This window comes from Oncorhynchus mykiss, chromosome 12, assembly GCF_013265735.2.
Source record: "Oncorhynchus mykiss isolate Arlee chromosome 12, USDA_OmykA_1.1, whole genome shotgun sequence".
In the NCBI taxonomy this organism is placed as follows: domain Eukaryota; kingdom Metazoa; phylum Chordata; class Actinopteri; order Salmoniformes; family Salmonidae; genus Oncorhynchus; species Oncorhynchus mykiss.
Genome location: NC_048576.1, coordinates 74,093,073 through 74,161,080, shown reverse-complemented (window position 1 = coordinate 74,161,080; position 68,008 = coordinate 74,093,073). Strand labels below are relative to the sequence as shown.

Sequence of the window (68,008 nt, the reverse complement as noted above, 5' to 3'; positions counted from 1 at the left end):
GGTCATCATGGTATGGTTTGAATTAGGGTGTGTCCATGTTACTTCGGTCATCATGGAATGGTTTGAATTAGGGTGTGTCCATGTTACTTCGGTCATCATGGTATGGTTTGAATTAGGGTGTGTCCATGTTACTTCGGTCATCATGGTATGGTTTGAATTAGGGTGTGTCCATGTTACTTCGGTCATCATGGTATGGTTTGAATTAGGGTGTGTCCATGTTACTTCGGTCATCATGGTATGGTTTGAATTAGGGTGTGTCCATGTTACTTCGGTCATCATGGTATGGTTTGAATTAGGGTGTGTCCATGTTACTTCGGTCATCATGGTATGGTTTGAATTAGGGTGTGTCCATGTTACTTCGGTCATCATGGTATGGTTTGAATTAGGGTGTGTCCATGTTACTTCGGTCATCATGGTATGGTTTGAATTAGGGTGTGTCCATATGATTTTGTTTGTGTTTGTCCATGTGTAAAGGACGTCACACTGCCTGCTTAGCGAGTACCACTTCCCATTGATTCAGCTCATACCGAGACTCCAGCTATACCCAGTTGTAGGAATCTGAAGGTGATATTATCCAAAAACTGCCGTGGAGGTGTGAGCTGTGTGAAGTGTGTGAGAACAGTAGGCATGACAATGGGAAGGTGTCCCGGTGCTGTGGCTGAGTGAGAGATTGAGGTCGTTCTGCCTCCTGATCTTCATTATGTGTTGGGAGACTGAAGGAAGGAGGCTGTCAAAGCCTGCCACATGCACACACACACACACACACACACATACACAAACACACACACACACACACAAACGTTATTATCTATGCATATTCACTTTGATAACTCTACCTACATGTACATATTACCTCAGTTACCTCGACTAACCGGTGACCTCGCACATTGACTCTGTACCAGTACCCCCCTGTATACAGTCTCACTATTGTTATTTTACTGCTGCTCTTTAATTACTTGTTACTTTTACTCTTACTCCATTAATTATTTTTTTTAAACTGCATTGTTGGTTGGGGGCTTGTAAGTAAGCATTTCACTGTAAGGTCTACACCTGTAACGATCTTCTTCATCTGATGAGGAGTATGAAAGATCGGACCAAAACGCAGCATGGTAAGTGTCCATTTTAATGAAATATAACTGAACACTGAATAGAAAATAACCAAAGTGAAACAACGAAAATCGGAACAGTTCTGTATGGTGAAACACAGACACAGAAAACAACTACCCACAACCCATAGTGGGAAAACAGGCTGCCTAAGTATGGTTCGCAGTCAGAGACAACGATAACCAGCTGCCTCTGATTGGGAACCATACCAGGCCAAACCCCTAGAAATATAACACACAGAACAAACCATAGAATGCCCACCCCAACTCACGCCCTGACCAAACTAAAATAGAGATGTACAAAAGGAACTAAGGTCAGGACGTGACACACCTGTATTCCGCGCATGTGACTAATAAAATGAATAACAATAAAACACACACACACAAACACACACACAAACACACAAACATGCACACACATGCACTCACGCACACATAAACACACGGCAAACCATCCAATCATCCTCTCCCCCACACGCCTGAACACTGAACGGAGATGACATTACTGGGACAGATTCCAATGGAAACAGTTGAATATATAAAGACCTTTTTAATCCTGTGTATCTGACACACCCAGGGGTGAAAAACAACAACGAATGTTTCGATCAGATGTACTGCAGCTATTTGAATTGTCTACATAAACATCTTCCTCTCCACTGCCACTGGCTGCCATCTCCATGTCATTACTTTGTCAGTTGTGTAAAATGCAATGAAGTAATGTGAAGACGGAGGCCTATAGAACAAGTCCCAATGGGAAGTATTTATTCATCATCTTCTGACCAATGAGTCTGCTGTGTGTAAAGTTGGCGCTAAAAGATTAGCCAGGTCTGGGTGACAGCACAGGGTTGTTCTGGGCTAAAGGGGGAGAATTAAATGATGTGTCAAACTCAGCTTCTGTCCCTGAGGGAGTTCAGAGGGGCAACACTGTGATTTAAACATGAGCAGCCCCTTACATCTGCTTAGTGTAGTCATTTACATAGAGTCCAGCACTGAGCAGGTCTGAGACCTGTTGGTACCTGCTGTACAGCACCCCAACGGGCTGGTTTACTAGTCAGATACACACTCACTGGTATGGGAGGAACAACTACATTACTGTAGTATCATCAGAACTATGGCAACATGATACACAGTGATTCTTTTTTTAAATGTAATATATGCATCCACGCACGCACACACAAATGCCCTGAGCCGTGCCGGTCTCCTGTAATGTAGTAATGGATGACAGGTATGCTAGATTTCAGAGTGCCTCCCGGGACGCAGGAAGCTAATTAACCTCCCAGCTGGCCTGTTCCCTCCACGCCGATCAGCAGCTACACACCAATATATATAAATATATCTAAAACACGGGCGTACAGGCTGCCGCTCTTAAAGTCAACTTCATGGAGGATAAAAGACACGCATGGGCTTCTGGACGTCAGCACAATAGAACTCACTGTTCCTGTTGGGGACAATATAGAACAACATGCAGAACAGCACAAGGGCCCTATCCTGATCTCATTTCCTTTGTGGTTAGCTGATGTGAGGAGACTGATACACACACAATAGGAGAACAGTCCACATTCCATTACTGTCCTCCAGCAACGGTCAACATCAAATAAAGATGGGAATGTTAGGAAATATTGTTAGGCCATATATCTTTCTCCTACCTCTTCACTTAGAGAAGCCAGCAAGTGTATCTACCTGAGACATTATGGAAAAGAACCTACAGCCGTATCCCCAGCTACAGTACAGAGCATATTGCTCTCTACTTCCACACACATGATTATAAATCATAGTAGCACCCGTTATGGATGATGCCATTTGTATTTGTGCTCCTGTGAGCAGCTTCCCCCAGCCAGCCAGCTAGCAGCCCATGCCTCCTCACATGCAGGCAGGTGATTCTAATTGATTCTGCTTATAAATTATAGATAAGAGCTTTCTAATTATTCCGGTTTGTTCCATTCTTTATAGGAACACAATTGAATTGAATGGAAATGGGACATTTCATCAGCAGTTTGAGGTGGGGCGCTTCACCACAGGCACCGAGGAGAATAGGGATACCAACAGAGCCTACCAGAGAATACACCTCTCCAGACCTGGTTTTGGTAGATAAAGATATTGAGGCAGAATAGTAGCCAAAGACTACCTGATCACTCCTTAGAGTACCTTATTGTTCTGTTTTGAAACGACCATCCACTGGCCCATATTCATGTTTCGGTCAGTACCAGGACGCTGGGCCGGCTCACTGCAACTGATGTGACTTGTGCTAATGTCAGCAGTGGGGATGGAGAAAGGGAATAGGGAAATAGTCATGTGCAAATGCAAAGGGAGTCTTTATGGGAGTTTGAATGGGGTAGGTGCTTGGCCAATAGGACAGCAAAGCAAGAGCTAACATCAATTTTCCATCTCATCTCTCATCTCATCTAAAGTTGGTGTTTCTAAATCTCTTAAAATAATTTGGCAACAGCACGCTGTTTGTTGTGAGTACCAATGCACCTTATTTTAATTCAAATTTGGGGCGAACAGAGGGAGAGCAAGGAAGGCAATATGAGTAGCTGTAGCGAGAGGAGTGAGAGAGAGAGAGAGAGAGAGAGAGGAGAGAGAGAGGAGAGAGAGAGAAAGAGAGAGATGGAGAGAGAGAGAGATAGGAGGGTAAGAGCGCAGCAGCAGCAACAAGTCCAATCAGTCACAGAAGAGAGTAATTTGTCTCAGTCAGAGAGGCACTCATTCAATTATTCTCTAACTGTTTACTTTGGTGGAAACAGAGATGCGCCGGCAAGGCACCTACTGATTAATTCCATTTTTATACGCTGCTAGACTAGGACCAAGCTGGCTTGAATAAACAGTTCACACCTAGACAGTTTGCAACAAGAGAGTGCACTTAGATGTGGACAATATATGAATATATGGCTAGTAGGTGTAGGTTGAAAGTAAATTAGAGACAGAGCGAGGGAGAGAGAAAGAAAGAGAGAGAAAGAGAGAGAGAGAGAGAAAGAGAGAGAAAGAGAAAGAGGGAGAGGGAGAGAATGAGAGAAGGAGAGAGAGAGAGAGTCTGTTTCCTCTGCGTGCATGAGTCATACACTGACTGTACAAAACATTAGGAACACCTTCTCTTTCCATGACAGACTGTCCAGGTGAATCCAGGTGAAAACTATGATCCCTTATTGACGTCACTTGTTAAATCCGCTTCAATCAATGTTGATGAAGGGGAGGAGACAGGTTAAAGAAGGATTTTTAAGTCTTGATACAATGGAGACATGGGATTGTGTATGTGTGACATTCAGAGGGTGAATGGGCAAGACAAAATATGTAAGTGCCTCTGAAAGGGGTATGGTAGTAGTTTGTCAAGAACTGCAACACTGCTGGGTTTTTCACGCTAAGTAGTTTCCCGTGTGTATCAAGAATGGCGGGGGGAGGTGCAAGTCAAAATTAGGAAGGTATTCACAATGTTTAGTATATTCAGTGTCTACAATATTGTAAATGTGCTTTGTCAAGAGGTACATAACGATGCTATCTGTATGTTTATGAGAGAGAGCGAGAGAGAGAGAGAGTTGGGAGATAGAGGGAAAGCAAGGGATTGCAGTAAATCGTTAACTTTGAGTACACAGTAAATTGCTGACTCATGTAAAGAACAGGAGCCCAATTACACCCTAGGAATGCCTGGCGCCCCTCCGCCCCTCTGGTGATTGAACTGCTGCTTGGACTTCTCATAGCCATTTGTTATTTCAAGGATATTTTTTTTACGTGTACAAACCCAAAGCAAAACGTGGTTGGTTGTGATGCAGAAAGTAGTGCCGTGACAAGCGGCATTTACAGTCCAAATTAAGTCCTCGCTCAGGTTGGCAGTTCTGTGTTTTCTTTGTGTTTGTGCCCTTGCATTATCTACAAGCTTTTCCATCACATATTCATCTCTGCAGTAAATAGGTCTCCATCCAAAGCGCCCAACTCGCAAGATATAACAACTGTAATAATTTAGAGGGCCAGCGCTGGGGGAAGACGACAGAAGCCATTTATTGTGAAAATGGGGACTCCGGTGTCGAGATCCCTAATAGCAGGAGAAGGACAGGGAGGAGACTTAAAGTGTAGGAGTGACTGATGACCTTGGAGAAAGGGTTTGTGTCGGGTGAAAAGACCAAACTGTCTGTTTGAGAGAAACATGGAAATTGGATATATTGTTGAGCCTTTCCAACAGTGGAGAAGCACTTCAGCTAGAAGTGAAACAGAATTAGCAGCAAAAGAGGAAGAGTTGAGTTTTTATGTTTAGTTTTACAAAGGGGAGCGCTGATTTCAATGGAGAGGCTCCTGTGCTGAGATGTACTGACAGGTTGGAGGGAGTGGAAGCGTAGGAAAGGAGGTTTGTTCCCACATAGCCAAAAGGAATAAAGAGAGATAGAGGAGAGGTTGTATGGATATAAAGTGGCCGAATGGGGTATACAGATTGGTCCCACTTTGACACAAACAAAATACTAGTTCTGTATTTATCCACAATGATAACTCCATGCCTGAAATTCAGAAACTGCTAGGGTGTGAAAGCTGTGAGTAAGCCCAGATAAGAGCATTGGCTAAAGTAATTTAAGATGGAGAGTAATGTAATCTGTTGAATGGGACAAAGCCTTAACCTAAAACTAATTTCTCCCTCCATGACATTGTGCTTTGTCTGCAGAAAAGAGGATTTGTAGTGAGTTCCCAGACACTAAGAGCTAGTGGTGAAGAGGAGAGTTATAATTCACATCACACCAGAGGCCCAGCCCAGTCAACACACACACACACACACACACACACACACACACACACACACACACACACACACACACACACACACACACACACACACACACACACACACAGGCTGAACCTCAAATCTCCCCCTTCACCGTTTGCACAAGTGTCCCAAAGCTGAGGGAGTGAATATTATCAAGGGTGTAGGGGCTAATTAAACCCCCAGATAGACATGAACCAGCAAGGCTGCAGGCTTCAGAGCGAAGTACTATCCTGACATGCACTGCGATATGTTTGGAGTTTATTCAATTACATTTTTTTAAATTGAGAGGCGTGCCTGATTATATTCCACATGCGTTTGTTTATGTCTGATTTCGTGACTTGACACAAATTCCTCCAAATTAAATATTGAACTCTTACTGAGGTTTATATGTTGTAAAACGACAGGAGGGATTTGTTCATTTGAATGTCATGCTTGTTTTATTATTTAAAAGTGGAACATGAACTGCATCATTCAAGTCAGGAGTGTGTCCAGAAGTTGATGGGTTTATTGATCTCCTCGCCACTCTCTGGATGTCACCCTCAGAGTTTCATCAGCAACACGTGACAACGGAGAGCCCTCCGAGCGAGTTGGTAGGGGTGAGGGGGTGGTTTGGGACTCTCAGACACACTCCAAGAGGTCCCTCACCTCAGGTCTACCTCCTCATTCATTGCTCTTCAGCTGCTGCTCCATATCAGTGTCTTTAGGACACCCAGTGCAGCTCTAGGCGGTATGGTTACAAGGGGCACAGACCTTGTTAAAAGCCCTTGCTGTATGTTCAGAGACACAGGAACAGTGGAGGAGGTAGGGAGAAGGGAGTAGTTAGTTAGTCAGTGGGTAGACACAGTCTTCATGATTCACTGACTCAAGACCAGAACACTGAGAACACAGACAGAATGGAAGCAGAACAGAACAGTTAAAGCCAGACCATCAAGGACAACTGGACTATGAGCCTCATACAGTCTAGGCTGTAAGCTGCCTTAAATAAATACTGCTATTATATAATTGTACTTTTCACTACTAAGAATAAATGTGTAATTACATGTATCCACACAGTACAGGGTAATGGAACAATTCTAAGTAGGAAATGAGAAGGACGGCCACATTCATGAACTTGCTAATAACTTCCTGACCTCTCAGCACCAGAAATAACATATACAGTGGTTCTCTCCTTCCTCCATCCCTGAGGAACAAAGGAGGTGTGTGTGCGTGCGTGCGTGAGTGCGTGCGTGCGTGCGTGCGTGAGTGCGTGTGTGCGTGCGTGCGTGCGTGTGTGTGTGTGTGTGTGTGTGTGTGCGTGCCTGGAAGTGTAGTGGAAGGTGGACATAAGTTACAGGAAATTTGATCAGAAGTGATGGAATGCTGAATATGAGATGAATCATTAATGTTTTAAAGGACTCTGATGAAACATTCAGATTATTAATACTATTGCTGGAAAGTTCTAAGCATGATGAGGAAATATTCAACTTTCATTTGGATTGTAGTATTTGGTCATTAATGTAGTCATCAGGTTTACTGCAGCAGGTATTTGCTTACTGAATATATAGCTGTTTCCAGATGTGCTTAATAATGAAACAATAATGTCATTTCAGATAGCCCTTTCTTCCAGACTGCAGTCCTAGCCCCGAGGCTTAGGGGACTCACCACCCCTCATACAAAACTGAGCATTAGGCTATGCATATTCTGAGCAGAGGCAATAGCAGCCGCATCACTGTGGAAAGCAGAATTGGCTGGGAGGGGATCTATCAGCATGGGAGCGGAGGAGGAAAACAAACTCATATGCAAAACAGAGGCGGGCAGAAATAAATATAAAAAGTCACAGCCAGTAAATCTTTGATGAGTCCCAAACTATTCCTCTTTCGGCAGGAAGGCTTTGGGGTATTTTAACCAGTGTGTTGTTGTTGTTTTTTTCCATCTTGGTGAAGGCCTGGGTTGATTTACTTTAATAGATGATGAAAATAATGAATAGAAGAGTTTGGAGGCAGAGGAACTGAGGGAACCAGGGGATGTGTAGGGGAGAATTATTATTATTTTACTTCACCTTTATTTAACCAGGTAGGCAAGTTGAGAACAAGTTGTAATTTACAATTGCGACCTGGCCAAGATAAAGCAAAGCAGTTCGACACATACAACGACACAGAGTTACACATGGAGTAAAACAAACATACAGCAGAAAAATGTGTCCATATACGATGTGAGCAAATGATAAGGGAGGTAAAGGCAAAACAATGCCATGGTGGTGAAGTAAATACAATATAGCAAGTAAAACACTGGAATGGTAGATTTGCAGTGGAAGATTGTGCAAAGTAGAAATATAAATAATGGGGTGCAAAGGAGCAGAATAAATAAAGAAAATCAATACAGTAGGGGAAGAGGTAGTTGTTTGGGCTAAATTATAGATGGGCTATGTACAGGTGCAGTAATCTGTGAGCTGCTCTGACAGCTGGTGCTTAAAGCTAGTGAGGGAGATAAGTGTTTCCAGTGTCAGAGATTTTTGTAGTTTGTTCCAGTCATTGGCAGCAGAGACCTGGAAGGAGAGGCGGCCAAATCATTCACAGCAGGAGACAGACGCAAAGTGTTTGATCACGTGGGTCTGCATATCTCTTCTCCCTCCCCACCCCCGAAACATGATGGAACTCATTGGCAAGGTAAAGTGACAGCCATGTTTAATTTCTGTGCAATAACTGAAAATTGAACACAGTGAGAATGGAGAGCGACATGGCTTTTCATCAAGAGCCCCAGACAAATAAACACAGTAGAGCTAATACACTACAGCAAGACTCAGACACATTCCGATTTCTCTGGCAGCTATAAACACTACATGGAATCTTATACAACAATGCGAACTCTAATCAGTATAGAAATGTCATGAATCAATTATTTTGTTCGGAAACTATAGAGGACAGAGACTATGCCTTCATATCAGTCAAACAGCATAGGAGATGTTGTCTTTTGCACTTACAGTATCTTGACGACCAAGGCTTTATCCACTCATGTATTGTTTCATGTGGGGCCAGTATTCCCATAAACCACCAGGTACTGCATACGCCTGTAACATGAATAAAGACCCCGGTAACACTGACAACAACTCCGTTCCTTATCAAGTCTCATGGTTGTACAGTTGCGGATCCTGTCTGCTGTTTAGAGCAACACCCAGATCTATTTTCTGAACCTCGGGAACGCAGAGATGAAAGTGTGTCAGCTTGTTGACGCAGAACAGTGAGGATAATTATTTATACCCAGGCACATATGGGACTACTTCACTCAGCAGCTCCGAGCCCCAAATGCAACCGACTCACCCATCTCCCTCCTCCAGTCCAAACAAACATCCCCTCACTCAACCCCCCACCAAACACACAAAGCTCAATCCACTCGTTGTACTGTAGAACGCCATGGGTCCTTCACTCGTCTTTCAGCAGCCCTGATCTAGTCCTAATATCCTCTCTCCCTCCTTGAAAACATTATTTTTGTCGAGTCAGAATGGGTCTCTCCATCCAACGGGTGTGAGTTACATAAAGCCCAGTGCATTCAGTGGATATTACACAGCTTTGGTGTTTATCCTCAGACAAAGAGGCTGCGGAATAAGAGGGACATTGAAGTGCTTAGTGGGCCTACTGAGAGGACCCTTAGCCAGGACACAAATTACCTCACTCTGCTCTGAACTAACATGGAGAGAGTTGTCCTGAAATGAGGCGTAATTAGAAGCCACTTCTCTAACTGAAATACTAGACATTCTCTGATTTGGTGACATATATGAATGCACTTAACTTGAAAACATGTGGGATTTGATTGGTTGATAAAAAGGTTGGTGCTGAAAACATACATGAATTGACTGGCATGTACCATTTTCTGTAAGTCAGAAGCATAAACACTGAGTTGACCACAGTCTAATTTCCTACATGCAGTGAAAGTGCCCAGATATACTGTAGGTCTGTCTGCAGTGCTACAAGGCAGATCACAGCACACACCTGCTGTCCACTCAAAATAATGGTGAGTTTGATGCTTTTCACAGTCCAGCTTGCCAAGAGGTTTGTCTCATATGATCACTTTCTGTTCATAAAAAAAACTAAACAGCCGAGACGTTTTGAACAACTGTGGCACTCACTCCCCCATGCAGTCCCTTTTCCCAGAAACAACTTAGGTCTGGGCATCCCTCCATCCCTCCATCCCTCCTGACACGCATGCATGCACTCACACACACACAGAGACAAGAGACAGAGACACACACTCACACACACACAGAGACAAGTGACAGAGACACACCACACGTCCAGTCACCCGCCATTCTACCCAGACTGCTCTACTCCCCTCGCCATCGCTGCCAGACAAACTAGTACTCCCCAGGCGAGAGCTGGCCTGTCTCATCAAACTAGCTAGCAGCAGAAATCTCTGCCCTCTCGTTCCATCTCAGGGAACAACCGGCAGCTAGACAACATCATCTACATCTGCAGAAGATATTTTATGTCACCGCTTCTGCAACCCTGATGGAACCATAGCTAAAAAGTTTTTTTCCCCGCCCCAGTGATAATAAAATGATGCCATGTATGTATGACAGGCTGCTTGGGGACTTTAAATGATGGATGGTAGTCTGTGCACTAATTTATGCTAAGCTGGTTCACATGTTTTCTTCAACAGAACAGTAATGGGTCCTCTAGCCCCTGGGTGGTTTGCGTGCATGCATGTACGTGTGCCATTGGAACGGAGGTTACTGTATGACTAGAGGAGAGAGCGTAGAGTAGCCAAAGGCTGCGTTTACACAGGCAGCCCAATTCTGATACTTTTTGTCACTAATTGGTCTTTTGGCCAATCAGATCAGTTCTGACAAAGATCTGAAGTGAAAAGATCGGATGTGATCGGTCAAAAGACCAATTAGTGAAAAACATTAGAATTGGCTGCCTGTGTAAACGCAGGCTAAGTGTGTGGCCAATTAGTAATTTCAGCAGCTCCGTGTTAAATTGCCACGGTGCAGAGGTCGGTTTTAAACACTGAAACAATCAAGAGCTTAAACCAGGTATGTAGCTCCTCTAACAAGAGGCCAACTGGTAAATCACATGACATCTACATTCTACACAGCATATAATTGCAATTATGCCCCAAGAAAAGAGCAGAGAGACGTCAAACTTTGGCTTGATGAGATAGAGCCGTATGGGAAAACAGACCGTATAGCCTAATCCTCCAGAGACGCGGGCGGCAGGCTCTACTCTACCCTGTCTAGGGTTAGGAAAACACACAGATTCAGGTCCTCCAAAAGTGAATTTCTGATGTGATTTCTTCTTCATAGAGTTTTGTTTGATAGCCTTTCATGAGGGAAATCATCCTGCCTGGGGGCAAATGAGCAGAGACAGTACTCTCCCCTATATCCTGTCCAAACACAGACATTCTCTTTGGACCTCTTGATCTATAGTTCTCTTTTTTACTGTCACCTCATCTCTCCCCCAAATCTCACTGTCTGCTTTCTCGTTCAGTTGAACTTGGTGTCAGAAAAGAACACATTTACCTTCTCGAAAAACATCAGCTCCTCAATTTACACTATATATTCAAAAGTATGTGGACACCCCTTCAAATGAGTGAATTCAGCTATTTCAGTCACAACCGTTGCTGTCAGGTGTATAAAATCGAGCACACAGCCATGCAATCTCCATAGACAAACATTGGCAGTAGAATGGCCCAACGTGGCACTGTCATAGGATGCCACCTTCCCAACCAGTCAGTTCCTCAAATGTATGCCCTGCTAGAGCTTCCATGGTCAACTGTAAGTGCTGTTATTGTGAAGTGAAAAGGGTAGAGGAGAAACAACGGCTCAGCCGCAAAGTGGTAGACAACACAATCTCACAGAATGGGATCGCCGAGTGCTGAAGCGCGTAGCTCTTTGGTTGCAATAGTCACTACCGAGTTCCAAACTACCTCTAGAAGCAACATCAGCAAAATAACTATTTGTCAGGAGCTTCATGAAATGGGTTTCCATGGCCGAGCAGCCGCACACAAAATCACCATGTGCAATGCCAAGCGTCGGCTGGGGTGGTGTAATGCTCGCTGCCATTGGACTGTGGAGGAGTGGAAACGCGTTCTCTGGAGTGATCAATCACGTTTCATCGTCTGGCAGTCCGACAGACGAATCTGGGTTTGATGGATGCCAGGAGAACACTACCAGCCCAAATGCATAGTGCCAACGGTAACATTTGGTGGAGGAGGAGGAGGAGGAATAATGGTCTGGAGCTGTTTTTCATGGTTCAGGCTAGGTCATTTTGTTCCAGTGAAGGGAAATCTTAACACTACAGCATGTAATGACATTCTAGATTATTCTGTGCTTCCAACTTTGTGGTAAATGTTTTGGGAAGGCCATTTCCTGTGTGGAAGAACTTGACTGGCCTGCACAGAGCCCTGACCTCAACCCAATCGAACGCCTTTTGGGATGAATTGGAACGCCAACTACAAGCCAGGCCTAATCGCCAAACATCAGTGCCCAACCTCACTAATGCTCATGTGGCTGAATGGAAGCAAGTCCCAGCAGTAATGTTCCAACATCTGTTGGAAAGCCTTCCCAGAAGAGTGGAGGCTGTTATAGCAGCAAAGGGGGGATCAACTCCATATTAATGCCCATGATGTTGGAATGAGATGTTTGACAAGCAGGTGTCCCCATAGTTTTGGTCCTGTGGTGTATCTTTCTTAAACACCGCTATGTTACACTGCAGCTCTTCCCAGTGTGAGGATAGAGGGAGGCGTTAAACGAGATGGATAAGATGGGCAAAGATTTGAGAAAAATATTTAGTTAGAATAAAAAAGGCGGTTCAGCCAACAGTGGTGGAGACACAGGCCTCTCCAGCAGCAGCATGGAGCCAGAGAGTTGGACCACTGAGTAAGAGGATGTTGGCCTAAATCCACATTTAGTGGAAATATGCTGATGTGGATTCTGTATGCGTGTTCTCTGTAACTTCTTGTCCGTGTGCCTGGGGACGGCAAGTCCAAAAACATTAAGCTTGTTTAGATAAACAAGCAATTTTGCTAACAAATTTTACATTTAGCACAGTTCTGGAGAAGCTGAAACATATGTTGGGTCAAGCTTAGAGTGATCAGCCAGATGCACCAACTCTCTGTGATGGGTAAAATCTTGACAAAAACAGTCAGGGAGAGTTTTGTGCTGAAGCTTGAAGAGCAGTGACTGCAGATAAGGTTTGCTGGATCAGAGTTCTCCAACTTATCTCACCTTATCTCTGCTCTCTCCCTCTCTCTGTGACTTCTGCAGCAGGCTTTGCAGCCAAGAATGAAGTCATTTTCTGATGATTCATCTTTCTGTCCCTCTTTTTCTTTGCTTTTTGTTTGAAAGCAGTGGTCCTCCTGGCCCCTGTCACTTAAAATCCGCTCCCTCTCCCTCTCTCTTCCTCCCTCCTGGGTGAATGGCCCCTTCATTCCCTTTCTGCCCTGTCCATGACTGCTGAAGATAGAGCTGGTGAAAAGAAACAGACCCAGCCAGGATGAAAGTTGCTGCCGCGTCTCCCTTCCAGGTGCTGACATTTAATCCATGCAAATGTACCACAACTTTGGCCCACCGCAGCACACAATATTGGATGGCAGGCGAGTCAAAATTGACTGCAACCACAGACATATTGCGGATGAGAAGCTGTGTGTGTGTGTGTGTGTGTGTGTGTGTGTGTGTGTGTGTGTGTGTGTGTGTGTGTGTGTGTGTGTGTGTGTGTGTGTTCATGTGAGAAGTAGGTGTTTTGTATTTGAATAAAAAATCCAGGAGCCTCTTCATAAAGAGCTGATTCTTGTAACTGTAAAAGGAACAAACAACGTGGCCGTGGTTAACCACGGTACCAAGACGTATTTCTGAATCTATTTGAATAGCAGGATGTAATGTCGCAAAGTTCCCTCCATCAGACATTTGTTAGCATATTCTTTGCTGCATTGAGGAGGTAGTCAGGAGATCCCCTGGGACTTCCTAAATAGTGCAGCAGGTCACTGTGGAAGCATCTATAATGTATTCATCAAAGGTGACGTCAGCACTAACAGGCAGTACGACTCCAACAAGAGCGAGGTGTTTATGTACACAGAGCTGGAACTGTCAGGACTAATACAGTACCTCCCACCAAACTCGTCTCAGAGCCTAGGGAGTGTTTTCCCCTCCATCTCTTGAGATAATAAAAACACAGATTATATTAATTTTCAGTCAGGTTCTACCCACACTCTGTGCATCACTGTGATTGATTTTCAGCTTATTCGCCACAGTGAGACGATCAGCCCGGGGCTTCAGAGAGGAGGAATGGTTCTACCAACAGATTAATATCTGTGTGTGTGTGACAGTGTGGATTCTGTCTCTCCCACACAAAGCAATGTTCCGGCTGATGTTGACATTCAAGGTGTCACGCATTCACTGAGAAAAGCTCATAGATATGTGGATACTGCAGGGAGAATGCAAAGAGTCAAGAAAGAGGAGGACACATTTCTCTGACAGCCAATCTATCTGACATCATTGAACATGCTTCCTCCCTGGTTGTAGAACCACATTTACAAACCATCCCTGTCAGCCATACAGCATATACAAAAGGACACCGTGCTGAAGTTTTATCCGTAATGATTTGAAGCACATGATGGATGCTACTGGTGGTGAGAAAGTCATTCACCTGCCCTTTCAAAGTGTGGCTGACTGGGCAGAACTACTGTCTAACTAACTGACCTGTTTCTGCTGCGACAATGCTGTTCAGTCAAGTCTTTATTAACCAGAAGCTAAGTAAAAGTCAACATGGTCTGCCTGATATCCCTGCATAGTCCCGAAAATAATGTATAAAGGCTTCATGAAGTATTCATAAGCACTATAGAGATACCTTCTAAGCAAGGTCATACTTTTGTACATTCATGGTGATAAAATATCCTTAGTAAGGACTCCCTACAGCTGGTGTTTGCTCTGCTGCATTCATAACAGCACCGATGAAGTCTCAGCTTGGTGAGAAGTGCCAATATTACGGACTGCTTGTTGCCTTTTCCTCCACATCCCTCCCTCCCTCCCAGGCAGGCAACAGTGGGCTCTCTCTCTCAGGCCCGTGGCCCATCAGTCCAACCCAGAGCATAGCTCTGAGGGGCCATCCATCACAGGGCCCGCCCCGCAGCCAGGGGATAGATTTCCGCTTCCCCGGCCCACTCATCAATCACCACGTGCTCCCCTGCATACCCAAGCAGCCCAGAGAGGATAGGGTGGGAAAGACCAGGCAACTACTAGTACGAACCTGCCAGGCAGCTTCCGCTAAGGTGATAAACATATACAGACCTCCATGGAAAACGGGATAAACCAGCATCTGAAGAGGACTTGCATTTCTGTACACTATTCCATTTTTGCTTTGGATTAAATGAATACCAAGTATTTACACTGTCAAACTCCACCACGGTTGGAGATCTTCTCTCTAACTGTCTAAAATGGGATTCTGTGATCAATGCAGTGAGTGAAAACGGGTGGAGCCAACTGACTGATGCAAGGAAGAGAGAGACCTGAGACAGTGCACACTACAGTGGTGATAAGAAAGAAAAGGAGGGAGCTGACGCAACAGGATAGAAAGAGCAAGATATGGGGAACGGGGGCAAAAAAACAAAGCTGCTGTGTGGGTGTGTATTGTGGGTTACACCACTTCAGCACATCAACGGTAGTGGAGTGAGAGGGAACATATAAACAGTACTTACTGTATGGAGTATGAGTCCAGCTGCTTCTGGTACTGCTGCTGCTACAGGCACTCTTGCAATTAAAACCTCTAATTAATCAGAGATATTTAAAGAATCCCATTCATCCCCCTCTGCAGGCAGAGCAGGCAGGCAGACAACCAGGCAGGCAGACAGACAGCCAGAGAGCAGGCAGGCAGACAACCAGGCTGGCAGACAGACAACCAGGCAGACAACAAGGCGGGCAACACAGAGCAGACAACACAGAGCAGACAACACAGAGCAGACAACACAGAGCAGGCAAGAGGGAAAGATTAACTGAATGTTCTCTCTAATTTACCTTCTCTCCCTCCATCCCCCACTTTTTAGTTCTGCTGTTCTCGGTTTTCTTTCAGAGGCCTTGCAGCTGCTTTCAGTATTATTGCATAACGAGAGATTGTATATGCATTTGTTTGAGGAAAGGGCTGGCCCAGAGCATAAAGATGTGGACTATTATAAGCAGAGCAAAGTTTGATGTTTGTTTGTTTACAGCTCCAGCATAGCATTCTCAGACTTGCAGTGTTCTGGAAATACATTGTGCAATACAGTACTGTACATGGTCTCTATGATTGAGAATCCACTGACTGAAGTTCCAACACCACACACAGCTATACCAAAAACCTGAAGCTTTTCTATATTTTCTCCAGTGCCTCTTTCTCCAGGAAAATGGAACTGATGGTGGACCTGGTTGTTGAATCTTTAATCACCAGCGCTGTGCTCGACACAGGCATGATATCTTGTTTTGTTGGAACATGCAGGAATAAAGAGCGAGTGTGATAGTAACAGGCTGATGGTGGCTGACGGAGACAGACTTCTACTGGAGATAGTTACAGAGGATCAACTTGTTACTCATAATATCTACAGTGTATATACTCCCATGTAGCTCTACATTTACAGTGACTGATCAATAATTCATCAGTTATCGGTTGTTTAATGGATACTCGGATATTTAACAGCTACCAACAAAACCACAGGACATCTCAGTTGGGAGTTGAGGTTGTACTCTTTACCTGAATTCAAAAGCTTCCTTTGGGTGTTGCTCCATGATCTGCCCCTGATACAAACACTCCCTATCTACATAATGACTATGAACTGGGTGGGCTGAGATTATTAAATATAAAGCACTAAACCTCTCTCTAAAAGCTTCACTTGTACAAATGTTTTACTTGAACCCTAAATGGTTCTCATGTAGGTTACTAAGAAAAGCTCATCCGTTGTTTAAAAATGGCCTTTTTACCTTTGTGCAGATGGACATGTCTCATTTTCGATTCATTGAAAACTAAAACATTTTCAAAGTATCTCTCTTTTTCCAACAAGCATTGCAGATCTGGCTACAATTTCAATTTCATCCCCCTGAAAAGATAGAACAAATATTGTGGCTGAACTCAAATGTGCTGGTTGATAAAATACCTGTATTTATGGGAAAGGGTATTTTGCTGTTAAATGATATGGTAAATTGGAACGGTAGCGTTATATCTTTCATGGAGTGATCAGAATTGTATGGGAAGGTCTGCTCAATCCAAGATTACAACCAATTGATTACAGCATTACCCCAAAAATGGAGGAGGCAGGTGGCAGAGGGAGGAGGTAGGAAACTGGTCTGTCTGCCCAGTATAAAGGATCAAAGCTGGCGGAGGAATAAGAATAGAAGAAATAGGAAAGTATACCAGTTTCATCTGAGGACCAGGATGTTGAGAGCTGTGCCGTACAGATTGCAAAATAGTTGGGAAGAGATTTTGGGTACTGATTCCATGGCACAGGGTGTATGAGTCGATATATAAAACAACGCAAGATTCAAGACTTTGTGCTTTTCAGCTAAAATGATTTTACAGAATTCATGTCACCAACAAAATGTTGAATATCTGGGGCGTACAATCATCACAGCGCTGCAGATTTTGTGGTGAGGACACAGAATGAATAGACCATTTGTTCTGGTATTGCCCTCAGGTAGCCTGTTTCCGGTCTCAGGTTCAGGAATGGCTGAAAAAGCATAATAGTAATCTAAAATGGTTGGCAGATCTGGACAGACCTGGTCAATCAATTACTAATATACTAATACTCTTAGTGAAAGTATTGATCTTCATCTCACAATCTGTGGATTCTATTTGATTAGATAGAGTCAAATTGTATGTTAAACATCACAGGTGTCACGACTTCCGCCGAAGTTGGTCCCTCTCCTTGTTCGGGTGGCGTTCGGCGGTCGAAGTCACCAACCTTCTAGCCATCGCTGATCCACTTTTCATTTTCCATTGGTTTTGTCTTGTCTTCCATCACATCTGGTTCCAATTCCATCAAATACATGTTGTGTATTTAACCCTCTGTTTCCCCCCATGTCCTTGTCCGTAATTGTTCCTTGTAGTACTTGTACACGGTATGCTGGTATTACCGGGTTTTGTTTAACACATTTATTGTATTGTTCTGTTAACGGTGGTTTATGAATATTAAACGACACCGTTGTAAATCAGTTTCTCTCTCCTGCGCCTGACTTCTCTACCGCCAGTACGCACCACACTACAGAATTACGGACCAAAACTATGGAGTCAGCAGGAGCAGGTATAGGGGTGGAGGAGCGCGTCCGGGAGCACGCAGCAATGCTCCACCATCTTGGCACCGCCATGGACCGCGTTTTCCAGACAATGTACCACTGGGAGAGACAGGGAGTTCTTCCAGCGCCTCCACCAGCACAACCGGGGTCTCCAATACATGCCCCTCTTTCTCCTGGTCCCAGTGGGATTCGTCTCTCACTGCCCCAGGAATACATCGGGCAGGCTGCGAACGGCCAGGGGTTCCTTTTACAACTGGACCTATACCTGGCCACCGTCCACCCGGCTCCGTCGGGCCGTGAGAGGGTGTCCGCTCTCATCTTGTGCCTCACCAGGAAAGCCCTTGAGTGGGCCAACGTCATGTGGAGAGAGGGAGATGCGGCGTTGGACCAGTTTGAGGAGTTCACCCGCCGTTTCCGGTGAACGCCTCTTCCATCTGAGGCAGGAGACGAGGCGCGCCCAGGAGTTTGCCCTGGAGTTTAGAAACCTGGCTGCCGGCGCGGGATGGAACGGCAGGGCCCTGATCGATCATTACCGCTGCATTCTGCGTGAAGAGGGGGGTCACAAGGAGAGAATTAGTCTCTTCCTTATTGACTCTCCTGTGTTTCCCGTGGTGCTGGGCCTACCCTGGTTAGCTTGTCAAAACCCCACTGTTTCTTGGCCACAGAGGGTTCTCACGGGGTGCGCACGAGAGTGCTCGGGGAGGTGTTTATGGGTTTCTGTTGGTGCTACTATGGTGGAGAGTCCAAACCAGGTCTCCACCATGTTCATTCCCCCTGAATATGCTGATTTGGCTCTCGATTTCTCCAAAAAGAAGGCGACTCAATTACCACCTCATCGACGGGGCGATTGTGCGATAAATCTCCTGGTAGATGCTGCACTTCCCAAGAGTCACGTGTATCCCCTTTCACAGGCGGAGACGGAGGCTATGGAAACATATGTCTCTGAATCCCTGCATCAGGGGTACATTCGGTCATCCACTTCACCCGCCTCCTCGAGTTTCTTTTTTCTGACGAAGAAGGAGCGAGGTCTGCGCCTATGTATTGACTATTGGGGTCTGAATCAGATCACTGTGAGGTATAGTTACCCGCTACCACTCATAGCCATAGCGATTGAGTCAATGCACGGGCGCGATTCTTCACCAAACTAGATCTCAGGAGAGCTTACAACCTGGTGCGTATCCGGGTAGGAGATGAGTGGAAGACGGCTTTCAGTACCACCTCAGGGCTCTATGTGTACCTTGTCATGCCTTACGGGTTGATGAATGCGCCATCAGTCTTCCAAGCCTTTGTAGACAAGATTTTCAGGGACCTGCACAGGCAGGGTGTAGTGGTGTATATTGATGACATTTTGATGTACTCCGCTACACACGCCGAGCATGTGTCCCTGGTGCGCAGGGTGCTTGGTCGCCTGTTGGAGCTTGACCTGTATGTCAAGGCTGAGAAATGCCTGTTCTTCCAACAGTCCGTCTCCTTCCTAGAGTATCGCATTTCCACCTCAGGGGTGGAGATGGAGAGTGATCGCATTTCAGTCAGGCGTAATTGGCCGACTCCCACCACGGTAAAGGAGGTGCAGTGGTTCTTAGGGTTTGCCAACTACTACCGGAGGTTTATCAGGGGTTTAGGTCAGGTAGCTGCTGCCATTACATCACTGCTGAAGGGGGGCCCGGTGTGCTTGCAGTGGTCAGCTGAGGCAGACAGGGCTTTTGGTCACCTGAGGGCTCTGTTGACCTCGGCTGCCGTGCTAGCCCATCCGGATCCCTCTTTGGCGTTCATAGCTGTGCTCTCTCAGCACTCGGGTACACCACCGAAGTTCCGCCCCTGTGCCTTCTTCTCAAAGAAGCTCAGCCCGGCGGAGCGAAACTATGACATGGGGGACCGGGAGCTGTTGGCTGTTGTCAAGACCTTGAAGGCATGGAGACATTGGCTTGAGGGGGCTAGGTACCCTTTTCTCATCTGGACTGACCACCGCAATCTGGAGTTCATCCGGGCAGCGAGAAGACTGAACCCTCGCCAGACAAGGTGGGCCATGTTTTTCACCCGTTTTGTGTTTACCCTTTCCTACAGACCAGGCTCCCAGAACGTGAAGGCAGACGCATTGTCCCGGCTGTATGACACAGAGGAGCGGCCCATGGATCCCACTCCCATACTCCCCGCTTCCTGCCTGGTGGCGCCGGTAGTGTGGGAGCTGGACACGGACATTGAGCAGGCGTTACGTGCAGAGCCCGCTCCCGTCCAGTGTCCCGCTGGGCGTCTGTACGTCCCGTCTGCTGTTCGTGACTGGTTGGGCCCACACGTCACTCTCCTCTGGTCATCCTGGGATCGGTCGGACAGTGCGCTGTTTGAGCAGGAGGTGCTGGTGGCCTACCTTGGCTAAGGACGTGAGGGTTTATGTTTCCTCCTGCTCGCTGTGAGCCCAGTGTAAGGCTCCCAGGCACCTGCCCAGAGGTAAGCTACACCCCTTACTCGTTCCACAGCGGCCTTGGTCGCACCTGTTGGTGGATTTTCTGACTGATCTTCCACCCTCACAGGGTAACACCGCGATCCTGGTCGTTGTGGATCGTTTTTCTGTGTCCTGTTGTCTCCTCCCTCTGCCCGGTCTCCCTACGGCCCTACAGACTGCGGAGGCCTTGTTTACACACGTCTTCCGGCACTACAGGTTGCCTGAGGATATAATGTCTGATCAGGGGGTCCCCAGTTCAAGTCTAGGGTATGGAAGGCGTTCATGGAACATCTGGGGGTCTCGATCAGCCTTACTTCAGGGTTTCACCCAGAGAGTAATGGGCAGGTGGAGAGTGTGAACCAGGATGTGGGCAGGTTTCTGCGGTCCTATTGCCAGGACCGGCCGGGGGAGTGGGCGGCGTTCATGCCCTGGGCCGAGATGGCACAGAACTCGTTTCGCCACTCCTCCACTAACCTCTCCCCCTTCCAGTGCGTACTGGGGTACCAGCCGGTTCTGGCGCCTTGGCATCAGAGTCAGACCGAGGTGGACGACTGGTTCAGGCGCGCGGAGGAAACATGGGAAGCTGTCCGTGTTCACCTTCAGCATGTCGTTATGCACCAAAAGGAGAATGCAGATTGCCACCGCAGTGAGGCCCCGGTGTTCGCACCAGGGGACCGGGTCTGTCTCTCGACCCGAAACCTACCCGCAACCTTGCCTTATGTTGGGTCCGCGGTTTGTGGGGCCATTTAAAGTCCTGAGGAGAGTGAACGAGGTTTGTTATAGGTTACAGCTTTTACCCGATTACCATATTAACCCCTCGTTCCTTGTGTCTCTCCTCAGGCCAGTGGTGGCTGGCCCGCTCCAGGAGTCTGAGGTGCGGGAGGTTCCTCTGCCCCCTCTGGACATCGGGGGGGGGCCCGGCGTACTCCGTTAGCTCCATACTGGATTCAAGGCGTCGGACGAGGGGCCTTCAGTACCTTGTGGAGTGGGAGGGGTATGGTCCGCAGGAAAGGTGCTGGGTTCCGGTCGAGGACATGTTGGACCCTTCAATGAATTAAGGAGTTCCACCATCTCCGTCCGGAACGCCCTGCCTCGCCCTCCAGGTCATTCGGCGGTCGAAGTCACCCGCCTGCTAGCCATCGCTGATCCACTTTTCATTTTCCATTGGTTTGTCTTGTCTTCCATCACACCTGGTTCCAATTCCATCAATTACATGTTGTGTATTTATTCCCCCCTATGTCCTTGTCCATAATTGTTTCTTGTAGTACTTGTACACGGTATGCTGGTATTACCGGGTTTTGTTTAACCCATTTATTGTATTGTTCTGTTAACAGTGGTTTTATGGATTTTAAACGACACCGTTGTAAATCAGTTTCCGCTCTCCTGCGCCTGACTTCTGTGCCGCCAGTACGCACCTCACTACAACAGGATAGTTGAAAGATATACATTGCGTAGAAGTCCGAAGAGGGTGGTCAGCAGAAATAGGTTGGATGGGCTGAGCGAAGCTGAGGGTTGGGATGTGGAGTGGAGTTGCTGGGCAGAGGATAGCATGACGGATAGCATGACGGATAGCATGACGGATAGCACGACGGATAGCACGACGGATAGCACGACGGATAGCACGACGGATAGCACGACGGATAGCACGACGGATAGCACGACGGATAGCATGACGGTCAAAGATTAAAAAAATATTTACAAAATAAAGTATGTTTGAATGACATTGAGGGGCAGTATTGTTACAGAAAATGCCGGTTTGCCTGAGGCTCAAGTGTTCACAGACATGCATATACACACACTCTCATTCAAATGCACACACATGCACATAAACGGACACACACACACACGTAAAAAGTGCCATTAATGCACTCAGACATATTCAGTTGGCCTTGCTGTTATGATTTGTGTTGTCCTTGATGTCTTTTTGTTTTTTGTATTATTGTTTTCTGTTATCCTTTGTCTTTCTCTTTTGTTCATTTTGTTGGTACATTGGGGGATGTGGCGGAGGGTGTTGGAATGGAATTATTGTATTGGGGGGGGTTGAGGGGCAGCTCAGGGGGAACTTGGAGGGCTGGTGGCCTGGCGATCGGGAGTTTGGGCCGGTGGCTGAGAGTGACAAACATCTCTAGAGAGTGACAAACATAGTAACCAGGGCACAATACATTTGAGTAAGTATTTTCACATGTACCTAGGGTTTCCACATAAGTGAAGCCTGTTTTGTTCATTTTCTCTGACAATTCAATCTACATCCTAACATGAAACTAAATCTATTGAATTCCCATGAAGAACTCATCCATCTCAAGGAGAGAAAACATCGACGATAATGCACACATGGACATCTGAGAGCATGAACATCAGTGTTGACATTGAGCCCAAGTACAACAAATGCACACACATCGATATAAATCCCTTATGCAAGCAGATGGCCTTTCATACATTACCTAGTAGATCTCCAGCTATCTCTGGTCGTGTCTCTCCTATTTACTTTTCCTCTGCCTTGGCACTACATCTCTTGTTCCATCAGTCTCACATGCCTGTTGAGGAATCCACCATCCCTTCCTGTCATTTAGTCGTTTAACATCTTATTTTTAGCGGAAGAAGGGATCATTCAGTTTTGTTTTAAGTGCAGGAGCTTTTCCTGCTCTCCCACCTTATTGATTGATTAATAATGTCTTGAGTAGGTGTATTGTTAGTACCTTTTCACAGAAGAAGCAGTACAGGGAAATAAGATCGATAGGATTTTGTTGACTGTTTGTCCAGATGCATTGGTGCAATAGGCTTAGGCTCCATGAGAACACAGACTACAGGTTGGCACTCTGCCCATGTTGAGCACCCTTATCTCTGACAAGCGCTGCTGCATGCAGGGAGAGATTTTAAATGAAAGAAGTTTTAAAATATTAGGCTATCCCTTGACATTGCCTATCCCAAGGCAAACAACCGGACGTTCCTTTCTGATTGGAGGAAGCCTACACCGTATAGCTTATCTGCTTGGTTTCTTAAAGCCACAGTCTACATCTTCCAGCGCCTAGTTTGAACAAAGAAAATAAACTTAAACCATCCCAAAAAATTCTGAGCATAGCCCAAACTTTCCAAACTAGTGGAGCGATTCAGCCTCCCAGCTCAACAGAGAGGACAACGTCATCGTTAACGCATCAGTAATGACAACAGAGGAACCATCGGACCGTTTATCAGTGGCAGTGAGGATGGCTTCTTTACAGGAGCGGCTGATGCCGTTACCCAGGCAACCCCCCAATGCGAAGACAGGCAATTTTATGGACCATCTGACCTTTATCGTTCCGGAGAGTAAGACTAGTGCATACAAATGACCAAGCTCAATCAACTGACCGGTCAACGCTGCCCGGTGGTCACTTGGCCTTGAGCACAGCAGCAAGCCAATTAGGTGTTAGAAAGGTATCATTTCCTCTGTGAGGGCCCCCATACAGAGCATCGTTATTATTTTTGTTAAAAACTGACAGATCGAACCCCCCCCAAAAATCAATCAGTTGTTGAAGGACTTTTAGATCAGTGAAAAAGTCCTGGTTTTGATCAAGCAGAGACCAATGTTCGGAATGAGCGCACTGTGATTAGTAGGACGTGTGAAAATCACCTCTGTAGCTGGTATGTTTTCAAGTGAATAGTTGTTAATAATGCACGTAAATTATTGTACATAATAATAAACAAGTTTAGGAAGGCTTAATACATTGTTTGAATACCCTGCTCAGAGAGAGCAGGATAGAGGACAAGGCTACTTGGATATCAGATCACAAGAAATTATACACTACAGCAATAGTGCCATCTGCTGTGACTCTGCTATACACTCTAAAAATGAGGGATTCAACAAGGGTTCTTGTAAGCTCCTCAAAGTCCTTTGAAGAACCTCAGGGTCCTTGACACTGAAAATTGCCCCCAAATGTTTCTTCCAAGAACCCTATAGGAGGTGGGGTTATTTGAGGAACCTCCTTAGTTGTTAGGGGTTCTTGCAGGAACCTAACTGCCCAACAGAAACATTTGGATTTTAATTTGAAAGGACAAGGGCAGTCACTTAACTGAAAAATGTAAAGATCTCAATTGAAGGTAAGGTTTGTCCGCTGTATGATCTAAATTGACATTGTTTTATGATTATACCATTTATCTTTTTGTATTTGTGCAAATCTTTCTAAAACAGAACATGGACAATTCAATGGATATCAACTGACAAAGAGGCAATAATATGTAGCCTATAAGAATATGTAGGCTATAACAATATGTTGTTGGCTAGCTGTATTGGGTGCAGATGACTGAACTGCTCACTTTTGTGTCTGCAGGAATACAGACAAGGAGACATGCAAAGGTATGTAAATTGGTATGCAGATCAAATTTGGCATCCTCCTCCCTTACCTCTTTAATGAATACCCCATAGGCCTCTACATTACGGACACGGTATGTGTATGAAAACCATTAAAACACGTTTTTTAAATTCACATTTACCACAAACCAATGTAAACCTGTCATTTGCATGTTTTGTTCATCTGTATAATTACTATTTTTCCCTACATAACAGGAACCCTGTTCGATCACCATACACTGAAAAATCATTCTGGCTATGGATACATCAACACATTAACCAGTGACTGAAAGGTTGCTGGATTGAATCCCCAAGCTGACAAGGTAAGAATCTGTCGTTCTGCCCCTGAACAAGGCAGTTAACACACTGTTCCTAGGTAGGCTGTCATTGGAAATAAGAATTTGTTCTTAACTGACTTGCCTAGTTAAACTGAGGTAATAACATTAACACGCGAGAGGACTTGGGGTTCTGCTGGGAGTTTACCTCATGTACATTTTTTTATTCTGCTTTGCCACGAACATCATAACAGACACTAATAACAATATTTGAGTTATGTGTATTATTAATAATAACAGGGGAGGGGGAAGGGGGGGTAGTTAAAAAATGTTTCAATTTGAAGAACCCCTAAGGACACTCCAACAGCCTTTCCCTTTAAGAGTATGTACATGCACTTGACATTTCTAGACATTTCCTCATCTCATTCAAATGCATCTTATTTCTTGGGGACCAACTTGCTCGCTAATAAATAATACAACGGTCGGCTCTACGCCAGACAAACATGAATAAATGATACAACCACTTGAACTTTGAAATGTGTGTTACATTTATTAGTCTTAAAAACAGAAGACATTTGCATGTTAGGTATACACACACACACACAATGCTTTCAACCAGAAAGGCACCTGGACATGCGAGTTTTTACGTTAGGAATATTCCGGCGTGGCTCAAAACTGGAGCGCCTATTAAACCCCAGACAAAATGGACACATTCACCTCACGAAGATACACATCTGCTCTCAACTTCTCAATCTTTATTCATCAGGTTAAAAAGCTAATAAGACAATAGTGGTGTAGTGATGGCTAAAATATATTATTTTATAACATAAATATGATCGTCTTAACGTTGCACATATTCTGTCTGCAACAATTTATTGGTATCCATCTCGCCTCTGGATACAGAGAGTCCACCGTGTTTGCAGGGAAAAGTACAAACGGGAGTCAACTCCTATGATATAAACCAAAACATGCCTTAAACTTTAACTCTTAAATGTAGCAACATACACATACTTAATAAATTATATTCTCAATACAAACAATTCATTATTTACCATTCAGAATCGAGAGCTATTAAAGAGCTCTCGTATAGGCCATTTATGTCGATGGCTTGAATCTGAGCTGCAGTGAAGATACGGCTGTGATTGTCTGAAACATTTCTTTATTGCCATCAGTATGTGTCAGTCTTTGGCCTTGTGGGGGGCTAATCTATTTATACATCAGAGCACAAGGAAATAAAGTCACGCTAACTGGTGAGTATATCTGATCTGAATAGTGGCTGTGTCAACAGGGCTTTCCTACTGAAATGCAGTGCCCATAGACCTGTGTTGAGACACTTCCTTTCTCTGAGCAAATGTTCTTTGTCCAAAACGCTGTGTGCAAATATGAAGAAGAGCAAGAATGTGATCAGTTTACATTCTGGCTGCATGGGAGTGAGAGAGAGCAGGTTATGCTTAATAATGTGTCAGATAAACGTCCTCTTAATCCTGGCTCCTGTTCAGTAGGGCACTGTGTTCTCATTGGACAAGTTCAGTACCTCTGTTTGACCCAGTTTCAAAATGTTTATCCTTACTGAAAACGACCCTGATGTCAAATGTTCCAGTACAGCACTTCTAATCCTCCTCTCACTGTGAAAAGGAGAAGCCTTCCCACAGTGAGGTGAGGGCATATGGACATGTTGGTTGGTGCCGCATTCTAATCTATATCATCAGTCCTGCTATGATATCCACTACTAAACCACAACTGCACTGTGATAATATCAAGAAGAACTACGATGAAAATGTGGTAAGTATAGTGACCTGGTACAGACATGCAAGCCAGGAGGAGCCAAAAGCACAATTGACTGCATCTTCTCTGGCCAGCAGGGGAAAGAAATCATGGGTGCGCATCTCCGTGAGGAAATCAAAGCGACTCGATTGGCCCTAATAGTCTCCTTATGGACACCCAGATGGTTCCGCCCACAGTGCTTTGTTTCTCTTTCTGATTGGTCCCATGAGAGAGCTGCCACAGTATTTTGGAATCATCATCAGTGATGACTGGCCGTTCCCTCAGGCCTCGTGTGGGTGGGATGGATGTCGGGTCACTTGCTGAGGCTGATGCTGACGTAGGATGTTGGGATGTAGCCCTCGTTCCCGTTGGCCCTGCGGACCCTGGTCCAGCCGTCACCTTTATCCTCCTCCACTACAGACAACACCTCCCCCTCCTGCATGGTGATGGTCCCCTCGCTGGCACCTAGCAGGGACATGACAGCATGTTACACTATCGCCACGTACAAGTGTGTTATACCATAATAGTGTTGAGTACATTGGTGTCATTGTGACCCATCCACACCTACCTGGGAAGTTGTACATGGCTGTACATTGGCCGATGGGAGCGACAAGCTCCTCCTCCTCCTCCTCAAAGTCGTCGTCAAACTCGGCGTAGATGGCCTGAGAGGGATCTGGGGTGCCTTCTTCAGAGGGGGTTCCATCAGGGCTGGAGGGAGAAACACACATATGCTTAATAATAAATATAGATATATGACTACAGTACATTCACTGACAGCCATGAGTGAAGTCTCAGCGTCTGGTTTCTAACCTGTATGGTTCGTTGTTGTTGGAGTGAGACCTGTAGCTCAACGCATCCTCTGGTAACGTATCTCTCCTGAGCATCGAGTCCCCTCGCCTTCCTGCCTCTGTCAACCATGACTGCGAAACAAAGCACAGAGGAAATATACCATTGTTTCCTATAGATTGTGCTCGTGAGAGATTGTGAGTGAGACCAAGTCAAAGAGAGGAATGGGTTGTATATTAAAATCAGGAAAACATGAGGTCTGTGTTTACAAATAACTATGAAGAGGTAACAAGCAATACAGTTGAAGTCAGAAGTTTACATACACCTTAGCCAAAAACATTTAAACTCAGTTTTTCACAATTCCTGACATTTAATCCGAGTAAAAATTCCCCGTCTTAGGTCAGTTAGGATCATCACTTTATTTTAAGAATGTGAAATGTCAGAATAATAGTAGAGAATGATTTATTTCAGCTTTTTTTCTTTCATCACATTCCCAGTGGGTCAGAAGTTTACATACACTCAATTAGTATTTGGTAGCATTGCCTTTAAAATTGTTTAACTTGGGTCAAAAGTTTTGGGTAGCCTTCCACAAGCTTCCCACAATAAGTTGGGTGAATTTTGGCCCATTCCTCCTGGTAACCGAGTCAGGTTTGTAGGCCTCCTTGCTCACACATGCTTTTTCAGTTCTGCCCACAAATTTTCTATGGGGTTGAGGTCAGGGATTTGTGATGGTCACTCCAATACCTTGACTTTGTTGTCCTTAAGCCATTGTGCCACAACATTGGAAGTATGCTTGGGGTCACTGTCCATTTGGAAGACCCATTTGCAACCAAGCTTTAACTTCCTGACTGCAGTCTTGAGATGTTTCTTCAATAAATCCACATAATTTTCCCACCTCATGATGCCCTCTATTTTGTGAAGTGCACCAGTCCCTCCTGCAGCAAAGCACCCCCACAACACAACGGTTGGGATAGTGTTCTTCGGCTTGCAAAGAAGCCTCCGTCTTTTTCCTCCAAACATAACGATGGTCATTATGGCCAAACAGTTCTATTTTTGTTTCATCAGACCAGAGGACATTTCTCCATAAATTACAATCTTTCTCCCCATGTGCAGTTTCAAACCGTAGTCTGGCTTTTTTATGGCGGTTTTGGAGCAGTGGATTCTTCCTTGCTGAGCGACCTTTCAGGTTACGTCAATATAGGACATGTTTTATTGTGGATATACAGTGCCTTGCGAAAGTATTCGGCCCCCTTGAACTTTGCGACCTTTTGCCACATTTCAGGCTTCAAACATAAAGATATAAAACTGTATTTTTTTTGTGAAGAATCAACAACAAGTGGGACACAATCATGAAGTGGAACGACATTTATTGGATATTTCAAACTTTTTCAACAAATCAAAAACTGAAAAATTGGGCGTGCAAAATTATGACAACCAAAAATACAGTTTTATATCTTTATGTTTGAAGCCTGAAATGTGGCAAAAGGTCGCAAAGTTCAAGGGGGCCGAATACTTTCGCAAGGCACTGTAGATACTTTTGTACCCGTTTCCTCCAGCATCTTCACAAAGTCCTTTGCTGTTGTTCTGGGATTGATTTGCACCTTTCACACCAAAGTACGTTCATCCCTAGGAGACAGAACGCGTCTCCTTCCTAAGAGGTATGATGGCTGCATGGTCCCATGGTGTTTATACTTGAGTGCTATTGTTTGTACAGATGAATGAGGTACCTTCAGGCGCATGCTCCCAAGGATGAAAAAGACTTGTGGTCTACAAAACAAGGTCTTGGCTGATTTCTTTAGATTTTCCCATGATGTCAAGCAAAGAGGCACTGAGTTTGAAGGTAGGCCATGAAATACATCCACAGGTACACCTCCAATTGACTCAAATGATGTCAATTAGCCTATCAGAAGCTTCTAAAGCCATGATATAATTTTCCAAGCAGTTTAAAAGGCACAGTCAACTTAGTGTATGTAAACTTCAATTATTATTATTTAAGTGAAATAATGTGTGTAAACAATTGTTGGCAAAATTACTTGTGTCATGCACAAAGTAGATGTCCTACCCGACTTGCAAAAACTATAGTTTGTTAACTAGAAATTTGTGGAGTGGTTGAAAAAAATAAGTGTATGTAAACTTCAGACTTCAACTGTATGTATTCTAGCTTGCATATGGGAACATAACATGCAGTACATGACTGTGGCCAGTAGAGGGGAGTCCATTACCTCATACTTGCTGAGCTCTAATCTCAGTCTCTCCATGTTCTGGGCTGTCTGGTTGATCTGGGGAGACAGGCTGGCAGGGTCTCCCATCTGGGGGTTCTTCTCATACACATCCTTCATCTTATCCAGGGCCTCACTGGAGAGACACACACAGAGACAGAGCAACAGAGAGGGAAAGAGAGAGGAGATGAGAGGTGGATTGATTCTCTGTGGAAATGCATCCCCTGTGGAGTGCAGTAATTGGTAAACACACACACCACACACACTGTTGGGAGAAGTTGTCAGCAGTCACAGAGATGGTTGTCAAAGCAGTCAAACTCCCCCACACACCTCTGGTCCACTTCTTTCTGCAACTCCTTGCCAATGTCATCTAGTTTCTGTTGTAACCTCTTCCTGCGCTGCTCGGGGGGGAGATGGCCAAAGTCCTCTGTCACCGTGGGCTGAGAAAACACACAGGGAGGAACAGTCACTTTAACACGGACGCAAGCGCACACATTCTCCATCACCACGGCACGTGGTAGGAGAGGAACACACCCCGCCACCCACAACCACCTCTAGAGAAAACGCCGGTCTGTGGTTATGGTTCAGCTCAAGGGAAATGGTTGATGACAAAAAAAAACATATTTAACCTCTAGTAATGACATTGTTCACGCTAAAGCAAAAACTAACAGATATGCTTCGTTTTTACAGTGAGCTGAACCCAAGACCACCACCATTATCACCCATATAATCATTCCCAATACCATTCCATTGGCAGCACACCCACCCAAATAAGAACCTGTTTTTAGGAACTCTTCCCATTGGGTTTTATAGTGAACGTTTAAAGGAACGAGGTTATCAGTGACAGACCAGTAAAACAATGGAGGTAAACTGAAGCCAATATAAAAATCGGTCAAATGATACAAATTAGATAATGTTGCCCCATTGCTGAAGTGACTTGAGTTAAGTGTTGTTACAGCCCTAATCCACCAGGTGGCCACCTCTTCAACTCTAACTCCAAACGGAAAGACAGACAGGCCATGTTTTCAGCCCTCTGCTTTGCATGTAATGTTGAATTTGAATCTGGCTGTGTTCCAGTTCGTGTGCTAGCAGCTAAACTAGAGCGTGAACATTCCAGCATTGATTTGAGAAGGTAAACAAGAAGACTTTAGTGTGACGTTTGAGACCAAGATGCTTGTCCAATTGTACTGATGGAGAGGTGGTCATGTGTGAGATTCCCCGTCAATGTGAGAGGCTGAGACACCCTTTAACACCCCACACAGACACCACTCTAGTATTACCATTACTATGATCCTCTCTGGAGTGAGCCTCTGAGGGAGAAAGAAATAGACAGACAATGTGTGTGTGAGAGAAAGAACTGGGTGGTTCGAACCCTGAATGTTATTTGGCTGAAAGCTGTGGTATTACAGACCGTATACCACGGGTATGACACATTTTATTTTTACTGCTCTAATTACATTGGTAACCAGTTTATAATAGAAATAAGGCACCTCGGGTGTTTGTGGTATATGGCCAATATACCACAGCTAAGGGCTATTTCCAGGCACTCCACGTTGTGTCGCGCATAAGAACAGCCCTTAGCCGTGGTATATTGGCCATAGACCACACCCTCTCTTGCTTAAATATACAGTCGTGGCCGATAGTGTTGAGAATGACACAAATATACATTTTCACAAAGTCCGCTGCCTCAGTTTATATGATGGCAATTTGCATATACTCCAGAATGTTATGAAGAGTGATCAGATGAATTGCAATTAATTGCAAAGGCCCTCTTTGCCATGCAAATGAACTGAATCCCAAAAAACAGTTCCACTGCATTTCAGCCCTGCCACAAAAGGACCAGCTGACATCATGTCAGTGATTCTCTCGTTATCACAGGTGTGAGTGTTGATGAGGACAAGGCTGGAGATCACTCTGTCATGCTGATTGAGTTCGAATAACAGACTGGAAGCTTCAAAAGGAGGGTGGTGCTTGAAATCATTGTTCTTCCTCTGTCAACCATGGTTACCTGCAAGGAAACACGTGCCGTCATCATTGCTTTGCACAAAAAGGGCTTCAAAGGCAAGGATATTGCTGCCAGTAAGACTGCACCTAAATCAACCATTTATCGGATCATCAAACTTCAAGGAGAGCGGTTCAATTGTTGTGAAGAAGGCGGCTTCAGGACACCCAAGAAAGTCCAGCAAGGGCCAGGACCGTCTCCTAAAGTTGACTCAGCTGAAGGATCGGGGCACAACCAGTACAGAGATTGCTCAGGAATGGCAGCAGGCAGGTGTGAAGACAAGGTGAGCGCTACCATCAGTCCTGTGTCATGTCAACAGTAAAGCATCCTGAGACCATTCATGTGTGTGGTTGCCTCTCAGCCAAGGGAGTTGCCTAAAAACACAGCCATGAATAAAGAATGGCACCAACACATCCCCCGAGAGCAACTTCTCCCAACCATCCAGGAACAGTTTGGTGACGAACAATGCCTTTTCCAGCATGATAGGTCACCTTGCCATAAGGCAAAAGTGATAACTTAGTGGCTTGGGGAACAAAACATTGATATTTTGGGTCCATGGCCAGGAAACTCCCCAGACCTTAATCCAAATCAAATTTTATTTGTCACATACACGTGGTTAGCAGATGTTAATGCGAGTGTAGCAAAATGTTGTGCTTCTAGTTCCGATCATGCAGTCGGAACTAATCCCGATCATGCAGTCGGAACTAATCCCATTGAGAACTTGTGGTCAATCATCAAGAGGTGGGTGGACAAACAAAACCCCACAAATTCTGACAAACTCCAAGCATTGATTATGCAAGAATGGGCTGCCATCAGGATGTGGCCCAGAAGTTAATTGACAGCATGCCAGGACGGATTGCAGAGGTCTTGAAAAAGAAGGTTCAACACTGCAAATATTGACTCTTTGCATCAACTTCATATAATTGTCAATAAAAGCCTTTGACACTTATGAAATGCTTGTAATTATAGTTCATTATTCCATAGTAACTTCTGACAAAAATATCTAAAGACACTGAAGCAGCAAACTTTGTGGAAATTAATATTTGTGTCATTCTCAAAACATTTGGCTATGACTGTATATACAAAGTGCATTCGGAAAGTATTCAGACCCCTCAACCTTTTCCACATTTTGTCATGTTACAGCCTTAATCTAAAATGTATTAAATAAAACATTTTCCTCATCAATCTACACATAATACATCATAATGACAAAGCAAAAACAGATTTAGACATTTGCAAAAATGTTTACATAAGTATTCAGACCCTTTGCTATGAGACTCTAAATTAATATTAGTTGATTGGAGTCAACTTGTTGTAAATTCAATTGATTGGACATGATATGGAAAGGCACACACCTGTCTACATAAGGTCCCACAGTTGACAGCGCATGTCAGAGAAAAAAAACAAGCCATGAGGTCGAAGGATTTGTTCGTAGATGTCAAGGAACAGATCTGGGGAAGGGTACCAAAACATTTCTTCAGCATTGAAGGTCCCCAAGAGCAAAGTGGCCTCCATCATTCTTACATGGAAGAAGTTTAGAACCACCAACACTTTTCCTAGAGCTGTGGGGAAATGAAAACAAGATTTAACCTCTTTGGCCTGAATGCAAAGCGTCACGTCTGGAGGATATCTGGCACCATCCCTACGGTGAAGCATGGTGGTGGCAGCATCATGCTGTGGGGATGTTTTTCAGTGGCAGGGACTGTGAGACTAGTCAGGATCGAGGGAAAGATGAATGGAGCAAAGTACAGAGAGAGCCTTGATAAAAACCGGCTCCGGAGCGCTCAGTATCTCAGACTGGGGCACAGGTTCACCTTCCAACAGGACAAAGACCCTAAGCACACAGCCAAGACAACGCAGGAGTGGCTTCAGGACAAGTCTCTGAATGTCCTTGAGTGGCCTAGCCAGAGCCCGGACTTGAACTTCTCTGGAGGCCTGAAAATAGATGTGCAGCAACGGTCCCGGTCCAACCTGACAGAGCTTGAGAGAATCTTCAGAGAAGAATGGGGGAAATTCCCTAAATACAGGTGTGTCAAGCTTGTAGCTTCATACCCAAGAAGACTTGTAGTCGCTGCCAAAGGTGCTTCAACAAAGTACTGAGTGAAGGGTCTGAATACTTATGTAAATGTAAACCTTTGCAAACATTTGGGTGTAGATTGAGGAGGAAAAAAAAATAAACAACGTAATTCATTTTAGAATAAGGCTGTAACATAACAAAATGTGGAAAAAGTGAAGGGGTCTGAATACTTTCTGAATGCACTGTGTATTCAGAGTATAAAAAACATGAAGGACACCTGCTCTAAGCTTAAATACAGATTTTAAAGCCTTGAGACAATTGAGACATGGATTGTGTATGTGTGCCATTCAGAGGGTGAATGGGCAAGACAAAAGATTGAAGTGCCTTTGAACAGGGTATGGTAGTAGGTGCCAGGCACACTGGTTTGTGTCAAGAACTGCAACAGTTTCCTGTGTGTATCAAGAATGGTCCACCACCCAAAGGACAACTGTGGGAAACACTGGAGTCAACATGGACCAGCAACTCAATATTAGAAAGGTGTTCTTAATGTTTGTTATATTCAGTGTATGTCACCTTCAAAGATTCTGTCTTTCCACTCTGAAAGGTCAACACCTGAAACCTAAAATATTTTGCTCAATAATTTAGACGGTTTTGATTGGACATATTCAGTCATTTCCTGGAACAATAAGAAAGAACAGGTTGATCCACCAAACAGGTTAACAGAGGCCTTTGCGAGGAGACGTTGTGGCCCCTGACCCTGATGACTCACCATTCGCCCGAGGGTCCGGAAGGAGGATATTCTGGGTTTGACTGTCTTATTGATCTCCTTCAAACAGTACGACAATGGGTCCCGGCCGAACTTGGGGGAGGGGGGTCCGTTAGCGGGTGAGGAGGCGGGGGGCGTGGACAAGGGGGTGAGTGAGGAGGGGGAGGGAGAGAGCTGGGGCGGGGTGAAGCACAGACACCCGGGGAGAGGGTGGCATGGAGGGAGAGAGGGAGGGAGAGGACAAAAACAAAACAGATGATAAGGGAAAGAGAGAGACACCATCAACACCTTAAGCACACCACACAGAGAAGACAACATTGCAGCAGTTACCCCTGCAGAAGCCCACAGCCACATTCACATAGCGCCACAACAGCCGCACTACAGCCCCAACAGCAGCAATGCAACAACAACAAAACACAAGCCACAATGAAGGGTAGAGTAGAGTGAGCCTACGTGAGGACAAGGTTGACAGATTGGAGCGGACCAACGGGAGGTTCCATTGGTTAACCGCAATCTGGACACAGATACATAGGTAGACTGAACTGGGTACAAAGTACACCCTATAGGTCTGGGCCTGGTATACATGCTTGTAACACGGGTAATAAGAAACATGTCAGGTCTCTATGCTGGTGGGAACTACTGAACGTTGGCATGATGGTGTAACCAAGTGAGGAGCAGTGAGGGAGAATGTAGTCAACTCTACAGGCTGGTTTCTCAGTCACAGATCAGCCTAGACCTACAGGAGTCCTGGACTAAAAAACACTAACTAGGAGCTGTTTGAGTCAGTGTTGTGCAGTGGGGAGTGGCTCAATATGAAAGTTAACTCTGATCATTACTGAACCACCTCTTTGGGGAGAGCAGGAGCGATGACACAGAGCGGTGCATCACATAGACAGGACGGGAGGTAGGACGGGAGGTAGGCTGGGTGTATTAGAGGAACAGGATTGGACAGCAGTCAGCAGGGTAAGCCAATCAGACATGCAGCAGGAGGAAAGTGCTGGAAGAGACAGGAGGGAGGAGAGAGAGAGATACAGCAGTGGGTAGAGGCCGGCCATGATGTAGGTTAGCTAGGTGTTGGGTTGCTGTACTCTCAACATTCATGTCTAGTTTATTTTTTGTCATTTCAGAGTGGCTCAGGAGGCCTGTTTAAGGGACATCCAATATATTCTAGATCTAGACGGCCTCTAGTGGTCCAACGTCATCTATGATCTCCAATGATGGTGTAGAGAGAACACAGCAAAAATGAGTTCACCTGGAACTAGTCATCCCTCCCTGTCCCAGTATCATACCTGATGGTTGGCATTTCCCAAAGGTGTCATTGTGGTGGTTTGACTGTTAATGTTATAGTCTAGGCCAGTATAATACAGTATAATAGCAGTGTGTTTGTAGCGGAAAAGTCAATGTGTTTGTGCCTGTCTGTGCTGATGAAAGCACAAGCTCTGCAGATCGCTGCCTGCCAGTAGAGTTGACCTATTGGAAACCAGTCAGTCAGTCACACGTTGCAGAAAGTCAGAGGGGCATATTCACAGACAGGCCAGGGACACAGCCATGCACATACCAGTTCTAGAAAGGTGTGTGTGTGTGTGTGTTAGAGAGGGGGCCATGCAGTATGTACATGCAGAGCTCTGGGAACAGGAAATATTGTGTGTGAGACCACAGCTTCAGGACCATAGTGAAAGAGGGAATGTCCCTCTAGGGACCACCAGATGCTGTCTCCCTGATTCAGCCCCTCTGCCTCAACACTGACACACACTGCTCATGGTTTATCTACCTGCACCTTGGAGCACTGATCATTTCAAACACTAAGAAATCCACTCAGGGGACTAGTCATTCATAGGAGGGAAACAAACTGATTAGGGTATGAATTGTAGATTAGGATAATAATGTCTATTCCTAATTCAGAAAGTCACCCAGCTAGTCAGAACTGAGTCATGGGAGTGGGATGTACACTTGTCATTGTGAGGAGGAGTGGTGGTACTATCAGCCTACCTTACTCTTCTTGCTGAACAGCCAGAACGGTTTGCTCCTGTTCTTGCCCAGCAGCTCCAGGGGGCCTTTGGGTGTACCGAGGGTGCCCAGGCTGCTGTCTGAGGAGGCACGGTTGATGCCCTGACTGTAGTCCTCAAAGTCCAGGTCCCCAGGACGCTCAAAGCCTGACTTGTACTGCTCTATAAGAACTATGGAGTCCTGCAGGGACAGTAGGTTGGATTATGACAGTGAAACACAGACCAACAAAACCAAAACGTTTCAAAGCATGCGTGTTTCATACCCATTTCCCTCACATTCTATTGAACTTCATTGGACCGCATGTATCTACGTACTTTTGTATACATGCAGTACAGTACAGTCGACTCACATTCCTCTCATTGACATTAGTGCCCGCTTTGGTGACGCCCTCCAGACACTTCCCGATAATGGGCATCACGTGCCTCTCCGTGTCTGAGAACAAGACGTAGCCCTGCGCCAGCTTCCTCACCCGCCTCTCATCCATGTCCTGGAGTTTCTATAGGGAGAGGAGGCACATACGGGACGTCACTCAATCAGATCTGCCATGTCTTGGTGCCTGATTAAAGAATAACAACCTGCAGGCAGTCACTGATTCCGAGGTGCTAGAGGAGCTCCTGAGACTTGACCCCAAAAAAACATCTGGGTCAGTCAATTTAGACCCTTTCTTCTTTAAGGTCGCTGCCCCTATCGTCGCCAAGCCTCTCGCTCCTTTCTGGGGAAGTTCCCATTGCTTGGAAGGCAGCCACGTTGCATCCTTATTTAAAAGGGGAAGATCAAGCTGATCCTAACTATTACAGGCCTATTTCTATTTTGCCCTGTTTATCAAAAGTGTTGGAAAAACTCAATAATCAACTGACTGGCTTTCTTGATGTACTGTATATAGTATTTCATACCAGTATCTCTCTGGTATGAAATCTGTTTAGCGCTCAGATTATGTGTCACTGCAACCTTAAAAGGTCCTAAATTATGTCACCATTGCCCTTGATTCTAAGCAATGTTGTGCTGCTATTTTTATTGACTTGGCCAAAGCTTTTGATACGGTAGACCATTCCATTCTTGTTGGCCAGCTAAGGAGTATTGGTGTCTCTGAGGGGTCTTTGGCCTGGTTTGTTAACTACCTCTCAAAGAGTGCAGTGTATAAAGCCAGAAAATCTGCTATCTCAGTCACTGCCTGTCACCAAGGGAGTACCCCAAGGCTCGATCCTAGGCCCCAAGCTCTTCTCAATTTACATCAACAACATAGCTCAGGCAGTAGAAAGCTCTCTCATCCATTTATATGTAGATGATACAGTCTTATACTCAGCTGGCCCATCCCCGAATTTTGTGTTAAATGCTCTACAACAAAGGTTTCTTAGTGTCCAACAAGCTTTCTCTATCCTAAACCTTGTTCTGAACACCTCCAAAACAAAGGTCATGTGGTTTGATAAGAAGAATGCCCTCACCCCACCGGTGTGATTACTACCTCTGAGGGTTTAAAGCTTGAGGTAGTCATCTCAAACAAGTACTTGGGAGTATGGCTAGACAGTACACTGTACTGCTCTCAGCACATATCAAAGCTGTATGCTAAAGTTAAATCTAGACTTGGTTTCCTCTATCGTAATCTCTTTCAGCCCAGCTGCCAAACTAACCCTGATTCAGATGACCATCCTACCCATGCTAGATTACGGAGACTTCATTTATAGATCAGCAGGTAAGGGCGCTCTCGAGCGGCTAGATGTTCCTTACATCAGTTTTGCCACCAATGCTCCTTATAGGACACATCACTGCACTCTATACTCCCCTGTAAACTGGTCATCTCTGTATACCCATCGCAAGACCCACTGGTTGATGCTTATTTATAAAAACCCTCTTAGGCCTCACTCCCCCTATCTGAGATATCTACTGCTGCCCTCATCCTCCACATACAACACCCAGTCTGCCAGTCACATTCTGTTAAAGGTCCCCAAAGCACACACATCCCTGGGTCGCTCGTCTTTTCAATTCATGGCAGCTAGCGACTGGAACGAACTGCAACAAACACTCAAACTGGACAGTTGTATCTCAATCTCTTCATTCAAAGACTCAATCATGGACACTCTTACTGACAGTTGTGGTTGCTTTGCGTGATGTATTGTTGTCTCTACCTTCTTGCCCTTTGTGCTGTTGTCTGTGCCCAATAATGTTTGTACCATGTTTTGTGCTGCTACCATGTTGTGTTGTTACCATCCATTGCTGCCTTGCTATGTTGTTGTCTTAGATCTCTCCTTATGTCATGTCGTCTCTCGTTGTTATATGTTATATATATATTATTTTTAAATCCCAGCCCCCGTCCCCCTCAGGAGGTCTTTTGCCTTTTGTTAGGCCATCATGGTAAATAAGAATTTGTTCTTAACTGACTTGCTTGGTTAAATAAATGTTAAATAAAACATTTAAAAGGTCTGCTGTGTTTTTAGTGTCTATTGAACCAAATGTTAGCATTTAAAATATTTCCAGCATAAGGAAGGAAAGCTAAGGTTAAGGTCAGGATGGATGGGTGAGAGGCTCTGCCTTACGTTGAAGATGAGAGGCATGTCACTGAAGTAGAACTGGCTCTGCTCCTTGTTGTATTTCTGCAGCTGGGCTGCGTAGTCGTTCTTACACTCCTCCGCTATGTGTGTCCTCATGTTGGCCTGCTGTTTGGCCTGGACACAGGTAACAAAACAAACACACAGGTCACACACAGGTCGGTCTGGTGGCTCACATTCCACTGTCTAGGGGGAAACAGGACAGGTAGGACAGCTGGATTGTGTTCAGTAGGGCACACCGTAGGAAAACCTTTTGCAACGGAAAATGAAAACCTGTGTTCTTTTTATTCTGCGTTGGTGTCCTACTACCTTCTCGACGTCGGCCTTTGTGGCGTTGATGTCCTGGTCCGTTTTCTCGGCATATTGAGCAGCTTTGTCCGCTTCCCGCCACTCCCTCTCAAAACGTTTCTTACTCTGAAACACAGAGAGACAGAAACACATCCATGTTGATCTTAGCTAACCCAATACTGTGTTCTGTGGGCATTCTTTGAATGGAATAGAAGTCTCTACTATTGTGTACAAGCGAGACCTTTGCTTCACCCAAGGTTAGTGAACACTTGCCCAATGGCCACTAACACCTGACTTTACTGAATGGGGCTGGAACATCAGTGGTTTAAGTCAGTGGTGTTGAGCCATACAGTGATGAGCAATGGGCTGGAGTGCTGCTAGTTTCTGGTCTCGTTTTGGTTCCCTACCCCTGCTTTTAAAATGAGCTCCTCATCTCCTTTTACTGTATATTACAAATACTGGTCACCTGAATCACCACACACACACACAACTAGTGAACAAACATCCCTTTCACTGATGTAACAATGACCCCACTTACAGCAGACAATATGAGAGAGCATTCAGAAACATTTGTCAGCTTTCACCACATTAGACAATGGAGGACAGTGACTAGACAAAACATTGCCCTTTGATGGAACAGAAAGACAGACAAGTTGTTCCCTGACAAGGAAAGTATTGGCCTACTGTATAGAGAGGATGTATACAGTAGTATTCTACCAACAACGTAGATCTTCCCTTTGGAAGAGAGGAGTTATTGGCAGACGGCCTGACATGTAAACAAACTTACACTGTCAAGCTGCTTATAGGTGCTCTCCAAACTCTGCTGGGCTTTCTTGGCCTCCGACAGATGCTGCAAACAGACAAACAGAGAGAGGACACATGAGACACCAAGAACACTAGGATGATGACATGACGGTCCCTACTTAGACAGGGCCATTGGCATTGGGTACAGAATAAACAACGGCCACCAAAAACCACTGAACAAAACAGATGGTAAACAAATAGCAGTCTGTCTGTCTGTGGGTCATGTCTACTGGGAGACTTTTTAATGTTTGTGTGTGTTCTATATTCCATTGGGGTTGGGCCAAGGCATTCCTCTCCTTTCAGAGGATGACAACATGACAGTTACCACCCCCCCTACGAGAGAACCCAAGTAAGGCGACCTTCGTGCCATAACAGAGGAACCTACAAATCTCTGCTCGTCCTTCCTGTCTCCTTCATACTCTCCCTCCTTTTCCCTAGATCCCACCCATCTTCACTCGCCCTCACTATAATAATCAGAGTTTTGAATTCTTCCATCCTTCCCTCTCAGTGTGGATCTCTCTTTCTCTCACCGTCTTGCGCTCCATCTTGAGCTCCTGCAGGTACTTGGTGAGTTCGATGCAGATGTTCATCATCATGTTCTCAGCAATCAGCTCCCTCTGTCCTGCGTAGTCGTTCATCTCATTCAGGATGTCAAGGAAGGACTGGTGGTTGGAGAACCTATGGGAGAGGAAGGGGAGTGAAGAGGGGGGGAGGGACAAGGGAGGGGGAGGGAAAGGATACAGAAGAGATGAGCTCTATAATTGATTTGGGCATTGACAGGAAGTTACATACACTGTTGCTTAAATAGCGGTGTTAGCCAGGTAATGATAGGTCCATTACTTCCTTATTCCCGTTTCCCTCTCAGGGGGTATAGTAGCAGTCATTTGCATTGCTCTGCAGGTGCTGGCATAGCCTCTCCAACTACAGTACTATAGACAGGAAAGCAGTTTGAAAACACGTCATTGAAATTACGTCATGTATTGTTGGTGTATTATTTTAGTCAAGCTTTGTTTTCCTTCTCTATGTCTGATTAGTAACTGAAAGTCATGTTGAAGATCACAGCTGGCCTGGGCAGGTACAAATAAAGCACATTTATTTTATGCACACACACATTCATTCACACACACAAAAGCCCACAATAGCTCACCTGCATTCCTGTTCCTCTTTACAGCCTCGTTTAGGATTGTATTTCTTTGTTAGACTTCTGTCAATATTAGGAGAGGGGGAAGATATGGTAAGTAGTCTGGAAGATAGAATATGTCAAAAACACAGATGCAAACTTAATTATCCTAAATGATAGGAAAACACAATGCATCAAATGAGGGTGTCTATTCAAATCTCAATAAACAAGTTCAAACCTAAATTGGTTACAGTTTGCGTTTAATAAAAATGATTCAATTTAAAATCAATCCACACCTCTAAGAAACAATACAACACACATTATTTGCTTCTTGTAGGCAAGACTGCCCCGGTCCACTGGCACAGTTGATATTTCCTTTTTATCTCAATATCAAATCATTTCTACGTTAAACAACTAATTACCTTACTGTCAATGTTTTTAATTAAAATGGTCAAAAAGAAACTAGCAAGAATTATGCTAAGAGTGGTCTGTGGTCTGTCTGGGAGTGGTCAGAGAGGAGCCTAATGGGAAGGATGTGTAACCTGAAAGCTGGCTGTTATTGGCCTATTATTAACATCTAGGTCAAAAAAAAACACCCAGCCAAACAAACTGAAATTTCAGACAGCTCTTACACTAAAAAGGCATTATCATAATTGTCACAATTTCACTGTATTCTTCCAACCTCAGTGTGGACAGATGTGTGTGTGTGTGTGTGTGTGTGTGTGTGTGTATATATATATATATACACACAGGAAATCATGTTTGACTGCACTGTCCCTTTAAGGGAAAGCCAATGCAAAACTACAGTCAAGAAAAACATGTTAAAACAGATCCACTTCTCCTATTCTTCCTTCTTTCATTAGAGCTCTCGCTGACCACATCCTGTCCATCATGTGCCAGTCTGCTCCCACTTCCTCTCCACCAGAGCCCATCAGCAGATACTGACAGACACACTCGGAGTGAGAGTGAGAAATAGAGAAAAGGGGAGGCAATAATGCAGGCTCAAGCTTGAGAATGAGGGCAGTGTTTCTAGGACTGTCTGGGCTGGGGTAATGCCAACAGGGGGAGACAAGTTCAATTCTGTCCCAAACTAGTCATAAGACACCACATACATTTCATAAAACAGCTTTTGAGCACAAACATCAACTGCTGTGGGCACACAGGCAGGAATGAGGCCTGAGGAATGAGGAACCATGAAGAATGAGGCCTACCTCAGCTGCTTGGCATAGTTCTGCTCTATCTCCGTCCTCTCCTTCACAAACTTGACATACTTCTCTACCAGTTCCAGCCCGGATTGCGTGTGCTTGTCGATGATGTCATATTGGTCCTGGGGAGAAGGAACATGAAAAGAGAGAGAAAGAGTTTATGCACGATACACACAAGATGGATGATATCTAATGGTGATGAGCTAAGAATGACAGGGCATGCTCCATCGGATGAGTGACGTCCTCCAAAAGAACGCTGGATATTAAATCAGTCTGAGGCAACATTTCGTTTACAGACTGTTGATACTGAATCTCAAGTCACCATATCTACCCAAATGTTATGCCTTCCAAGAAATCTCTACATATGCACAACCCTTAACTCCCGGCCTTGAGATGCTAAATCATCCTGCTGCTAAAGAGTGTGGGAAGAGGGAGAAAAATTGGAAAAGTGCAAGAGAGAGAACAAGAGGACACAGGGAGGACAACCTTTTACCGACAGGAAATAGGAAACGCCCCACTCTTGCACTTCCTGTGGTACGTAGACTCAGTAGAAACATCCCAAATATGAATTGCATATAAATTGCATACAACACCTTTAAAAGGCCAAAAATTGGCTAAAAGAAAATCGGCATAAATTGAAAAACATACCAGTTTCATTTGAGGACCAAAATGTTGACAGCAGTGCCATACAGATTGTAAAATAGAAGAGATTTGATGTACTGATTCTATGGCACATGGTTTTGAACTGATACAAAAACAAAAAAAACACTTGATCCAAAAATTAAGAATTTTTCAATACAACAATTATGTATAAAATTCTTGCCACCAACAGAATGTTAGGTATATAGGGCATACAATCATCTCAGCTCTGCAGATTTTGCTGCGAAGAGACAGTATCATTAGATTATTCTGGTATTGCCCCTATGTAGCTCGTTTCTGGTCACGGGTTCAGGAATGGCTGAAAAATCACAACATTTACCTCAAATTAACCCTACAAATAGCACTGTTGGGAGATTTGGAAAGCCATAGTCAATCAATCAACAATATAATAGTTTCAATAAAAATATTAATCTTTAACTTACAATCTGTATATACTATGTGATTAGGAAGGTTCAGAATCTAGGCGAAACATCACAACACAGTTGAAATCAAGTTGAGGCGCATGCAATTAGCCTGCTGACTGCAGAAATGTCCACCAGAGCGGTTGCCAGAGAATTTAATGTTCATTTCTCTACCATAAGCTGCTTCCAACATCATTTTAGAGAATTTGGCAGTACTTCCAACCGGCCTCACAACCACATGTAACCACTCCAGCCCAGGACCTCCACATCCAGCTTCTTCACCTGCAGTATCGCCGGGTGTGTGTTGAGGAGTATTTCTATCTGTAATAAAGCCCTATTGTTTGGAAATACTCATTCTGATTGGCTGGGCCTGGCTCCCCAGTGGGTGATCAAATGGCCACTGGACTTAACACTGACACCCCCCCTCCATTTGTTTGTACATTGCATAGATAATAAACAGCGAGTAGCAGCATAGCCACTTCACCCCTGCCTATAATTCACAAAAAGACCTCGACTAAACTGTACGCACATTGACTCGGTACCCCCTGTATATGGCTTCGTTATTGTGTTACTTGTTATTATGTTTTACTTTAGTTTATTTGGTAAATATTTCCTTAACTCTTCTTGAACTGCACTGTTAGTTACGGGCTTGTAAGTTAGCATTTCACGGTAAGGTCTACACTTTATTCGGCGTAGGAGACAAATGAAGTTTGATTTGATGCCCTCCCAGGCCCACCCATGGCTGCACTCCTGCCCAGTCATGTGAAATCCAGAGATTAGAGCCTAATGCATTTATTTCAATTGATTGACTTCCTTACATGAACTGTAACTCCGTCAAATCTTTGAAATAGTTAGAATGGTGAGTTGATATTTTTGTTCGCTGTATATTCTTGCTGTGTAACTACTGTGAAGAAAAGAAATAGAAGTGTCATGTATGTGTATATAATGTACAAAACAAATCAAATGCTGTAAAAACAATGTTTCTTTTTGTCCTCGGAAGAGGGTGATGGACGGGCGAAACAAAAACGCCCTACATCGTTACGCATCGTTATTTGGTTTTCCCTACACTTCAAAAAGCAAAACACATCGTCAACTCGCAGAAGAAAAACTAAATAGACTTGCTACCACACGTATCATGAACAGAAATTCCCACACTTTGATATGCAGTGAGGAGTCTTCTCGTCTCGTCTTCTCTTCAGTTCCTTTTTTGGCTGGGTGCTTTATGGCCACTTCAAGCACAGACAAGCCTGTTAGAGAGTGAGGATGATATCAAGGAACAGCCAATCCTCCCTCCGAACACCTCCAAGCCCTCTGTAGTTACAGTATGGGGGCGGGCCGTCTATGGGAAGAGATTCCTGTCATGTTGGGCCATGTTCTTGACCCATCCTACCCCTTCAAAAGGGCACGCAAAAAGAGAGTGAACAAATAACACCTACGGCCTCTGATTTGAGAAGAACACGTAACACATGAACATGTGGGCTTGTATGAAACATTGCGAGCAACTTGCTGTATGTGTGCATGTGTGTAACAGGGAGGACTTATTTTTAGAAGTCTGATCAAATGTTTTGGGGCAGGAAAATGAGGACCACAGCACACAGTGTGCTCTTTTTGTGTTCACCCTAAACACCACCAAGAGACAAGGAGAGAACATTGGTTTTCATTCCAGTTTAACAAAGTTCTCCTGTCTTAGCGGTTAAGTTGCGGTTAAGTTGTAAATAAACCAAGCTGATTGTTGTTTCACAACCATTAGGCCTACTGGCTTGGGGGGGGGGGGGGGGGGGGGGGGTCTTCCACCACACAAACAACCTTGTTTGCCCTCTCCATGAGACAATTTTGTTTAGAAATTGGATCCAATTTAAAGTTTCAGTAAGCTAGGACATTCAGTTGGGCTTTTCATTAGCATACTGTTGGCTTCATGATAGCATTTAGGACACACGGACACGGCAAAGAACAGTAATCTTCCAAAGACTGTAGGCCTATCCATCCATGTTGGCCCTGCCTCAACCCAGCAGCCTGTGTCTTCTACCTCCACCCCCCAACTCCAGACAGATTAAAGGCATCACCCTGTACATGGGAAGTCATCCTGCTCAGTGGTGGCAAAAGTACCCAACTTTCATACTTGAGTAATAGAAAATGACTCAAGTAAAGGTGAAAGTCACCCAGTAAACTACTACTTCAGTAAAAGGTTAAAAGTACTTAGTTTATCAAAAAGCATCAAAAGTAAAAAAATAAAAAAAATATACAATTATTTTAGAAAGCAAACCAGATGGCACCATTTTCTTGTTTTTTAAAAATGTATTTACTTACAGATAGCCAGGGGCATGCGCCAACACTCAGACATAATTTACAATTGAAGCATGTGTTTAGTGAGTTCTCCAGATCAGAGGCTGTTCTCTTAATACATGTGTGAATTAGTACTTTTGGGTGTCTGGGAAAATGGATGGAGTAAAAAGTACACATTTTCTTTAGGAATGGAGTGAAGTAAAAGTAACCAAAAATATAAATAGTAAAGCACAGATACCTCCAAAAACTACTTAAGTAGTACTTCCAAGTATTTTTACACCAATGATACTGCTCCACGACCATGGAGAATATTTCCTGCCTTAGTCACTGTCTTTCATGATCTTTATAAAAGGGCCCGCCTGCCATGCTACATTTTTTACAGTCCTGGATTGTGGAACACACACAGAGCCTGTCCTCACTCAGTCACACTAGCAGCCAGGGCTAATGCCCATACACTGATCTTACATACTGAACACTAGGTGCCTAAAATAACTGCTGGATTAACGGCAAGGAAAGCAGGGGACAGATGCCACAGAGCAGGCAGCACAGTTGGCCACGAACGTTACTGGCCAAACACAATCACAACCAATTAGGCAGTGTGGACATTGTGGCGAGAGAAGGAATGAATGTTGAATGAATGTTTGCCAATAGTCTCCCTCACACATAAATACAAACATATGAAAACCTGGTTAGATCTGTGTGCAAATTGAAGTCATTCTCTCGCAATCAATTTCACTAGTAGTATGGTCTAAACCTGATAGAAGGTACAGTAAACTACCAGCTAATAAAATCTGTTTTCAGAGGAAAGTAGAGGTTTGAAGAAATGTCTCTTGGGTTAAAAAGTGAAACAGATGTGGCAAATATATCCATATAAATAAATACAAGAGCATGGAGAGATGAGATGTTTTGAGTTCATTAAATGAGGTCAAACCTAATTAGGTTGCTGGTGCTCCATGCAGCGCAGAACTGAGGATGGAAAGGGGACAGGAGGAAGAGAGAGGCCCAGGGGGAACATGGGTAATGAGGTCAGAACCTACCATCCCACCCTCCTCTCTGTAACGCTCCATTTACATACTCACTATGTGGGTGTGTGTGTGTGTGTGTGTGTAGGAGGTCAGATCACTGGGTGGGTGGTGGAGTAGCCATAGCCTAGCTCTCAGATAAACAGTGTAGCAACATTGAGGGGCAGTGTGTTTTCGGCCTGATTTTCTAGTGAAAAGACTGCTTGTTTCTCTGTTTGTCTTGTCCATTGTGTCGCCTACCAGCTACCACTGTAACTCACTCTTGTGCACATTGGCTGGGGAATCCATGACAACCGGTGGCAGTCAAAAGAGGTTGAAATCAACTCATTATGCTCATTAAAACCATGTGAGATCGATGAGCGAGCAAAGATCCATCCAGCTATGTTAAAAAGTGAGCTATTGCTTGTTGTCACACGGTACTCTAGTGGGCACCAATCCTGGTCCTGGAAAGCAAGTGTACACTACAGTGTTTTCCTAGGCTATTTTAAACTCCTCAATGAAGGTATTGGTTGTCAGTAATTAGCCTAGTTGGCAAACCCTCTTTCCAGGACTAGAGTTGATGCTGGTGACCTCTGGCATGGTCAGTTCAGTGCATTGTTGAAATGTTGAAAACATTGAAGGATCTGGAGTAAATGTGCCATCATGTAACTGATATCATTCAATATGTCAACTTCAAGTCAATGGTGGGTGACAATATAAGTTGCAGAAGAAAATGTATTTGGAGCAAAATGACTACAGGGCTCAAGCAGCCATGCCCATGAGACTGTGCTCCATCCATGCGCGCAGTTGGCAGCAAGAGGCAAAAGGGTCCTATTTCTGGGAATCAAGTAACGCCCAACTGTGGGACAACTTGTTGCGGGCATAGCCCTCCCAAAAGTGGACACTTCCTTAGGACAAAACTAGTCTTGGGGCAAGCAATGTCAATGAAATTCACGCGAGTAAAAAAAAGTCCTAGGCCCTAGACATTCTGAATGTTTGGCAGTTTGCGCACAACAATCTGGGTCATAAGCTTTTTCGTTGAGAAATTAAACATTGACTTGAACTTGGCTAGCTAGTTAATAGCATAATGATCTGAGAGACAATACACCAGCTGCTTTGTTCTTCAGGGTCCCCAATGACAGCACTTTGATTTGAGTCAAAAATGGTGCTATAACTTATGTACCTGCATTTACACAGACAGCCCAATTCTGATCTTTTGCCCATTTATGGAAGGGGGAGGGGGACTTATATGCAGATTCAGGAATGCTCACATGCAGGAACACCACAAATTGCATGCTGCAATCACACACACTTAAAATGATGGGCAAAAAACAAACTGATCTGATTGTGCAAAGGACAAATTAGTGAAAAATATCAGAATTGGACTGCCTGTGTAAACAGCATCACATTTGTATCTGTTCAGAGAGTGACATGCTTGTCCAACTCAAGGTGTCAAAAAAAAGAATATGGACCCATCCAATTGGCGACAGATTTTCATGTGAATATTCTAAAATCAGGTAACATTTTTAATTTACCAGACATTTGAGAAATTTTATGGACATCCTTATGCATTCAGATCCAACCTGAAGGCAGCATCAATAAATGAGGGATGCTGGCCAAATTAGCCACATTTACAAGTCCTTAAAAACCACCCTTAAGCAAATTACAAAAACACTATTCCTTGTGTAGCATATGCAAAACTTTATAGACTACTTTCCTAATACAATTGTCCACCTCACGGTTCACCTGTCAGAGATGAGCACTAAATGCATCAGGGCATTGCATGCAAAGCCTTCAGTGTCCACAGTATGATTTTCATATTTTAACAACTTATTTCTTTAAATTGTTGTGCACAAATTTGTTAACATCCCTGTAAGTGAGATTCTCATTTGCCAAGATAATCCATACACCTGACAGGTGTGGCATATCAAGAAGCTGATTAAAACAGCATGATCATTACACAGGTGCACCTTGTGCTGGGGACAATATAAAGGCCACATAATTACTACAGTGGAGTATCCAGCAACTTCGCACAACCATTGAAGAGGAGTAGGACAGCATTCCACAGGCCCCAATCAACAGCCTGACAACTCTATGCGACGGAGATATGTTACGCTGCATGAGGCACGCTGCCTAGTTAAATTTAAAAAATTATCACACCAGATACTGCCTGGTTTTCTGATCCACGCCCCTACCTCTGTTTTTAAGATATCTGGGACCAACATTCCCAGTCATGTGAAATCCATAGATTTGGGCCAACTGAATTTATTTCAACTGATTTGACAACTGATTTCCTTACATAAACTGTAACATGTTTGAACTTGTCGCACATTACGTTTATATATTTTTGTTCAGTATGTATGCATGCATATGTGTACATTGTATACATGGTATTCAGACCCCTCAACTTTTTCCACATTTTGTTGCATTACAGCCTTATTCTGAAATTGATTACATTGATAAGGAAAACAATCTACACATAATACCTCAAATCACAAACAAAAACAAGTTTTTAGAAAATGTTGCTAATTTCAACAACAAAAAAAAAGTATCACATTTACATAATTATTCAGACCCTTTACTCAGTCTTTGTTGAAGCACCTTTGGCAGCGATTAGAGCCTCAAGTCTTCTTGGGTATGACGCTACAAGCTTGGCACACCTGTATTTGCAGAGTTTCTCCCATTCTTCTCTGCAGATCCTCTCAAGCTCAGTCAGGTTGGATGGGGAGCGTCGCTGCACAGCTATTTTCGGGTCTCTCCGGAGATGTTCGATCGGGTTCAAGTCCAGGCTCTAGCTGGGTCACTCAAGGACATTCAGAGACTTGTCCTGAAGCCACTCTTGTGTTGTCTTGGTTGTGTGATTAAGGTCGTTGTCCTGTTGAAAGCTGAACCATCAGCCCAGCTTGGAGGTCCTGAGCACTCTGGAGCAGGTTTTCATCAAGGATCTCTCTGTACTTTGCTCCGGTCATCTTTCAGTCGATCCGGACTAGTCTCCCAGTCCCTGCCGCTGAAAAACATTCCCACAGCATGATGTTGCCAACACACTTCACAGTAGGGATAGTACCAGGTTTCCTCCAGACGTGATGCTTGGTATTCAGGCCAGAGTTAAATATTGGTCTCATCAGAGAATCTTGTTTCATGGTCTGAGAGCCCTTTAGGTGCCTTTTGGCAAACTCCAAGCAGGCTGTCAAGTGTCTTTTACTGAGGAGTGGCTTCTTCCTGGCCAATTTACCATAAAGGCCTGATTGGTAGAGTGCTGCAGAGATGGTTGTCCTTCTGAAAGTTTACAGAGGAACTCTGGAGGTCTGAGAGTGACCTCCCTGACCATGGCCCTTCTCCCCCGATTGCTCAGTTTGGCCAGGCGGCCAGCTCTAAGAAGAGTCTTGGTGGTTCCAAACTTCTTCCATTTAAGAATGATGGAGGCCATTGTGTTCTTGGGGACCTTCAATGCTGCAGGAATGTGTTGGTACCCTTCCCCAGATCTGTGCCTTGACACAATCCTGTCTCGGAGCTCTACTGAGAACTCCTTCAACCTCATGGCTTGGTTTTGTTCTGACATGCACTGTCAACTGTCGGAACTTATATCATGCCCAATTAATTGAATTTACCAATCAGTTGAATTTACCACAGGTGGACTCAAATCAGCTTGTAGAACAGGATGCACCTGAGCTCAATTTCGAGTCTCATAGCAAAGGGTCTGAATACTTATGTAAATAAGGTATTTCTGCTTTATATTTGCAAATAAAAAATAAAAAACTGTTTTCACTTTGTCATTATGGGGTAGTGTGTGTAGATTGATGAGGGGAAAATGAATTAAATCCATTGTAGAATAAGGCTGTAATGTAACTTAATTTGAAAAAAGGGAAGAATCTGAATACTTTCCGAATGCACAGTGTATGCTTCCATTAATTTCTTTCAACTGGTGCCGGGGGACGTTCAGATGAGTCTTGTGAGGCCTGTGGGCGTCCTAGAGCAAAACAACCGACATGTACATGTTCGTGAGTCTAACCTTTCCACAGAGGGGTCATATTATTGTAGCCCAGACTGTTAGGATGCTACAGAAGTTGGAAGATCGGCTGTACCAACTTCAGACGTGTCCCATGGAGTAATCTTTCCATAGAGGAGTCATAATAGTTTGTAGGCCAAACCGTTTGGACGCTACATACGGTTTTGTGAGAAGACAGATTTTCAGGATGTCTCATGGTCTGACAAACCCTTCTCTAGTTCTGCCACCTTTCACCGCAGATGCGGAACTGCAACATCAGACGATGCGGTGGATTGAGACGCATCCAATGCAACAACAAAAAAAACTGCCCTCTCGCTTGAATTGACAGATGTATTATTATGCTAATTAGAGTTCCGCAGGGCGTGGACATCGACTCTAGGGGTTTTTAAAGCAAACTTAAAGCAGACTCAGAGCTGCAAACTCTCACGCATTGGCCCTTGTAGGTCCATTGCTTGGTCAAGAGTTGTTGATATCTGATAGAGATTTGCATAATACATCCCATGCCTCAACTGGATTTGCATGAGCTTTATTCATCACGGCCACTGATCACTCTATACGAACAATATCTTGAAAACGTTTGAGGTGAGAGGATTGTAGGGGTAATCCAAGCACTAAGGATAACCTTTTTTTGCTGCTGTCAACCCCAAATAAATGATTAATTTTCTGAACCAGTTGCAGTACAAATGCAGAGTCATCATTCAACAAAAACAAAAAGTGGATCTTTGTTCACAGGGTAACCCAAAACTTTAGTAAGGCAATTTAATACATGTAACCAGAACGGGGACACCATAGGACATTCCCAAAACATGTAACCAGAACAGGGACACCACAGGACATTCCCAAAACATGTGCATTAGTGTTCCAACAGCATTTATACGGCATCTATCACATATTGGAGTAGGAATCAGCTTGATAGAATGCAGCCTTTAGACAGCATGTACTAAAGTCAATTTCACCACACTTGCATTAGTACCCTCGTTTGGTGATAAATCATTTTGTCAAACAGATTGTGAACCTGAAAACTGTATGTTTGATTCTAGAGGGGGAGCAATGAATAGAACAATTGTTTGGTTAGGATGTAGGGTCAGATTTATGACATCTTGTCTTCAAGAGATTTTATTATCAATTTACTTCAGTATGATCAGTGGAACAATTCTCACTCTCAACAATGGGCTAAAATATAGGGTAATTACTGTGCTTGTCAGCAAGAACACGACTGACATTCCCCACAGATTTTATTATTCCACTTCTTCCCAATTGTGCCACTGTAATCACATATTTGAAGTCTGATATGGCTAATTGTGTCTTTGAAAATGAATGAGGCTATGTATTACTGCAGCTATTCATGGACAGTTGTACAATTATACAAATAATCATTGATATTCAATGCTCGAGGAATCACATTTTTTAGTATTGTGCACAAGCTAGGCAGAGATGGTAGGGGGACTATGTAGAGTAAGATGACAGCAAGGATCTTCAACTATATAGTAAGCATAAGTAGTAAGTATCCTTGCACGAGCCTTGGCTTGCACGAGCTGGAACGGCTCATAGGGCAGGAGCCCATCTACTGTTTCTGTTGCGTGAGGCAGCTTGATGTAAAGTACACACCCTGGATAGGACGCTAGTCTATCGCAGGGCATTAACCCAAATCTATATCCTTAGAATGCATAAACCACCTCAATATTGATATTCATTAGATTTTTCATCAAGCTTGGGTGATTTTAAGACATTTTTCAAACACCCAGCACTTGGGAAACATAGATCAGGTGTGGCCAACTCTCCTGGAAACCAAGTAGGATTTTCTTCCAGACACATAAAAAATACAAAAAAGTGTTACCTACTCCCATTAACATAAAAAAATTCCTGTGCCGAGCATACAACTTTCCACATGAGAACAGGGATCAATCCCTGCTTACAACCTTCCCACTGTTTCTAGCATTTGCCTGTGTCCCGATCTCTTTTCAACCACAAACAAACAAAAAAATCTCAAAGTAACAAAGTCATCAAATTGGGTGTTAATTGAAATGTTCAAAGCATTCTAAATACACCTAACCTGTGGCCTACATTTTTTTCCCCACGCCATGTCAAAATACATAGAATTGCAGGGAATTTGTTTTAAACAGTAACATTATCTTGGGGGAGGAAAATAATTCTTAATAATTCTCAGTATTGTTTGACTACTTCCATCAAACCCAGTCTCTTGTTATGCTCATAGTCATAGAAGAAGCTACATGAAACATTACATTAAAAGTGGCAAAAACAATACTTTGTAAAACTTCACGAGAGCTAAAGCCCTTGGCAGATCCCAGACTGCTCGCATACTCACCCAGAGATCCGTTCCCCAGTCCATGTTTAACGTCTTCTTATCAGCGGATCCCTGAATACAAAGAACTTCTTCAAAGTTATCCCAATTTGGATGACGCCTCAACCCTGAAATATGAATTCCGAGGACGCTCAAATACCCCTTCTGGTATCCTTTCCGTTTCTAAACAGTGAGAATCATTTCTCCCTATAATTTAGCTAGTTATCGCTAACTAGTCTAGTTAATCTAAACAATATTCGTTGCAAAGGAAAGAGGGATAAACTAGCTTTCATATCCGCGTCACTCCCAAATCCTAATTCTTAAAGGGACAGTTCCCTAATGTATTTGCCTTCAATAAAATGTTCACTGGCATGTCATAAGCAGTGACGCTTGTGTATTTACTTTTAAAAACAGTTTTGAAAATAGTTCAAGGAAAATGAATGTTCAGATTCTACTGTAATTAGACTTCAGCAAGCAATACAATTAAGCATTGATATAGAAATATGAACATTCTTATTATATTCCTTTGTATGATGACAGATGCAAGACAATTGAATAGCCAAACATCTAAATCTAAAAGCATTAAAAAAAACGCTAGTCACACAAAAAGCTCATAGTTAAGATTGTTTAAACACAATTCAATGAACTGTACCACTGAATCAAGGCCTATGTATTGACAGTATTCAGAGTCATTTTCTAGACTGAGGTAAGCACGCACACACATAGCTACTTCATACTTACATAAATCCTCAAATTTTACAACACTATTTGTTCAAGAGGGCAGCCAGCACATGGCAGTAATACATTTCCTTTTGTTATTTTCTTGTGCAGTGTAATTCCTAGCAGGGGCGCAACTTTCACTGGGGGGGGGGGGGGGGCGGGGGCATGTCCCCCCCCCACATTCTGAAATTGCATTTTTTTGTCCCCCACAGTTTATCATTGGAATGTGATACAAAACGAGGCAACGGTGTGCTTTAAGACATGCAGATGTCTCCGAGCGGTCGCATAGGCTGTTTGGAGTGTTTATCCAACTGGATATTTTAAAAAAATATATGTTTTTATGTCCACCCACCAAAGTTGCAGCCCCACTAATTGTAATGTCATACAAAAGTGTTACTGCGTGAAGTTTAAAATACATTCTGTCATTACTAAATTGGGAATGTTTTAAACTTTTAAAAAAATGTACACACAAAAAAAACATTTCATGAATAAAAGATTGTCATCCTAAAACGAAGTGGATGTTGACGCAATCTTTATAAGCGGGAGGGATTCTTATTTCATTGGTCCTCAACTCGTGGCTCAGTCGTTTCATTCAGTGTAAGTGGAGTTCACAGGAGGTTGTGGCACCTTAATTGGGGAAGCCCGTCGGCTTGTGGTAAATGGCTGGAGCGCAATCAGTGGAATGGCATCCACGCTCCGTTCCAGCCATTATCATGGGCCGTCCTCCCCTCAGCAGCCTCTACTGGGCTGGAGTCAGCCTGCTCAGGAGCAGATTAGTTCTGAAATGTACCTGGCTAAAGGGTGAGACACTTTCCTATGAATGGCTATCCTGAGTTGAACTCAGAGTTGATCTAATTTACCTAGGTAGCTCCTCAAACCTTCGTAGGATACCCCTCTGGATCAGATTTGCCTACCCATGTTGTAGACAGTGGCATCATTGGAACGTTGTTTGGCTGGTTGACGTCTGTGGTGTTGATTGTTATGAAATTATAATATCCTCGTCTTTTCCTCAACCAACAGAAGACTTTCAGGAGTATCGGGGTACTGACCAGGATAACTAATGTAATCATTACAATAATTATAATTGTGGGGTCATCTGAAGAGGAAATAGAAGGAGAACAGGAGAGTTTAGACATGATTCAGACCAATTATGTTTATAAATTGATTCAGGCTAGCTTGTGATCTAGGATTTCTGTTTCGCAATTCAGCTCTTTAGAATTAAATGCGATTCATTCATTCATCTTACTGAAAGAATATGAAGTATGTCTCATGACAACATGAATCACTACATCAGGGTCAGCTACGTTTCTACCATAACATGACCCTCAGTCGATCAGTTATAATACCTTTCAGAGTTACTGTTGTTGTTTTGGTGGCTGTCCCAACTCTATTCGTGGCAGTGCAGATGTAGATCCCAGCGTTGGTAGACGTGGCTGTGGTGATTCTAATAGTCCTCTGGCGCCCCTCAGTGGACAACTTCACATTGCGTGCAGCGGTGTAGTTCCACTTCATCTCAGGAGAAGGGTTCCCCTCAGCACTGCAGTTCAGAGACACATTACTGTCTGCACTCACCACTGTGTCATTCCCTAGAAGGAACTTAGGAGCATCCAAGGAGAAAGGAGGTGATTTTAGAGTAGACCACTCAAAACTATGCAACTTATGGAATTTCAATTGGAATTGGAAGCCATACCCGTCAAGTGTTTTTGATTTATGAAAAATATCAAGATTAATAGCCAACTTACAGTGCACAGTAATGTTGAGAGGTTCTGATGTCACTGTAGGATGGGGTTGTGGTCCCTCTGGTCCCAGGTCCAGTTCTGCTCTACATCTATACTGATCTCCATTATCATTTCTACTGGGGCTAATCATCAGAGTAGCTGACACATCCACTGATGTCTTACTGATAGTACTGTAAGTTACATTATCTAAGGGTTCATTCCCTTTGTACCACTTCACAATCAGGTTCTGTAGAGGAGCGATGTTCTGGATGTCACACTGCAGCTGGTACTGTGTCCCCTCCACCATGGGACCAGAGTGTCTCAGAACAGAGATGGAGACGCTGTCTGGAATCTTTGTGATATAAATCATTTTAAAAAAAATGTGTTTCCACCTGTATTTTTAATTTCTCCTTTACACTTCCTACTTGTATGTTTTAATTGTATAGTGGACTTCACTATTGTACAGAATTTTTATTTTTTTCTATATTTTTTTTATATAGTAAACGGTGATATTTTCCTAATGAATCTACTCATATTCAATGGGACACACTTCCTGTACACAGTGAGAGTAAGGTCTTGACTGCATAGGAGACTCCCATTCAACTTTATGTTGCACCGAGCCTGTGTACCCCAGTCCACCACAGCCATGTTCCAGGTGACAAACTGGCTATTTTTCTCCAAGCTTGTATTTCCTTCTGTAGAGACCCAGTGCATCCCTAGGTGGGTATTGAACAATGTGCTTCAGTTGACCTCCAGTGGATTCCCGTGTTTCACCACCACCACTGGAGGCTCCAGAGTCAGGGGGTTGATGTCAGGAAGACCGGCTTCATCTGCAGCTGGTGATAAAGTCAGAGTGGGTGGTGTCTTTAGTCTTTGGTTGGATTTCACAATGACCTTTCCTGGAAACTGCAGTACGGGTGAACTCTGAGACACATCATATTAAATGGCTGATAATTGGTTACCCAAACATTTAAATTTCTCATGAAAATATTACATTAGGTTGTTGATGATCTCATCCCTTCTGAAACATGCTGAAAGGGGAATCACCTTGCCCAAAATATTCAGACGCATTTCCTATTGTGCAAGTACAGTATATCATGGAACAATAATTGCTTAATAGAGCACTGTAAAGCACATAGTCCATCCCTATGCGTTACAAACTTGACAATGGTGCTTCTGTCAAATATGGAGTTTATATAGGTGTAATCGGCCTGTGTGTAGCTGGTGTGGAGGAGTCAGGCGCAGGACAGCAGATATGAGTAAGGAACGTAATTTACTCAAGGAATCATTAAATACAGCTCAATAAACCAGCCCACAATAACGGACTGTATACATACAAGCAATCACTCACAAAAACCATGGGGGAACAGAGTGTTAAATAATAAACAAGTAATTGGGGGGATTGAAACCAGGTGTGTAAAACAAAGACAAAACAAATGGTAAATTAAAAGTGGATCGGCGATGGCTAGAAGGCCGGTGACGTCGACCGCCGAACGCCGCCTGAACAAGGAGAGGGACCGACTTCGGCGGAAGTTGTGACAATAGGTTAGCACATACTAGCCAAACACCTATACTAACAATCAAGCACCACACCCACCATCAGCAGTCATATATGTTGCTCTCAATGTTACACCACATGGAAATTCACACCCACCCCACCCATTTAGACACTGACATATCACTCAACAACATCAACAGTGTCTGAGTTGTACCTGAGTGAGTGTGTGTTTCTTGTGATTTCATGTCATTATATAATTGTATCCTTTAATTAGGGTCCTGAGTTGTTTCTATCCATGTGACCTGATCAGGAAAAACTCAGGGCCCTGTCTACTGATGACTGTTACCTTATTGCATTATTGCAACATATCAATATAACTTTTTATTGCTCATTGAATACTTTAATTTCTTGACTTTAATTGCTCTCAAATATTAGTCTTCAAATTGGCCATTGTGGGGTTAAAACTAATTTCCTTTGTCAACAATCAACTTCCGTTCAGGTTTTGTTAGCGAGAGGCAAGCACATGTTTAAGTACCACCCAGGGAGACAGCAAACAGTTACTATATCACCAGAGTAGATAATAACTATATGATAAACTACAGTCAACATAAACATCATAATCCACACAGCGATCACAACAACAATAGATATTAATAGATAAGTATGGAACAAATTAACCACTCACCTCCATGTAACAGCATGAGCATGAGGAGGCCCAACATCCTCTGGAGTGAGATCATGGTAGTTCTCTGGTACCCCATGCTGAGCAAGGTGAGGGTGATGTTGTAAGACAGGATGCCCTGGCTGATGGTCCACCCGTTGTTCCAGGCTCGGTCCTAACGCTGTGCTAGTGCCCGTTAGTGTATCTCAGGCAGAGAGCTTACTGTGTGAAGCAAGTGTTTCAAAGAGGAAATTCAAACCCTACCCTGATGCTGTGCAAAGAGGAAACTGTTAAACTGAAACATGACTGAATCAAACCAGTGATGGAAAAAGTACCCAATTGTCATACTTGAGTCAAAGCAAAGATACCAATATAATAGAAAATGACTCAAGTAAAAGTGAAAGTCACCCAGTAAAATCCTACTTGAGTGTAAGTAAAAAAGTATTTGGTTTTAAATAAACATAAGTATCAAAAGTAAATGCAATAGCTCAAATATACTTAAGTATCAAAAGTAAAAGTAGAATCATTTCAAATTCCTTATATTAAGCAAACCTTTTTCCTTATATTAAGCACATTCTTTTATTTACCGATAGCCAGGGACACACTCCAACACTCACACATAATTTATAAACAAAGCATTTGTATTTAGTGAGTCTGCCAGATCAGAGGCAGTAGGGATGACCAGGGATTTGCTCTTAATGTGTGTGAATTAGACCATTTTCCTGTCCTGGTAGGCATTAAAAATGTTACGAGTACTTTTGTGTGTCAGGGAAAATGTATGGAGTAAAAAGTATATTATTTTCTTCGAGAATGTAATAAAGTAAAAGTCATCAAAAATATAAATAGTAAAGTACAGATACCCCAAAAAAACGACTTACGTAGTACTTTAAAGTATTTTTTACTTAAGTACTTTACACTACTGCATCAAACCACAACGTCAGTTCTCATTAGCAAAAGAAACGGACTCCTACTTCACCTTGTGATGTAATCTTCAAACATTGTTTTGCAATTTTTTATAAAATAAATACATTGCAGTTAGAAAACAATTCCACATGTTGTGTTGACATGTCAGTCTAACGCTGTCTTATTAACATACCTGTTTAACATATAAGAACTTCATTAACATCCTTCCTTTTCCATGAAGGAACCATAATATTGCTGTGATGCATGATTGACATGTGTATAACACAGGAGGCTGCTGAGGGGAGGACGGCTCATAATAATGGCTGGAACGGAGTGAATGGAATGGCATCAAACACATTTGAAACTATTCCACTCCAGCCATTACCACGAGCCCGTCCTCCCCAATTAAGATGCCACCAACCTCCTGTGGTATATATCTAATGGGAAGAGGGTTAGGTGGGTTTGATCATCATGGTGACTGTTTTGAGGGAGTAGGAGCCCCCGTGGAACTCTGCCCAGTAAACCCCGTCCTGGTAGCGGCTGCGGTAGTGACCCCCTCGATACCACACGCCGTTTAAGTTGGAGTGGGCACACATGTGGTACCACCAGCCCCCCTTCTGGAAGTGGGCACAGTTCCCTAATGAGGAAATGGAGAGAGAAACCAACTCATCAAGCCAAACCTGGGTGTTCAAACAGGCAGCCATGAAAAGAGGCAGAAATGAAAAAAGAGAGGGTAGTAGAGGTCAGAGTGGATTCACCTGAATAAGCATCCTTATCCTTGTCCAGAGTTGTAAAGGCTTTGTCATTGTGCCAGGACATTGAGTCTCCGGCATTGCCTTGGTATTCCCCCAGCCTCAGACGGTACCAGTCGCTCTCAGGCTCCAGGCGGAAGCTGTCGTACTCTGCAAACACCTGCCGGCCCTGCCAGTCCTCCATGGCCACCCGAAGCTTGTAGTGGGCCTGCTTGGTCAGCCAGTAGAGGTGCTCCAGACCCAGCCAGTACTCTCCATCCAGGTTCCCAAAGCCTTGCTGGGGTGGAGGGGTACAACAGATAGTTTAGGGTTATGTTCACTGTAGCAATAGTTTTCATGATTTCTGTGGTGTTAAACCATCCTCAACTGAAGGATACTCTTGAGTCTCTGAGCTGTAATACCAGCTGTTTTTCTGGTTTTATAGCCCACTGTGATGGTTGTCAATTACAGTAACTATACAGCTCATGTTTCATCACATATAATCAGCTGAAATGAAAGGCAAATGGAGGAGGGGAAAGGATTATGGGTCTGCAGTGCACACACTCACTGTGTGTTTTGTATTGCAATGGTAATAGCACACTGGCTGATGTCATAACAAGCTCTTGAGCGCTTCACTTTTAGTGGCTCACTGCAAACTGGAGGTGAGAGCACCTTGTACTGCTCCCAGGTCCTGAAGAAGTTGACTGATCCGTCCTGTCTCCTCTGGATGACGGTCCAGCCTCCCTGGGCCTTGGTCTGTTCACACCAGGCCTGCAGAAGCCGGTTGGCGCTCTGTGGACGCAGCAGGTAGATCCCATTGGTGGTCTCGCCCGAGTCCAGCACATGCTGGCAGTCCCTCCAGGGTCCTGAGGGACAGAGATGGTGTAGGTATGTGGCTCACAAAGGCAGTTAGGATTTCGGAACATACCTGGGTTCAAATAGTCATAATTGTGCTCGATTGAGCCTGCCTGGTGCAATGGAACTAATGGAAGTCCAAACTCCGCCCACCTGCCGTTAGGCAGGCTCAACCAACTGCTGGAAATGAGGGAGTGAGTGAGACACGTAATGGAGAGAGTGGTCTGGAATTCTGTTTGTTTTAGAGCCAACAGGGTCACAGATACATGTTTTCTCGATTTGCTTCAGCTTATCTCTTTGCTGCAGAAGACATTCTTTCACAACACATGTTGTATGTCTTATGTCACACTTGAAGAGATAAGCGTACACCGCATGAACGGACGCAGAAAGGCTAAGCATCACCTCTCTCTCACACAGTCCAGACCAAGGGTTATTCATACTGTAACCGTACACTCATTCTATAGACAAGTATCTCCTTGTCACTCATCCCACACACATAAGCTCTGAGTCATGCTCCCTTTATTCTACATTGTAACTGGTGTGAAGTCCACATGCTGCTGCTGCTGCTCAGCTCCACTGTGGGAGGAGCCTGTCCATACAAGGTGGTGTCTCACATCTGAATGCTCTGCCTTGTAATCTCACACATTCCAGTGGCGCACACAACGTGCATTGTATGGGGGTATCACCTTGTAATTCAAGGTTACATAGCAGTGTCTTAAAGATGGCTGTGATTAGTGTGTGTGTGTGTGTGTGTGTGCGTGTGTGAGAGAGAGTTTGTTTGGTAAATTAGATTTTTTTAGATTCTAATATATTTTTATTTGGAATTCATCCTATTTGCTCTTTCTAAAGAGGAGGTGCTGACAAATCTGGTTATTGGTACCAAATTGTGGATTAGCTACTTTTGATGGTTTATTTCCTAAAAGAGGATTATATTTTGGCCCATTTAATTGTTATTTATAACAAATATTATTGATGAATTTGCAAATGTTATATCAAAGTCAAACTTTGTGTGTGTGTGGGCATGCGTGTGTGTGTGTGTGTGTGTGTGTGTGTGTGTGTGTGTGTGTGTTACTCATTAACAAAGCCCCTTCTCTACTCTGATAAGAACAGTTGGCAGTTATTAGACATTGTTTAGGCATTCCCAGAGAGATAAAGTCCTATCAGTGGGTCAGTGACTCCCCGAGCTTCTGCACAGTGTCTTCTGGAGTATAAATAACACTGGCAAAATACTGACATTGTTTCATACACAAACTCAAGGTCCCAACAGCAAACCATGAAGCATTTGAATGGCCGAAAGAAAACAGCTTAATGTTCTGATTGTTGTCAGAGGTGACAGACAAACAATATCGAAACAAAGCAGGGACCAATGAGATGTGCGATGTATTGACTGAAATAGAAACAAGGTGTTATAATGTGTGATAACGCTGCCGGGGGAAGATACATAGTGTTACTCTTAAGCTGAAAGCGCCGTTGGCAGTTGTAAGCTCTGAGGGTGCAGTGATTTACCTGGGGTCTTAGTGACAGGGAAGCTTATGAAGGGGGCGTCGGTAGGGGTGTCGGCCATGTTGGTGGGGAGCACCTTTGTCCCCTGCAGGGGTTCTCTCTCCTTCTGTGGCTGTAGTGGAGGGGCACCCTGGTCTCTCTGAACATCATTAGCCAACTCCTTGGACTGTGAGCTGTCATTCAGACGCCCACTGGACTGGATACTCAGGGGTTCAGGGGTCATCTGTCCAATACAACACAAATATATAAAGACTTTTGTACAGACCATTGTGGGTACTGTAGTATGTTATGGTACAACTTTAGCTTCATGGGTCAGGGTCAGTGCTTGAGAAAGGCCAAAGATAACAATGCCAGTGGTTTGATAAATACAGAGCTCCCCCTACCTGTGGAGGTGGGGTAGTGTTCTTGGTGGCCTGGCACAGCTTCTCCAGCCGGGCGATGAGCTGACTCTGGTTGCTCATCATGGAGGTGAGGGCTCCATACTTCTTCTCCAGCTCCCTGTAACTAGTGGAGATCTGCAGCATCTGGGATGTTGGTCCACCATGACCGAGCAACAGACAACGGGACAATCAGGGATGTATCAAGGTGCTACATGCCTGTCATTGATAGGTAAAGGATACTAAGACAGTAGAGAGATAGTAGGAGCAGGTATACAGTTATATGATTCTAACTTCCCCCTTATGAACACAGCTGTTTCCACAATGCTCTCTGTCTGTTTACCTGTGCGGTGACGTTGAGCAGTAGGTTCTCGACCCGCCTCTGTTCGATCACCTGGTTCTTCCTGTACATAACCTCGTGCAGCAGCTGGGCGTAGAGCTGGGCGATGCGGGAGTTCATGCTGCCGCTCTCTTTCCGTAGTGCCCGTACCTCCGTAACCAGGGCCTCCTCCTGTTCCAGCTGGCCCCTCAGCTTCTCCAGCTGTTCCTGCTGACGGCTGAACTCACCCCACAGAGCCGTTACCTCTGAGTGGTTGGAGGCTCCGGTGGTGGACTCGGTGCTCACGCACAGCGCCCCCTTCAGTTTCTGCTGGGGAACGATAAAGGTGTAGGAGCAGCGGCCTGCTTTTAGCTCTGAGGAGCGGGACGGGCGCTTCTGGGACTCTTCCTTCCGCCCCCCCACCTCAGGCATGACTAGGAGGAGCCCCAGCAACAGAGACAGGCCAATAGTCAGCTGCTTCTCCATCTACCTGTTCAACTGCTCTTCTGTCCGTGGAAATAAGCAGTGATAGAGATTCATTAGCAGATTCCCCCAATAAAACATGATACTCTATATCTAGAACATGTAGAGATGTATTCATTCAGTAAAACTAGCTTTTCCCCATTTCAAACAACTATAATTGTACACCAAGTACATCGCAGTCAGATACTGGCCACAAAGATGCAAAATTCCATGCAGGTAATTTCAGTGGAAAGCAGAGCATGTAAAAGTGCTACCACAATATCTAAGATGCAGCTCAGACTGTCTCTCAAGCCTTGACAGCCCACCAGATGTTCCCCTGGAAGGTGAAAGTACACTTAACCCTGTCTGCCTGGCTGGAGTTTATTAGCAAGTCAACACTGGGGTGACGATGGTCAAACAAAACCCAGTCAGAGTCAACTCACACTTCCATCCCATTGGTCAACACAATCCTTTCAGGGTCAACTCTGGCTACCACCATTGTCAACACCATAACCACCATTATCACCTCAACATTGACACAACACACTATATTTGCAGGGGTCACTACTCCTCAACCTCAGTGAAACACATTATTGCTACCAACAAGTTTCTGTAAGTAAACTGGAATTGAAACTGAAAAATAATACATCACATTATTGCCAAATGGTAGTGTCAGAAGCCCTGTACCATATCGCCAAACATTAACCATTGATCATCTATCATTATAATAGCAGCACTATTCTTATTAAATCTGAAAGGTGATCCTATCTTTGTAACTTTTAAAGTGAGGGAGCATGACTTACCTCAGTCCTGTTCAGAGGTATAGAGTCAGTTGGCAAACTCTGTCAGCTGTGTTCCTGTGCGTATCCCAGAATCCTGAGCTCTAATGGGTACAGAATGTACTTCTTTAAAGCATCCTCATCTAGAATCCAGATGACAGGACTAACAGACCTTTCCTTAGCATTGCCTCAGAATGGTCTACTGCCGCAGAATTGCCTCCCAATGAGAAAGTCCACCGCTGGGACTGTAGCACGCAGCCCGGCGACCCTTTTTCCTAGTGTGTCTCAGGCAGACCAGAGAGACTGAGCTACAGCAAGAAAGACTCAAGGGAGAAAGAGAACTACTCACCAAACTGACACACAACATTTTTTCAGCAGCAAGACCTCCCCCTCACTTCATCCCTGTCACAGGCCCTCTAAACAAAGAGAGACATAATTACAAACTACCCTAATGACACCCCCCCCCCCCTCTCTCTCCCCTCCCATCCTCTCAACTCAGCTGCCTCTGGCCCTCAGTGCAGGAGGCAGGAGCCCTCTCTCTGTCTTGGCCCGTTGCCTCCCTTCAGCCTGCTGTTCTCTCACAGAGGCCTACTCCCAGGCGGTCCACCTGTTACTGCAGTTCAGCTTCAAAAGGTAGCCTGTGAGTAATCAATATAATTTATAAAACAATGTCCAATATAAAAACAATGTATTGAGGGTTATAATATGGATAAGATGCAGATGAATATCCACCGTTAAGACGAGGAGTAATTCTGTCAGTCATCCTGGATAGTCTCTTTCAACTGCTGTGTGCTAGTAGATACGGGTCAGACGGCATTTCATCTGAAAAGGACCCATGAGCGCAACATGTGAAGTTCACAGGAACATGTCAAATCTGGTGGCAAATGAGAGCTAAGAGTCTATGATTTAACAAATTAAGGCATATATACCTTTTCCAACCATTTTCACCCTAAAAATGTGGAATAAGCAAAGGCTTTGATTTCTGGTCCAACAGATAGAAAATGGGTCTTAGAAAACATCTACCTGAAAAAGTATGAAAAGGTATTAGAAATACATTAAAAAACAATCATGTAAAGACCTCTGCCAACTATTATCAACACTTATATTTTGTTTTTTAGATTACTTTAGATTACATTGCCTTCTGCCTTGTAATTCTGTTACCAAAAACCTCTCATTTCACTCACTCGTGAGAAAGGAGGATGAAAGGTCACAGAAGTAACAAGTAAAGGTATACCTACCAATTAGTTACAGTGTTTTTACTGATATCAAGTTTGTTTATGAATTATTAAGTGATTAAAACTATACCAGGTGGTGTCAGAGGAAGGCCCAAGAAATTGTCAAAATCTTCAGCCACCCAAGCCACAGACTGTTCTCTCTGCTACCACAGGGCAAGCGGTACCAATGCATCAAGTCTGGAACCACCAGGAGCCTGAACAGCTTCTACCCCCAATCCATAAGACGTCTAAACAAGACTACTAAATAGCTAATCAAATGGCTACCCAGACTACCAGCATTGACCCTTTTTGCACTAACTCTCTTGCACACACACTAGACTCTATCCACACACTCACATATATTAACACTGCCACCCCAACACACACATACACACACACACAAACACACTACATACGTCCACACACACATAACATGTACACACATGTATACTGACACCACACACATGCATACTGATGCCACACACACACACTTTCACATTCACCACATACGTGATGCTACTGTCTATCCTGTTGCCTAGTAACTTTACCCCTACCTATATGTACAGTACATACAGTTGAAGTCAGAAGTTTACATTCACCTTAGCCAAATAAATTGGCTGACATTTAATCCTAGTAAAAATTCCCTGTTTTAGGTCAGTTGGGATCACCACTTTATTTTAAGAATGTGAAATGTCAGAATAATAGTAGAGAGAATGATTTATTTCAGCTTTTATATCTTTCATCACATTCCCAGTGGGTCAGAAGTTTACATACACTCAATTAGTATTTGATAGCATTGCCTTTAAATTGTTTAACTTGGGTCAAATGTTTCGGGTAGCCTTCCACAAGCTTCCCACAATAAGTTGGGTGAATTTTGGCCCATTCCTCCTGACAGAGCTGGTGTAACTGAGTCAGGTTTGTAGGCCTCCTTGCTCGCACACGCTTTTTCAGTTCTGCCCACAAATTTTCTATGGGATTGAGGTCAGGGCTTTGTGATGGCCACTCCAATACCTTGACTTCATTGTCCTTAAGGCATTTTGCCGCAACTTCGGAAGTATGCTTGAGTCATTGTCCATTTGGAAGATCCATTTGCGACCAAGCTTTAACTGATGTCTTGAGATGTTGCTTCAATATATTCACATAATTTTCCTACCTCATGATGCCATCTATTTTGTGAAGTGCCCCAGTCCCTCCTGCAGCAAAGCACCCCCACAACATGATGCTGCCACCCCCGTGCTTCACGATTGGTATGGTGTTCTTTGGCTTGCAAGTCTCCCCCTTTTTCCTCCAAACATAACGATAGTCATTATGGCGAAACAGTTCTATTTTTGTTTCATCAGACCTGAGGACATTTCTCCAAAAAGTACGATATTTGTCCCCATGTGCAGTTGCAAACCGTAGTCTGACTTTTTTTATGGCGGTTTTGGAGCAGTGGCTTCTTCCTTGCTGAGCGCCTTTCAGGTTACGTCAATATAGGACTCGTTTTACTGTGGATATAGATACTTTTGTACCTGTTTCCTCCAGCATCTTCACAAGGTCCTTTGCTGTTGTTCTGGGATTGATTTGCACCTTTCGCACCAAAGTACATTCATCTGTAGGAGACAGAACGCGTCTCCTTCCTGAGCAGTATGACGGCTCCGTGGTCCCATGGTGTTTATACTTGCGTACAATTGTTTGTACAGATGAACGTGGTACCTTCAGGTGTTTGGAAGTTGTGTTTGGAAACCAGACTTGTGGAGGTCTGCAAATGTTTTTCTGAGGTCTTGACTGATTTCTTTTGATTTTCCCATGATGTCAAGCAAAGAAGCACTGAGTTTTAAGGTAGGCCTTAAAATACATCCACAGGTACACCTCCTATTGACTCAAATTATGTCCATTTTCCTATCAGAAGCTTCTAAAGTCATGACATCATTTTCTGGAATTGTCCAAGCTATTTAAAGGCACAGTCACCTTAGTGTATGTAAACTTCTGACCCACTGGAATTGTGATACAGTGAATTATAAGTGAAATAATCTGTCTGTAAACAATTGTTGTTAAAATTACTTATGTAAAGCACAAGTAGATGTCCTAACCGACTTGCGAAAACTATAGTTTGTTAACAAGAAATTTGTGGAGTGGTTGAAAAACAAGTTTTAATGACTCCAACCTAAGTGTATACTTCAACTGTACATACTGTAATCTAGTCAAGGCCTATCCTATTTAATTATTGCTGTACATATACTATTCTATACTACGTATTCTTCAGATATACAAAATATTCTATCTATATACTGTCCATAATGTGTATACATCCCAGTATATATACAGTGCCTTGCGAAAGTATTCGGCCCCCTTGAACTTTGCGACCTTTTGCCACATTTCAGGCTTCAAACATAAAGATATAAAACTGTATTTTTTTGTGAAGAATCAACAACAAGTGGGACACAATCATGAAGTGGAACGACATTTATTGGATATTTCAAACTTTTTTAACAAATCAAAAACTGAAAAATTGGGCGTGCAAAATTATTCAGCCCCTTTACTTTCAGTGCAGCAAACTCTCTCCAGAAGTTCAGTGAGGATCTCTGAATGATCCAATGTTGACCTAAATTACTAATGATGATAAATACAATCCACCTGTATGTAATCAAGTCTCCGTATAAATGCACCTGCACTGTGATAGTCTCAGAGGTCCGTTAAAAGCGCAGAGAGCTTCATGAAGAACAAGGAACACACCAGGCAGGTCCGAGATACTGTTGTGAAGAAGTTTAAAGCCGGATTTGGATACAAAAAGATTTCCCAAGCTTTAAACATCCCAAGGAGCACAGTGCAAGCGATAATATTGAAATGGAAGGAGTATCAGACCACTGCAAATCTACCAAGACCTGGCCGTCCCTCTAAACTTTCAGCTCATACAAGGAGAAGACTGATCAGAGATGCAGCCAAGAGGCCCATGATCACTCTGGATGAACTGCAGAGATCTACAGTTGAGGTGGGAGACTCTGT

General features: G+C 44.0%; 2 protein-coding genes across 6 annotated transcripts; both read right to left on the bottom strand.

Annotated features, from left to right (window-relative positions):
- Positions 1-25,633: 25,633 nt before the first annotated feature.
- Positions 25,634-53,594, bottom strand: LOC110538416 (cdc42-interacting protein 4 homolog). Of its 5 annotated transcripts, none has more exons than XM_021625228.2 (16): positions 53,308-53,594; positions 42,637-42,752; positions 41,453-41,509; positions 40,836-40,983; positions 40,289-40,351; positions 39,523-39,627; positions 39,202-39,330; positions 37,020-37,166; positions 36,653-36,850; positions 34,667-34,837; positions 31,159-31,188; positions 30,209-30,318; positions 29,882-30,014; positions 27,684-27,793; positions 27,442-27,581; positions 25,634-27,338 (listed from the first exon to the last, which is right to left on the bottom strand). In XM_021625228.2, exons 1-16 carry the CDS (start codon positions 53,329-53,331, stop codon positions 27,187-27,189), a joined length of 1,833 nt encoding a protein of 610 aa, XP_021480903.2. In that variant the 5' UTR covers positions 53,332-53,594; the 3' UTR covers positions 25,634-27,186. The 5 variants fall into 5 exon arrangements, with proteins under 5 accessions (XP_021480903.2, XP_021480905.2, XP_021480904.2 ...); XM_021625230.2 differs by lacking the exon at positions 53,308-53,594 and adding an exon at positions 41,146-41,234 and having other exon boundaries at positions 42,637-42,728; XM_021625229.2 differs by lacking the exon at positions 31,159-31,188.
- Positions 53,595-58,762: 5,168 nt separating this feature from the next.
- LOC110538417 (angiopoietin-related protein 2-like) lies at positions 58,763-64,150 on the bottom strand. Its single transcript, XM_036938393.1, has 7 exons — positions 63,834-64,150; positions 62,593-63,074; positions 62,256-62,396; positions 61,876-62,095; positions 60,187-60,380; positions 59,542-59,812; positions 58,763-59,420 (listed from the first exon to the last, which is right to left on the bottom strand). The coding sequence occupies exons 2-7, from the start codon at positions 63,052-63,054 to the stop codon at positions 59,236-59,238; spliced, it is 1,473 nt and encodes a 490-aa protein (XP_036794288.1). The 5' UTR covers positions 63,055-63,074; positions 63,834-64,150; the 3' UTR covers positions 58,763-59,235.
- Positions 64,151-68,008: the final 3,858 nt, after the last annotated feature.

What these genes read in the sequence shown, in the direction of transcription:
- LOC110538416 (XM_021625228.2), bottom strand. Translation starts at nt 53,331, where the DNA reads ATGGACTGGGGAACGGATCTCTGG. An exon ending in CCTATAAGCAGCTTGACAGT is followed by an intron (nt 39,628 to 40,288) that starts GTAAGTTTGTTT and finishes TCTGTGTTTCAG; the next exon opens with AGTAAGAAACGTTTTGAGAG. An exon ending in AACAACAACGAACCATACAG is followed by an intron (nt 27,582 to 27,683) that starts GTTAGAAACCAG and finishes TTCTCCCTCCAG; the next exon opens with CCCTGATGGAACCCCCTCTG.
- LOC110538417 (XM_036938393.1), bottom strand. Translation starts at nt 63,054, where the DNA reads ATGGAGAAGCAGCTGACTATTGGCCTGTCTCTGTTGCTGGGGCTCCTC. An exon ending in CCCTGTCACTAAGACCCCAG is followed by an intron (nt 60,381 to 61,875) that starts GTAAATCACTGC and finishes TCTGTCCCTCAG; the next exon opens with GACCCTGGAGGGACTGCCAG. An exon ending in GGACCTGGGAGCAGTACAAG is followed by an intron (nt 59,813 to 60,186) that starts GTGCTCTCACCT and finishes CCTCCACCCCAG; the next exon opens with CAAGGCTTTGGGAACCTGGA.